This window comes from Colossoma macropomum, unplaced genomic scaffold (genome assembly GCF_904425465.1).
Source record: "Colossoma macropomum unplaced genomic scaffold, Colossoma_macropomum, whole genome shotgun sequence".
Lineage (NCBI taxonomy): Eukaryota > Metazoa > Chordata > Actinopteri > Characiformes > Serrasalmidae > Colossoma > Colossoma macropomum.
The window spans coordinates 11439670-11511758 of record NW_023494809.1 but is presented as its reverse complement, the minus strand read 5'-3'; the positions used below and the strand labels follow the sequence as shown (position 1 = coordinate 11511758).

Sequence of the window (72089 nt, the reverse complement as noted above, 5' to 3'; positions counted from 1 at the left end):
TTAGCACACATTCACATTTTGACAGCTGTAAAAAATGTGTTCACCCACAATATAGTGTGATCTCACTTTATGTGCTAATTTAACACTGATATCTGACGCAAATTTCTCTGAGGGGAACTTCAAGAGGCATGTCTAGTTTTGCTAGACCACCATCATACTCAGAGATATTAAATTAGCTGTTCCATGCTATCATCCCTTCTGGGTAGTTATTTTCCAAAAAAGAGCAGATACATCTGTGTTTTTATGGATTACCTATCATACCTATCAGACTCTAAGATGATTTCCACTCGCAAGTAGACAATATGGCCAAAAGTATATGGACACCTGACCATCACATCTATATAAGCTTAAACATTCTATTCCAGAATTATGGGCACTGATATGAAGTTTGTGGTTATAACAGCTTCCACTCTTCTGGGAAGCTTTCCATAATATTTTGGAGTGTGTCTGTGGGAATTTGTGCCCATTCAGTAAGAAAGAGCATTTGTGAGGTCAGGCACTGGTGTTGGACAAGAAGGCCTTGCTCACAATCCCTATTACAGTTTATGTGTTGAGTGGGGTTGAGGTCAGGGCTCTGTGCAGACCACTGAAGTTCCTCCACACCAAATCTGTCAAACCATGTCTTTATAGAGCTCATTTTGTGCACAGCGGCACACGTCATGCTGGAACAGGAAAAGACCTTTCCCAAACTGCTGTCACAAAGTTGGCAGCATAAAATTATCTGAAATATCTTCATAAGTTGTAACATTAACACTTTAAAATTTCAGGCTTATTACATACTAAGGCTTATTATTCAGTAACCAGAAGTGTGTAATAAAACTTTGGGCCTGCAGGTGAGCTCTGGTCATTTAAGGGGTTAACATTACCCATCACTGGAACTAAGAAGCCAAAGGCAAGCGCTGAAAAACAGCCCCAGCCCATTATCCCTCCTCCACCAAACTTTACTGTTGACACTATGCATTCCGGTAGGTAATGTTCTCCTGGCATCCTCCAAAACCCAGATTCGTCCTTCAGACTGTCAGACAGTGAAGCATGATTCAAAGAGTACGTCTCCACTGCTCCAGAGTCCAGTGACAGTGTGCTTTACATCAGTCCATTTGATGCTTGGCATTGCACATAGTGATCTTAGGCATGTGTGCAAACCCAACTCATGAAGCTCTCATGCTGATGTTGCTTCCAGAGACAGTTTGGAACTCTGCGGTAAGTCCTGTGGGGGTCCCTGACCATTAAAGAACAGGGTAAATGGGGGCTAACAAAGTATGCAGAGAAATAGATGGACTACAGTCTGTAATTGTAGAACTACAAAGTGCTCCTGTATGGTAAGTGGAGCTGATAAAATGAACAATGAGTGTAGAAACAAGGAGGTGTACTTAATGAAATGGCTGGTTGGTGTAAATGTGTTCACACATACAAGCAAAGCTGCCATATTTTACAGTCCTGTTTGAACTTAACATCAAGCCAATTATCAGCCTGCTGAATACTGAATAGAACCCAAGCAGATCTCTATTTATGACATACTGTTATCTCCAAAATAGGCATGCTAATCTGGTGCATGGTTTATCAGCACCTCTCTTCCCCACTCATCATCGGTCAGTTTATGACCAAAGGAGCACTGCTGTTTGGTTACTGTGAGAGTGGTGCACCATTCTCATCAGTGACTCAGTGTGTGTGTGTGTGTGCGTCACAAGAGTAGTGAAGCTGTGCTTTTTATGCAGTGCATATGTGGGCTGACATCCTGCCAAGAGCCGCTTTGTGGAAACTGACCGTAGATAAAGTGCTAAAGGTTGTGTATATATATATAACGTGACCAGCTGTGTTCACATGTACATTGACAGTTTATACATTGCTGTGAAAAAGTATCTGCGCCTCTAGATTTCCTCAACCATTGTGTATTTGCCTTGTTTCTTAACAAAATTCTTCAGATGTTCAAACAAAATTCAACATAAGACAAGAACAACCTGATTAAACACAAAGCACAGTTTTTAAATAAGCACTTCATTTACTGAAGGAAAAAACTACACAACACCAAGTACCCATTTGTGAAAAGTAGTTGCCCCATTAGTTATTCAGTCAACCATTTAACCAAATTGAGTTGAAAATTGGGATCTTGTAAACTCGACACACGCAGGTTTGATTACTGCAAGACCTGTTGAATCCGAACATCACTTAAATAGAATCTCTTCAGGGATGTGAAGTAAGCTAAAAGGTCTCAACAGTCTGCACACTATACCACATCAAAAGAAATTCGTGAAGAGAAGAGAAAGTTATTGAAATCTGTCAGTCTGGAAAAGGTTACAAAGCCATTTCTCAGGCTTGGCAACTCCTGTGAACTACAGTGACAACTACAGTTATCTCCAAATTGAGACAATTTGGAACACTGGTTCTTCCCTGTGGCGGAAACTCCGAAAAGACGAGTCACGAAGGAACCCAGAGTCACCCAAAGAGACCAAGCTGGTAACCATGGGAGAGCTGCAAGGCGAAAACGACTGCTAAGCAAGCAGAACATAGAAAAAAGGGTTGTCATACACAAAAAACACCTTGATGACCTCCAAGCACTTTGGAATAATGTCCTGTCCTGAGTTGAAAGTGGAACTTTTTGGAAGACTGGGGTCAAATTACATCTAGTGTAAAGCTAACACAGCATTCCACAATAAGACCACCATACCAACAGTGAAACATGGTGGTGGTAGTGTGATAGTGTGGGGACACTTTGCTGCTTCAGGGACTGGGTGTCTTGCCATAATAGACGTAACTATGAATTAGTTTATGATGTGAGGCTCAAGCAGAGTCAGGTTAAGCAGCAAGACAGTGATCCCAAGCAGAAAAGCAAGTCTACCTCTGAATGGCTCATAAGAAAAAAAAATTAAGGTTCTGGAATGGCCTAGTCAAAAGTCCTGATCTGAGCTCTGTTGTCGTGGGATATTGAAAGGACACTTCATGCTGGAAAGCCCTCCAATTTTACTGAATTAGAGCAATTTTGCAGAGGAATGGACCTAAACTCCGCAGTGATGTGAGAGACTGATGTCGGGACCAAGAGCTATTTTCTTCCTTGCCCAAAGCCCCAACATATGATGGTTTTTAAAATCTAAACTATTCTGTGCTGTGGTTTTGTTCTAATTATTGTCTTAATCACTTACAAAAATAAACAAAAATAAAATAAACAAAAATAAAAAGGGTATTCAATCAAAAATAAAAGATAGTAGAATAAAAGACTTCAGCCGCTGAGTTGTTGTGGAAGGGAGAAAAAGGCTTCTTCTTTATTTCAGCATCAGGTGGCACAGGGTCTCAAGAGACCCCAACTGCGCAAATACAGTGTTCCAAACAACAGTTTATATGCCATTTATCTGGGATAATGTGATATCCCCCCACCTCACTTCTCAAATTTTGATATTAGCTCATTCTCTAATAGGTGCATCTCTTTGTCCATCAATTTGGCCATCGCATGACGAGCTCACTCCTCAAAACTGGCTTCAACAGGTTTTTACCAGCCTGCTCTACCTTTCAAGGTCAACTTGTCCCTCTCTTCACTGGGTCAGTAGGTACACACAGGCCTCTCTGTGAACCCAGCTGCTTTCCAGTGTCTAGAATCTCCTATGCAGACAGACTAAGGCCGACCCTTTGTGAGAGAATTCATATTCTCTGTTAGGCAATACTTCCTATTTGGTTATTGATTACAACATCTAATCTATTTGATTACTGATTAAGGGAATATTTATTCAAAATCTCAGTCACCCAATATCATAATGCTGGGCGAGTTGCAATAAATCAGCGTTACGACACAGCTCAAACTGTTCTACGGACGGCGCACTAATAAACGCACTTAATGGAAACATCACAGCCCAAGACCCATCCCCACACACACAAGAAACAGCCAAGCCAACGACTACCCAGCACAACCAAAAGAGGACGAGCCCCCAATGTATATTACGACCTGTCTAGGGGTTTGTGGTGATCAAAACATGAAAAAAGACAAAAGAGAGCCAGATGACGTTTGAACAGATCAAGTCGTGTTATTTTCCTTTTGTGCTGCTCTTCTGTATACACGACACAGGACAGCATCAGAGTGGGCAACAACAAACATAGCCAGCCTAGCTAGAGATTTTAGAGAACTAACTTACCTATGTAAAATTAAAGAAACAAAAATACAGCCAGTCTTCCCCAACTCCCTGACTATACCAAAAACAGGAGAAAACAAAGTCAAAAGAAATGGCAATGGTAAGTGGTTGGGGCGAGGGGTGAAATGGGATTGGGCCTATGACACATGTCTATAATAAACTTTACCTCTTTTTTAAGCAGATAGCTGCCACAGCAATTCCTAGGATGATGCACACCACAGCCACTACAGCAGCTACCATCGATCCAGAGTTTCCTGGAAATGATGGAAAAAAGACTTAAAGCAAGAATCCATGAATTAAATTTCTACAGTTTTCCACATTCCTCACGTAATTATGGCAACACATGTTTGGTGTCTTAAGTTTACTTCTTTAGTTTTGCACTGGAACTTAGAGGTTAATGTAGCTCGTGGAAACTTATGGTCACCGAGCAGCACTGTGCTAACTGCATGTTTAAGTCATCACACACTTGCCACAAATTGTCAAATTCTTAAGTTCTCTTAGACTTGCTTATGTGGTTTCTGACACTATGGCAAACTGTGGTCTATAAAAAATGACACAAGTACATTAGCAAAGCTAATAACAGTAGTAGCCATTCTGAAGCGTGAATTTTGTCTGTTTTTTTGTGCATTTTAATAAATTACAGTACCTGAAACCACATAAGCCGATTACTCAGCAACAAGACATGGCATGAGGCAAGTGTATGATGATGTAGGCCTCAAGTCCTCCTCTCAAAGGAAGAAAACAGTTAAATTCCTGATAGAATTTTGAAAACTTAAAAAAAAAAATGGAGTGATGTTTGAGTGATGGACAACCTTGTCTTAAAACTGAACGATAATCAGTTTAAAGCATTACATGATTTACTCATTTAACTATTTAAGTCATTTTTTGAGCTGGAAATGTAACTGTGTGCTGAACCCTTGTGTGGTGTTGATGTTGTTGTTACTCAGTGGTCTGGTGGACCCACCATATTATTGGTTTTTAAATCAATAGTCATAACAATTTATGTAAAAATACCAGATGTTTATTATATCACACATGGCCAGCGTAGAGTTCTCCTTTAGCAGCTGTAGCCAGTCAGCAGCCTGTCCATGTTGTCCACCCTCACACACATATATACAAACACATACACTCACAGCAGGCCATGTAGGAGGAGAACAGAGTGAAGGACACAGCACCTCCACACTTTTATTCCTCGCAGGTTCAGCCCAGCACCACATGAACAGAGTGGAGTCACTGAAAATGTGTTAATTTATATGTTCTTCACAGAAAATGAGCAAAGGTGAGGAATCTGAGGTTGAAATAATAATGAATCGCATCATTTTTTCTTTTGGTAAACATAGAAAATGAGTCCCACAGACCCCAACACCACACAAGGGTTAAATAACAGAGAGAGAAACAGAAGCATTCTTACTGTTATGCTTCTTGTACAACAAGTGAAAACACAGTTTGACTGAAGGTCTGTCTAGTGTTCTTTCACTCACACACCATTTAGAAAGGCACTACCTTCTGACAGTGGATGCAGGATTGGCATCTGGTAAGTGTCTGTCCCCACAACGTTAGACGCCTTACAGGACACGTTGCTGGCCGGCGGTCCTGTCAGCTCTGACACTGCTATTCTTCCAGCATATGTAGTCGTTGTGTTAAAGTGTGGGTGGACAGCGCTGCTCCCATCAACCATCCAGAAGATGTTAGCTTGGGGCTCTGCTTCTGCTCGACACACGCACTGGACACCTCCAGCTGACACAAAGCATGTTGAGTTCATCAGGATGGAGGGGGGGACTGAGAGACAGGGAAACACAGGACAAAGGACATGACTGCTGAGTCTTAAAGCTGTACTGCTCAACACGTTAACCAGGGCTAAAGGTGCATGAAGCAGAAACACATTGGTGTTCTTACTGTCACAGACTTGATCTTCATTCCTCTAATGCATTATCGCTCTAACACACTTGATTCAACTCATCAAAAGTTTAGTAGGTGCTTTTTGAGTAGGGCATTCACCAAATTGAGCTGGACCCCAATCCTCCCAGACTGGAGATGAAGCTTTAAAGCACTAGTGTATTCTGGTCTGAAGCAGTGGAGAGGTTTTGCCAGCAGAGGGGGCAGTGCCTTTATTAATCACTCTAACACAGTGGCCCAGTCTTATAGATCTCTGTAGTCGTTTCGTCATTCTGTAGATGGTGTCATGCCCATATTAGGAACTCCAGACTAAGCTGGATTTCTCTATGACAGAAATGAATTGTGGTTTGGAAAATCGCTCTTATCATGCCCTATGGAAAAATAAAATGTTCCAAAGCCGATGCATTTTGACAGACAAGCAGGGCTTAATGTGTACTAGATCCTGCTGGAAATAGATCTAGTGCTTCTCATATCTGGAACAAAAGCCTCCTGGAACTTGTTTACGTGGATCCAGCCCTATTTTTAAATGAAATAAAATAGAACAGAAAGAAGTGATATTAATAGAACATTTTACTAAATTATACTTATTTGCGTGTATCCTTTCCAAAAACCCACCAGCTCATTTTGTAGATGATAACTGCAGTCTTAGCGTAATCAAGTGATCAGTAGCATGTTTTACATTGCTCACGCATCATGAGTGCTAGCCAATGGCGAGTTTTAGAAATGATGAAAAACAAGAGAATTGACAGAGGACGGTGATCCCCAGACCACTGGCAAAGCCAGCACTAGCGGCAACGTTGATGTTGCTAGCTTGGCACCAGTGCCAACAACAGCTAGTGATTTGGGCCTTTAGGGAGTACAGGGACTCAAACGCACTGGAAACTCCTGATGGACTGAAACAGTTGTGGGTTCCTGTGAACAGCATTCCAATCTCAAGTGCAGTGCAGAGTGCGAGCGGTGGTTTCCTTCAATTGACCATGATCTGCTAGTCACAAAATGGGTCCATGCACTTTTTTAGATTATCGTCGCTTCTGTTTCTGAAACTTGTTGGCCCAACGCTCACACAATTCCACCCTGTGCCAAATGTGGGCATATGGGCATTAATGTTGTTATATTTGTGTTATGTGGTTTAAATGACATAATGTAGTTTTGTGTAGCTTTCAGGGGAAGTCGTGGTCTGGAGGTTAGGGCAGCCCTGTGACCAGAAGGTTGCCGGTTTGATCCCCTGAGCTGACAGGACATGACTGAAGTGCCCTTGAGCAAGGCACCTAACCCCCAACTGCTCCCTGGGCCCCGTGGATAGGGCTGCCCACCGCTCTGGGTAAGTGTGCTCACTGCCCCCCCAGTGTGTGTGTTCACTAGTGTGTATGTGGTGTTTCACTGCATGGATGGGTAAAATGCGGAGGTGAAATTTCCCCGTTGTGGGACTAATAAGGGTCACTTAATCTAATCTAGTTTAACACTCTGTAAATGTTCTGTTGACACCTCCAGTCATCCCACAGCATCAATGAGATGTTATGGTTGCATCATTGTACTGTGGTCATCATAGTAACAGTAGGTGTATTTTATGGCATTGAATGCTACCGTATTAGGTGGAGCACTTAGAGCACTGTTGCATCTATATCCTCCCTGCCTACTCGCTGCTCCCAATAACTGTCCAGGAAACGTTAGTTTTGGGCGCTGCTTCCACTCAACACACACACCGGACACCTCCAGCTGACCCAGAGCACATTGAGTTCACCAGGATGAACTGAGAGACAGGATAACCAGGCATGACTAGTTTTAATGCTGTACTGCTCAACATGTTAACCAGGGCTAAAGATTCATGAAGCATAAAAACACACTGGTGTTCTTACTATCACAAACTTCAGTTCTCTAAAGCAGGGGTCTTTAACTCTGGCTCTCGCTCAAACACACCTGATTCAACTCATCTGTTAGTGGACTAGTAGGTGCTTTTTGACACCGGCCCTCCAGAACCAGAGATGAAGACCCCTGATCTAAAGCGCTGGTGTAATGCCATACCGCCTATTCATTACCATGAAGTGAACAAGTCTCATAGATCTCGTCATCATTCTGTAGTCGCCTTCATGCCTATATTAGGAACACTGAATAGACATAATAAGACTGATAACTTCACCACAGTATCCCACGCAAACCAGCAAGCTTTGTCAGTGTGGTTGTTTGAAGGCTTCTGCAGTTTTAGGCTGTGGTCACAGTAGCTGGTGTTGGTATATAATAGTGTTGAAGTTAATAGTAGACTTACTTTCATGCAGTGTGATTTCAGTGCGAATGAGCATTAGCTTGCTTGGAATTTGTTTGTAGTTGTAATTTGACTGCAGCACAACCTCGTAATTCAGGGAATCCTGTAAAAGGACAAAATGTTTTGGCTTTTTTTTCGGACATTTTAAATGACCACAGGCCATGACCACGATGATGTTCAAAAATGCCATTCATTGATATCATAGAGAAAACCAGTTTAGACCTGGAGTTTCTGCTATGGGCATGATGAATACAGAGAGACGCACATTTCATAGATCTACTGGACTCTGCTGCCTTACTCTGTTCACACAGCCTCACTGATGATAAGCACCACTTCATAGCACAGAATAAGGTTATGTTCAAATTAGGTTGGGTTTCTTCTTTTTGCTCATGTTACCAGGTAAGGAGACGCTCCAGTGCCACTAATGGACCAACCCCCATGCTAAGGGCTATACTGTGACAGTTAGCAAGACTAGCCTGGCTAACACTTACAGCACAAAATAGCCTACAAACCATTTGCATTACATTCATAGTATAATTTTACTTTAAATATGATCCTCAATGTTTTTCCACTTAGAATCACTCTAATTAAGTATTTTTACTTATTTTTCTTTCATTTTTTAAATTATTTTAATATTCACAAACTACATTATCTCTATAAATAAAATATGTAGTAAATGTGAAATATATATAAAATAAAAATAAGATAATCCTTTATTAGTCCCACAGTGGGGAAATTCACAATGCTGCAGCAGCAAAAGGACAATAAGGCACTGAAGGAAAGAAGTAATAATGTAATTAACCTTATTAATTAACAATGTTACAGTTTGTTAGTTGCTACTGAATAGGCAATATATATAATACTAAAGATAATAAATATAAACTCTGTCCTTCACAAACTCTCTTCACAAAAACGAACCATATAAATATTATAATTTAAAAAGCAAAGAAATATTTACACAAGAAGTAAAGCCATTAAAATATCACTGGAAATACCAGTATACACAGAAACATTTATAACGGTGAACCTGTGAGCATAAATCCCTGTTTTTTGGGTTTTTTTCTACAATAACAAAAACTTGGTTAATCAAGTTATCAGTGCCCCTCATTGCCAACATTATGTTTGATTATTTTCAAAATGACCACAGTATTTGGAGACCTCTCTGGTGGAAATGTGTAATTGCAGTCAACGTGAGAACCCCTCACAATGGACATTCAGCAGTATTTGCTTTGATTGACCTCTTCCAACAGAGCTACGGGCAGTGCAGGACACTGATGTGTCTCGTTTGACAGCTTTAAGGGGAAACGATTTTGGTGCTGTGTGGGTCATCGTGGAACCCTTTTGGTTAACAAGCCACTTGTACTCATTTGGTTCAGGGTTGCTCTTACTAGGACACATGAGTGAGATTGCACCACCCTCAACCACACTTCTATCTGCTCCATCTATTTTAACATCTTCAGGGGCGTCTGTGGAGATGCAGTGAATATAGATTATATGTTTTATCGCTGCATTTCTTATGACCTACAAACTATTTCACTGTAAACAGTCCAGAGTTAGCTGAGTTCAGTAGCACAGGTAGTGGCAAATAAACTATATAGCCAAAAGTATGTGGACACCCCTCCAAATGATGAATTCAGGTGTTTTAGCCACACCCATTGCTAACGTGGATAAAATCAAGCACATAACCTTGTAATCTCCATAGACAAACACTGGCAGTAGAATGAGTCATACTAAAGAGCTCAGTGATTTAAACATGGCACTGTCATGGGATGCCACCTTTGCCACATGGGTTTCAATGGCTGAGCAGCTGCACACAAGCCTAAGATCAAAATGTGTAATGTCAAGTGTTAGGTGGAATGGTGTAAAGCATGCCTCCACTGGACTCTGGAGCAGTGGAAATGTATTCTCTGGAGTGATGAGTCCCGCTTCACTGTCTGACCATCTGAAGGATGAATCTGGGTTTGGCAGATGCCAGGAGAACGTTACCTACTGGAATGCATAGTGCTAAGAGTGAAGTTTGGTGGAGGAGGGTTAATAGACTGGGGCTGATTTTCAGGCTCTTTAGTTCCAGTGAAGGGTGATGTCAATGCTACAGCATGCACAAAGTGAGCTCCATAAAGACATGGTTTGGAGGAACTCCAGTGGTCTGCACAGAGCCCTGACCTCAACCCCACTGAACATCTTTGAAATGAACTGTAATGTAGATGGCCTACCAATCCAACATCAGTGCTTGAGCTCACAAATGCTCTTTTGACTGAATGGGCACAAATTCTCACAGACACACTCCAAAATCTTCTGGAAAGCTTCCCAGAAGAGTGGAGGCTGTTATAGTTGCAAAAGGGGGCAACTCCATAGTAATGCCCATGGTTTTGGAAAAGGATGTCTAACAAGCTCATGTAGGTACAATAGTCAGGTGTCCACAGACTTCTGGCCATATAGCATAAGTGGAAAACAAAATCTTTCTGAATAGACAGAGAACAGCAGTGTAGAGGGAAGGGAAGCTGTTCCTTTATATAATTTATTCAATTTCATACTATGGCAATGAAACACATTGGCTGGCAAGGCAGACAAGGAGGCGGAGTACAAGCATGAGTGTATTACATAGATAATCCAAATGACAGGTAGGCAGATAAATAGTACTGGGATCCATGGAGAACACACCAAAACACGGCAACAAAGGGAACTACCAAGAACACGAACTGACTAGGAAAACTATGAAACACAAAGTCTAGACTTGCACAAAGAAAACTCAAGCAGGGAAACAAGAACTTTAAGATCATAAACCTAAACCAGGAACATACAACAATGCTGGCTGGGGAACAAAAGAAACACAGGGATATATATACTAACACAGAAGACAAGGAACACCTGAGACTAATGAGTGGGTGGGGTTAGGAAACCAGGATCAGGTAAAGGCTGAAGTCAGGGCAGGGCAGGGGAGGAGCTAACACAACATCAAAAGCACATGGCACTAGAAAACAAAGGCACATGGTAGATGTAAACAAATGACACAGGGAAACTAGAAAACAAATTAGTGTTATCATTTGTTAGTAGCTGTGCTTTATGAGGAGCTTTCATAGTGGAGGCTTCTGGTGGATAGGTAAAGAAAAAAAGGACAGTCTGCTTCACTATTGGACAATTTCACTTTAAATTAGCTGGGCAGGCCAACATGAGGAGCTGTTTTCCTGGACATCAGTTGAGTCTAAACTGATGTCTAAACTGACAGTGGCCCTAAAATACGATTTCCTGTTGTTTTGGAGCTCCATCAGTTGAGCTCATTGGCAGGTGGAGAGAAGTAAATTGTTTTGGGAGTAGAGGATTCTCACCCCTCGCCTTTCACTCGTCATTGCTCCCTAGCAGCTCAACACACACAACATTTCACAAGCAGAGAGCTTCATGGAGTTATTATCTAAAAATATACAAGTCCACTGGTGGAATGGTCAGTAGCAGAGCTGCAGAAAGAGGCTATGCCTAGTCTTCAACCAAACTGCAGGGCTAATGGTGAATCACCATTGGACTTTTTTTAGTCTAGGCTTAGGCTTAATCTGGATATATATAACTAGCCCTAGAAGATACGCACACAGAGTTAGCTCACTAATAACAAATTTTAAATGAGTAAAGAAGGACCTACAAGATACTGATAAACATGCTTAGTTGTATATCATTTTTCCTATTTTTACATTCACTTTATATGTATTTTGATTATTACAAAAAACATTGAGAAATGATTTTGTCTGATTCTGGTGTACATTGCATTGAATTATGATCTACACAGAAAGAATGAAACATCGCTCTGAGGTTCACCACTTTTAACAATACAAAGTGAAGAAAACATGACAGCTTGTAAATTTTACTTACATAAGATGTTGAGCATAACAGTTGTACTATATATAGATTTGCCGTTGAATGTGCTGTTGCAGCTGAGTGTTCTGTTGTGGTCTAGACGGTTTGCTCTGAACTGAGCACGTGCCACCAAAGTCCACAGTCCTCCTGAGACCACAGTGCTGGTAACGTTGTTAGAAATGTAAGACAAACCCATCCATTCTAACGGTGGTGGGGACGATGGACAGGAATACTGGACTGTGCAGTTGGCAGAGAATAACTTTCCATCCGTTTGTGTGTTCTCAACGGAAATGCTAACCTCAGGGTTCACTGGAATCAAAGCACAAATATTAATATTAATTGGTCAGAAGACTTTCGTAGTCCAAAATCATAATCACGTGTGTAATTATTAATTTAAAAGTCATTTAAAATCATAGTGAATGGGAAATCATAATGATGCATTTGACATATTTGGGAGTGAAATATGGTATTGGGGAGGGTCTCTGAGCTGGCTGAGGGTTTTTTCTTGGTAACAGGTGGGGGTGGTGGAGATAAAGATAATAACATATTTTATTATATTATATTCTAATATTATTTTCCCATCTGCTGGTACACAGTTACACAGTGATGTAATTAAAACTCAGATGGTTTAGAGGTGAAAAGTTAAAAAGAGGCAAAAAGAGGCAAAAGTCATTACACTTCTACAAAAAATGCAGGAAAACAAGAATGCTATCTTTTAAAAGGTATGGTATAACGAAGTGTGTATTATAAGAAGAGGCACATGAACTAAACCATTATAAATAAAAAACTAACAAGTTACATTTTGATAGTTTCAATACTCATTTTCCTGGCTGCAGGTTTTGGATGTTTGTATTGTTTGTATACTCACAGACATTTATTAGGATGTATTTATATTGGTTGCTAGATGTCTCTGGATAGATCCATGGATACAAGCTTATCCCATTATCTTCCTGGCGGACATTGTTGATCTTCAAGCTGCAGTCTCCCTGACTGGGACTTCCAGGCACTGATGTTCTTCCTCTAAACTCAGCTATTATACCTGCAGTGTTTCTAGAATACACTACAGGGTACCCTACACCTTTATACTTGAACCAATTCACGTGACTGTGTGAGCTGGTGTGGCACGATATCATCACACAGCTGCCCTTAACAGCTTTAACTGATTCTGGCACCTGAACCTCCCAGCCATGACTCAGGCAGCTCAGCACTGAAACTGTGGAGATGAAGAGAAAAGATGACAGAGAGTGTTTAACTTTGTGGGGTCACTACTGATCCAAAAAATAACTGCAGCATTTCCATCAATCCGAGAACATTTGTGGTAACTTGTGGTAACTTACTAAAATAACATTTCAGCTAGCAGAACTATATCTTCCATATATTCTCATCAAGTCCAAGTCTAAGTTGGGTGTGTGAAAAAAAATAATAAATGAAAATAAATTGTTCACAAAAAGGAGAAACAATTTTGGAGGTTTTCTTTAAACTGGCATGTAAATTCGTAAGAAGTGGAAAAGGTGACAGGTTCAGAAAACAATCCCTCTTAAGGGGGACCTGGAGGTTTGGTCCCCCGAGATAAATGTTAGTGATTTCAACAAACAAATGAAGGTGCACTCTGAGAATAAAACACATGGAAACAAGTATCTGTTGTAGAATGATTCCAGATTGTAGATTGAGTTCAACAACTGTGCCAATGCAGTCATTTCCAAAATTGTACTGCTTCCTAGTTTTTTTGACTTATTTGTTAAAAAAAGCTACAGCACGTACCAAAGTTGAAAGGTCAATGTGTACTAAATTTAGCAGTCACATTCTTGTGAGATCCCTCTTCAATAATTATTATAAATAGAGGCAATTCTAAAAACTCTGTCCATCATAATCTGATAAACTCCCTATACTGGCTCCATGAGGTGTTTTGTGCTCTGATCCAGTAGGGGGAGCTCTCACATAATAATGATCGCCCTCTTGACTAAAATCTAGCCATTTTGTAAAGAACTCTGACTGTTATGCTATGTTACGGTGGGAGGACAAAAACAAAAATGGAAATCCATTAAATGTAAGTTAATATAAATTGACCAAAACTGTCACTTTTTAACGCTGTGTCCACCATCCCCATAACACATGCCAGTCAACCCCATAGTGGGGCTGGTTGGCACAAGTGTCCACATGAATTCACTAATTCCAGGACATATTTTCTGAAATTGAAAGTGTGTAATTTTAACTACGACGTTCACCTTTTATTTGCTGTCTGGGTTTTCTAAAGTACAGTATGCCTGAGATATACAGCAGAGAGTGAAAACTGTGCCAACCAACTCCACTTTCCACTCATACAGTACACAGTGAAAATGAAATTATTAAGAAGACTGAGTGCTTTTAAAAATATTAACAAATAAAAGAGATTTTATGACTGGATAAGATACTGAAACTTCTGCTTTGTATCCTGAACAATATGCAATGAATCACTTTCATAACGTAGGCGAGTAAAGTCATGATTGAAAGCAAACTTTACCAGTTAGGAAGAGTTCACATCTCTCCATTGCTGGGCGAGGCCTAGAAAGGGAGTGAAGACAAAGGGAAGTGAATCATGCTTTAGACTATGTAATGGCTTTGCTTTAAGGTTTTATGCCTGTAGTTCAGAGTGTGAACAAAAATATAAAAACTGATATCAAATATCATAGCATAAACAATTGGTGTAGGCTATAATTAGAATTCTCTGACTGATGCAAGTTCAGTTTTTTTTGACAGATTAAACATTGGAACAAGACTTTTACTTCATTTAATGGTTTCTACAGCTGTGCATGTAAGTGGGTTAAACACGAAAGGCCAACATACAGACGCGATTTATTCAGACGACAATATATTCATTCCAAAATATGTAGAATTGACGGTATCTTGCCTACCAAACGCCTTTTTTGAATGACGAAAACGCGACATTTAATCCGCCCCTGTCATATTTTTTGCTTGCCAGCTATTTTTGCGAACTTTCTCCGGCGACAAAAACTCACTGACCTCCTCTGGAAGGACGACAACCAAGGCGATGGAGCAGCTGTGTTCTATCAAATATAGCTTTTTCACAAACGTCAGAAACACCAGAATCTCCAGAAATCAGCTCAAACTGAGGCTGAATCCCAAACGGCTCCTATCTGGACATACAGTGCACTATTTGTGTGTAGAAGCAGTTCTATTAGCTGTGTAGTGCGCTATGTAGGGAGTAGGGAGTGAGACGCCATTTGAGATTTAGCCACCAGGAGAAGCGCAGCAAAACGAAACTCACACAGTAGCCGTGCTGAATTAGGAGGTTTGCAAACAAACCGGGTTTTCAACAAACAAACAAGCAAACACATAAACAAACAAGCAAACAGAATCAGAGCCGGTTTATCACTGCACGTTTTCTGACTGCATTCCAACGCCACGTACGCACTGATTTTCCCACCTGTATTCCGTCAACACGAACAGAGGACTGGTTGTGAATACGAACTACTCAAGTATTAAATAAACACATAACTCCTTCAGTAATATTATAGTATATATGATACTGAATAACTACTAAAAATAACTCAAAAGAAGCCACGAAAAATCATTTAAACTAAACAGTATTTAATCCCTACGGAGGGGGTTAATTTGTTTAACAGTGATGATATTTGTAGTACTTTCACTTTTGCCCAGACTTCCACTCAAGTGGAGCTACTTTACTCGTTTCTGCCAACAGGAATAAGACAGGCGTCTTCAAAATGCCTCATCCAGAAAGACGAGCAAGAAGACGTGATAGATCGTTCCTGAAAACTAAACTAAGGAGAAGTAAGTCTTTGTGGAGTTACTCCACCCGTTTTAGTACTCGATAACAAACGGGTCATTCTACAGAAATGTCCACTTTTCTCTCTCTCCATAGGAGTCACTGGTGTTACCTATCACCTATGATGGTGTTACACAAAAGAAAGGTAACACCACCGACAGTAACAATGGTGACATTTTTAAGAAAACATGCGTTTTACAAAATGGCTGCTACAGAGCATCAAACCACAAGTTGTCTATCATGGAATATCCACTAAAATATGTAATTTAATCCATTTGTATTCTATTTTTCACAATTGTCTAAGAATAAAGTGGGTCACACCAGTGACGTCAACTAAAAGCTTCATATGAAGTCAGGAGCTAAATGAGAAAATTTCTGAGAACTGAAAAGACACAGTGGACTCACCATGTGCTTTTTTTCATAGATCCTCAGAAAATAGGTAAAAGGAAGTCAAGTGATGTCATCAGCGTGATTTTTATTTCAAAAGAGATTTTGAAATAAACACGACTTCTGGGGACCACAACTTTCATTATATATTTTATAATATTTATTTAGCAGTTGTTTCTTTATGTAATTTAATTTATATATTTCATAGTCATGTATAGATAATTGTAGTTAAAATTGCAGAAAAACATGTTTTTTTTTCTTTAAAATATGTCACCCACCCTTTATACATGACTGTGGGGACGAGCTCTTCTGTGGTGCTTGGAATTCTAGATAATTTAATTAAAAACCAATACTGCTAAATTGATGGCTGAAGAAGTTGTAATTGTTAAAATAACTTATTTTTTTATTTTAAAATATAAATAAATTGTAACCCTAACATGTTTCTCAAATGTAATATCTGTAAACGCTAGGGACACAAAAAGGACATTTCTGTAGAATGACCCATATCCACACAATCCACTACAATATTATGCCTTCTCAAACTTGACAAAATATGCCAGACAAAGCTGTTTCTAAGCAATAGCAGTAAAAATGTTCACTTAATATTTCTTAAAGGGGAATGGACATTAAGGACTCTCTGAGGTAAATCAGCTAGCTAGCGCTAAGTGAGCAGCTAGAGTGCTAACATTCAATTAAATTAAATCCACTAATTAGCTAGTATTGAAATTCTGCTTCTTCTATATAAAATTATGTTATTGGAAAAATCACATTTATTATATGTGAGCAAGTCATTTGGTTTTATGGTTAATTTGGCAGCTAACATAGCTACTTACTTCTCAGCCATTGGGGTGCACACAGCAGGAAACGCAAAACATCATCTATCTTTTCTTCGTCATAGCTCACTTAGTCAAATTTGTCCCTCCAAGCTGAAATAAATATCAGCTTTAGTCCTTGTTTTGACTTGTTTCTGAGATTTACCTGGAACTTGTGGACGTTTAAAGAGTAACTACACCTTTTTTTCATTAACAGCTGAAATGCACTGCTCTGTAATAATAAAATACAGCAGACTTGCTAAAAATGTGAACACGTTTCCAAACTGTAAAATATATATGCTATAGGCGCGGATTACGTGTGTTCGTACTGAAGTACCATGACACGTCACAGTATTTAAATCAGTCAACCAATGTCATGTCCCCCTGATGACGCCCTACTCGTGCTGCACTCATAAATATGAAGGCACAGGACCTTGGGGCAAGGAGATAACCATGCTCACGCGCTGAGCTAAATACCCCCAGCACCACCTCACAAGGCTGCGATATGCCAGCTGTCTGTACCAACTGTAAATAACCCACTTAATCTAAGATTAGTTTGTTATAAAGATGTTGGACCGATTAAGTGAGGATTCTTGCGAGTCTGCCTGTGTTGCATCTGATTCATGTTTCCCTTCACAACTCAAACTTTCGGGCGCGACTCACTGAACAGAAAGCAACACTGGAACTACAGAAAGCGAAACAGTTCAGGAAAGGTTAACGTTAAATGGCCATTGTTACTGACTGTGTCAGCCTTTCATCTGTACAGCCTTTCTTGAACATTTTTCCAGCTGTCTGAAGGTCGATAAAATCGTGTTACAGTAATGTGCATTAAAGGGCCCATATCATACGTTTTTCTTGTATTTTATTTTCCCCATGGTGCAAGTATAGGATTTATGTAGGTTAATGTGCCAAAAACAGCCATCACTTATTTTAAATGACCTATCTTAGTCTCTTATAATTGGACTGGCTGTTTTTTTTACTGTGCCTTAAAGACTGACCAGCCACTTCATTAAAATCACCTCAGGGTCCATAAAGGAGCATTTTGTAGTTCTACAATTACAGACTGTAGTCCTGTAATCTGTTTCTCCGCATACTTTATTAGCCCCCTTTCACCCTGTTATTCAATGGCCAGGACCCCCACAGGACCAGAGCAGGTATTTTTTGGGTGGTGGGTCATTCTCAGCACTGCAGTGACACTGTCATGATGGTGGCCATGGTGTCATGATACGAGTGGATCACACACAGCAGTGCTGCTGGAGTTTTAAACACTGTGTCCACTCACTGTCCACTCTACTAGACACTCCTACCTTGTTAGTTCACCTTGTAGATGTAAAGTCAGAGACGATACCTCATCTGCTGCTGCACAGTTTGTGTTGGTCATCCTCTAGTCCTTCATTATTGGTCACAGGACGCTGCCCACAGGACGCTCTTGGCTGGATATTTTTGGTTGGTGGACTATTCTCAGTCCAGCAGTGACACTGAGGTGTTTAAAAGCTCCAACAGCACTGCTGTGTCTGATTCACTCACCGCATAAAGGTAAACTGTAAATTATGATATGCTAATGAAATCAGTAGAAGTATTAAAGAGCCCATATCCTACCAAAAATAGCTCGAAATAATTTTAAATGACAATTCTAACCACTATCACAAAATAGCTGTTTTTGATACTGTGCCCCTCAGTCTGATATATGTAAATGTCCCTTAAACTGACTGGCTGCTTTGTACTAAACCTTATTCAAAAACCTAATAACAATGGTTAGAATGAATATGTATCAATTGGTTGGTTTTCATGACATCACAAAAACAGTGAATTCAAAACAGGCCATTTTTGCAGCTTAGTTTCTGTATATGGATTGGAGAGTGAGTGGTACGTTTTGAAACTTAATCATGTTCACATAGTACATTAAACTCACAAAAGTGAGTTTTGTAATACAACCCCATTTCCAAAAAAGTTGGGATGTTGTGCACAATGTAAATAAAAACAAACTGCAATGATGTGCAAATCATTTAAACCCTATCTTTCATTGATAGTACATCTTTCAATTCATAGTACAAAGACATCATATCAAACATTAAAACTGAGAAATTGTATTGTTTTTTGAAAAATATGTGCCCATTTTGAATTTGATGCCAACAACACGTTCCAAAAAAGTTGGGACGGGTGCAACAAAAGGCTGCTAAATTTGTGATATGCCAAAAAAGCACCTGGTGGTTGATTGGCAACAGGTCAGTAACATGATTGTGTATAAAAAAGCATCCCAGAGAGGCCGAGTCTTTCAGAAGTAAAGATGGGGAGAGGTTCACCACTCTGTGAAAGACTGCACCATCAAATAGTGCATCAATTCAAGAATAACATTTCTCAACATAAAATAGCAAATAACTTTTGCTTTTCATCATCTACAGTACATAATAACATTAAAAGAATCTGGAGAAATCTCTATATGCAAGAGAAAAGGCCAAAAAACAGTATTTGCTCTCAGGCGGCACTGCATTAAAAACAGACATGATTCTGCAGTGGAAATCACTGCATGGGCTCAGAAACACTTCTGAAAACCACTGTCTGTGAAAACTGCTCGTCACTGCATCCACAAATGCAAGTACAAACGCAAAGAAGAATCTGTACATAAACAGGATCCAACAATGCTGCCACCTTCTCTGGGCCCGAGCTCATTTAAAATGGACTGAGGGGAAGTGGAAAAGTGTTCTGTGGCCCAATGAATCAAAATTTGAAATTCTTTTTGGAAATCATGGACACTGTGTCCTCCGGGCTAAAGACCACTCAGCTTGTTATCAGTGCACAGTTCAAAAGCCAGAATTCATGATGGTTTAGGGGTGCAGTAGTGCACATGGCATGGGTGACATGCACATCTGTGAAGGCACCATTAATGCTGAACGATATATACATGTTTTGGCAACATATGCTGCTTTCAGAGAAGGCCTTGATTATTTCAGCAAAACAATGACAAACCACAATCTGCATGTATTACAACACCATTGCTCTGTATTAAAAGAGTCCGGGTGTTAAACTGGCCTGTCTGCAGTCCAAACCTGTCACCCACTGAAAACATTTGGCTCATTATGAAATGAAAAATATGACAAAGAACTGTTGAGCAGCTGAAATCCTATTTCAAAAAAGAACGACAAAACATTTCACTTTTAAAACGACAGCAATTTGTCTCCTCAGTTCCCAAATGCTTACAGTGTGTTGTTAAAAGAAGAGGTGATGAAACAAAGTGGTAAACATGCCCCTGTCCCAACTTCGTTTTTGGAACATTTTGTTGGTATCAAATTCAAAATGGGCATATATTTTTCAAAAAACTAATTTGTCAGTTTCAACATTTGATATGTTGTCTTTGTACTATTTTCCTTTAAAAATACATTTGATATGCAATTTACATGGTTTGTATATGATAGCATTTTATTTTTATTTACATTCTGCACAGCGTCCCAACTTTTTTGGAAATGCAGTTGTATTAAGACTTATTTTAGTTGGAATGTTCTAGCATTAAGTATTTGGAAATGTTTTTATGTGCATGTCAAAGACGCAGTTGATGTTTTTCAGTACATGGAGTCAGTGGCCAGTGCGTATATGGGGAATGGGGACCAAGCACTGGAAACAGAGCAGCTGGTGACTATGATGAATGAGTTACAAATGAGCTACATTACCACATCAGTATACATAAGCTGTCATTCATGTGCCCACAACAGGAATAAGGAGTCAGGTGCAGGTTTATTTGTGCAATCTCAAAGTCCAATACAGGAAAGGTCAAAACCAGTTTATCTAAAATCAGTACTGACAGTACAAAAACATAGACCAGTATTCAGGGACCATAAACCAAAGCAGAGACAGGGTAGCCTGTGTAATAATGCTCAGAGTTGCAAGGCATGGCCAGTACAAGACTGCAGAGAAAACTGAGCAAAACAGAGATCTTATATACTCAAAACGGCAGCTGATTAGAGACAGGTGAGAACACGTCTAAAATTCTAGTGAGTGCGACCTCTGTAGGCGAAGAGGGGAACTAGGCGCAGCAGATCTGATATGAGCGAAACAACGAAACAATTTTCTCTTATTTTATTTTGTTTTTCTTTATTGCTCTTTTTGCTATTGTTTTTGTTATTTTATTTTCTTCCTTTGTTGGTTTAGGTGTTGTAGGTGTTTGACCCCCAATCCAGAGGTTCATGGACAGCTTGAGCACCTCTCATGTCGTGCGACAGAAGAGAGCAAAGCGAGGCAGGAGGCGAGCGCAGAAGTACTGCTTAGAAAACAACTGGATGAAGATCATGAGCGGGTATTCAGTCGTGCCTCAGGTAAAGAGAAATTTGACAGACTTCTCATCACAGAATTCACACAAATTGTATTTTAATCTCCCTATTGTTGGCTGTAACGTAGCACCACTTTGAGTAGTGGGGTAACAAATCGTAGTTGATCCATGATCCGTATGGATCCCCCCGCCGTTTAGCATGCATGTGAACCTTGGATTAATTGCCAAAAGTTCAACCATAATAGTGTGGAATACAGTTTTACTGCAGCTGTTACGTTTTAAAGTGATAATTCCCTAAATCTCAATGCAGAGTTGCAAAAGTTAAACTGGATAACTTATTTAATTCTTTCACAAAAATGATCGTTTAAAAGCTACGTTGTATGTTGACACAGGTTGTCTTTTTCTGATATTAATTTTTAGTTAAAAAGGTGAAACATTTAAGTATGACAAACATGCATACCTAGAATAAATCAAGAGGGCACATCTTGCTAGGATTCAGCTTCAGGTGGTCTTGACTAAAGCCACACAAGTCAAATTTTCCCAAAGCATATCGCTGTTGTCGGGAAAAGCCTTGTACCTCCAAATTAATAATTGTACAGGAGAAGGAAAAAACATACTTTACTTTTAATGTAAGTCAACGAAACCAGACTTTTTTCCAAGTCATTTTGGGTTGTTTCTTTTGGTCCATTCGTCATGAAATTTACACACGATGTAAAGAGCAACAGGCATTATCAGATTATGTCAAAAACCGAAAAACGACAAAAATAGAGATACGAGGTTTTGTTCGGCCAAAAGCGATATGATGCCTTTGTATTAAAGAAGAAAGCACGTTAAATTTAAATGAGGAAAGAATGACACATCCACCCTGGGACTTTACAACAGTTGTAATAAAATCACCTCTGACTAGATAAAATATTATTTCCTGACAATCATTTAAATGATATTATGTTGTTTTTTTAAAACATTAAATTTAAATGTAAATATCTTACATGTAATTGTTTTGTGAAAGTCTTATACATCACTGTTTATTTTTAATTAAATTGAAATGTAAAGGTCTTATGTGTGGCTTCGAATAATGATGAATATGTTATTCATAGTGACAGCAACAGACAAAAGACATCAACATGTTTTGGTCAATAGTTTAATATTATGTCTTAACCACAAAGTTACACATGCATACATAGCTAGGAGTTTATATAAAATCTTTTAAAAATGCTTGAAAAACATTAGTTGTAAAAAAAAATAAAGTTTTTATTCAACACTTAGTGGGGACATAATATATATATATATTTATAAACACACATATATTCAATTTACAAATCTAATTTTTAACTGTGTACACAAACAGTCAGGTGTAATTCCCGCTCTCAACACCAGAGGTCACCCTCACCTGAGTATCGATCTGTTTCCTAGTTACACCTTGATCTCTTTCACCTGCAGCTCATCTACTTCCATTCATAAGGACCTACACAAACACATGCTCTCTGTGAAGTATTGCCAGTTTGTCTGTGTACTGAGCCTTGTATCACTACTGTTGCTGGATTCATGGTTTACTTGGACTCTGCCTTTTAGACTCTTATTGGTACTATTTCTGTTTTTTTGTAAGCTATTTTGGTTTTTGACTCTTTTGGACTGACCCTGATTCTGGTCTTTGTGATTTTGATACTATGTGTTTTTGAGTAAGTGGGTAAAAAAATGGATACAAACACCTCTGGAGTGCCTTCATTACAGGGATACACCTAATAATGAATTACCTCAGGATATACCTAATGATATAGCATTATAGAGCTTAATTTGGAATCCAGTGTTTATTTACTGTTTTGCTATTTCTTTATATTGTTGTATAAATTGCTTAATTAATAGTTCATGTTCACAAAATGAATAAACAATGAGGGAATCATAGCACATCCTTTTTAAACTGCTGCTAATGAAATGTCATTGAACGGCTCAACACGTTTGGAGGAGAACACTAACTTACAATTCTGTTGTGTCAGCTTACACATACCTGCACTGGTTGGCATCATGCTAAGCCATGAGGGGAGAGTGAGTACCATCCTGCTCATGATAATTTGTTGAGTTAAATGAATGCTCAGCTTTAACACTTAAATTCTTAGTCTTATTCTTCACCAGTAAATGCAGAACATTGCAGGCTGAAGGCTACTGAACTTTGGCTTTAAGAAGCAGTTGTCTCGATGTCAGGACGGTCTCAGTAGTTCTGGTAGATGTCGTACCCATCATCCTAACAAACACAAAGCATCATGACTGATACCGAGACTTAACTCAAATAGCATTAGTTTCATAATATTCAATATTTGTATATAATTTAATTGTCATGTTTGTTAGACTTAAACTCTGCAAGTATTGTATTTTCCCATTTGTTAAGTTTTAGTTTGAAACCAAGGGACAAAAATGAAAATTGAAATGGCCAACAGAAAACTGTCCAGTCAGGATATTTTTCTCCAAAGGTCTAGGTAGACACAGCTAAGTGGCTTCAACTCACTGGAAATTATCTGCCACCACCATGCTTTATTCCAGTTATCTGTCATGGCAGACCAGCAGTTCAACAAAATCTGGTTCTGTTGTGGACTTCTGTTGTATAAACCTATAACTGATATCACTTCTTTATTCCATTTGATGTCCGACAGACGGTCGACATAAGTAGATCCCATTTACAGACACTCTGATTTGTACTCTATCGCCCCCTGTACTTGAGAACTGTGTTTTAACTGCCACAGTAACATAAGGATGTCTGTTTATAGGAAAACCTTCATGCACCTCTACTTGCTTGAGGTCTGCATGAAACTATATTGCACTAGATGGTTTATTGAAAAGGACACCAACACCCCGAACTGACTTTATGCAAGGTTTGTAATTTAATTTTTTTCATTTTTTCAGTTTTCTGAGCCGTGTCAACAAATGTGAGTTTAAACTAATGTTTCTGTAACCAGCTGCCCTAACTATTCAGCTAATGCTAACAGTTTCTTAAATGGTTGCTTGTCCCACAGTTATCATGATCTCATGAGTTAAAATAATTTTCTGGACGAGTGCCTTCCAAGCCTCTATATGAGGAGCACTACATTCATCAGTGTTTGTGTTGGCTTAACACAGCTGACTCAGCTCATGAAGGGGTTAATAATAAGATGATGCATCATTCTTGTGATGCAGTATGTTGTACCTTGTTTGTCTGTGGAGTGTCCATGGTGTTAGTATAGATGTCTTCTCCAGCTGCATTGTTCGCATAGATATTGTCATGAAGATTCACGACGATATTCTTTCCACTGGAATCTCTACGTGATCTAAACCCACAAAGTCTAACAACAAAATACAGCTGAAAAATTCCTTCATCGTGCAGACATGGAGCAATGTTTACTTCCTTTTTCTTTAAAAAGTGAACTTTATCATTGCTGATGAAACTGAATCATAACTCATTTATCTATCTGAACAGGCACACGGCTTTTACTTCTTTCTGTTACCTGAAGGTGGAGTCAGCTGGTTGCTGGCGTCTGTGGCAAAACAGAAAACAGACAGTGTGAACTTGTTACTTCTATGAATGACACTCATTGGCTTATTGAAGGAAGCTGCTGGGTTTTACATTCGGTTTAGCAGTTTTAAAAGAATGGTTCAATGAAAATTCAAATGAACACAGTTTACCACTTACACCAGATGCAGTCAAGAGGACACATGTCTGATGTCCAAATTGTGCTTCTGTAGTTTAGAACTGGAGCTACCAGGCTAACATTGCTAACTAACACTAGAAGTCAATAGTCACCCAAAATGTTTTTTCTAAGAACCTCCCCAAAACTTTTCAACCCAGTCAAACCACATTCAGCTCTTCATTAAGGTCATAAAGACTTGGTTTAGGACACAGTACGACTAAGAGGAGTCAGAATTTAGCGCAACACCTGTTGTCTAAAATGGCTGCCATCTCCATGGTGATGTTTTGTTCATTTTTATGGCTCACAGTAAGTCATTTTCTGTCCTAAACCAAAAACAACCTTAATAAAGACCTGGATGTGATTTGAGTTGAGAGGTTTTGTGGCTGCAAACAAAGATTTGGGTGACTATTGACTTTGCGTTAGCAACATTAGCCTCATAGCTCCAGTGCTTAAATAAAGAATTAAAATTGGAACACCGAACATGTCTTGGCTAAAATCTGGAGTAAGTGAAAAATTTTTCACTGTGACTTTTGGTTAAGATGGCAGTAATAATTTATAACAAGAATAGAATGAATGATGCCAAGGAGGTAAGCAGTCCTGTCAGCCAATTCTAGCAAGACTAAAACCAATCAAATTTCTTATTTTTACCCCAATCCTTTGTTTTCAAGTGTCACTTTGCCCCTTGGAACTGAGTTACAAGGGGTAGTGGTTGAAATATTCCCTATGAAATGGGACCCTCAAATAAAAAAGGACATTACTTCATTAACTGCTACTAGCGCTGCTCTGTAGGTGACCCTGCCAGTCTGCAGTGACAGCAGAGGAGGGTAAAGTTCAGCAACCTCATTGCTGGTCTAAGGGCTAAGTGGTTGGGGCAAGGGGTGAAATGGAATTGGACCTATGAGACATGTCTGTAAACTGTACCTCTTCTTCAAGCAGATAGCTGCCACAGCAATTCCTAGAATGATGCACACCACAGCCACTACAGCAGCTACCATCGATCCAGAGTTTCCTGGAAATGATGGAAAAAAGACTTAAAGCAAGAATCCAAAAATTAAATTTATACAGTTTTCCACTTTTTCTCACGTAATTATGGCAACACATGTTTGGTGTCTTAAGTTTACTTCTTTAGTTTTGCACTGGAACTTAGAGGTTAATGTAGCTCGTGGAAACTTATGGTCACCGAGCAGCACTGTGCTAACTGCATGCCTAAATCATCACACACGTCACAAATTCTTAAGTACTCTTAGACTTGCTTATGTGGTTTCTGACACTATGGCAAACTGTGATCTATAAAAAATGACAAGTACATTAGCAAAGCTAAAAACAGTAGTAGCCATTCTGAAGTGTGAATTTTGTCTATTTTTGACCATCTTAATAGATTAAAGTATGTCTTACAGTAGTGGAAACCACATAAGTTGATTACTCAGCAACAAGACATGGCATGAGGCAAGTGTATGATGAGGTAGGCCTCAAGTCCTCCTCTCAAAGGAAGAAAACAGTTAAATTCCTGATAGAATTTTGAAAACTTAAAAAAAAAAAAATGGAGTGATGTTTGAGTGATGGACAACCTTGTCTTAAAACTGAACGATAATCAGTTTAAAGCATTATCTATTAACATTTATTAAGCTGGAAATGTAACTGTCTGCTTAACTCTTGTGTGGTGTTGATGTTGTTGTTACTCAGTGGTCTGGTGGACCCACCATATTATTATTTTCTAAATCAATACAGTCATAACAATTTATGTAAAAATACCAGATGTTTATTATATCACACGTGGCCAGTGTAGGGTTCTCCTTTAGCAGCTGTAGCCAGTCAGCAGCCTGTCCATGTTGTCCACCCTCACACACATATATACAAACACATACACACACAGACACACACACACTAACAGCAGGCCATGTAGGAGAAGAACAGAGTGAAGGACACAGCACCTCCACACTTTTATTCCCCGCGGGTTCAGCCCAGCACCACATGTGTAATATAAATGTGTAGGGGGTGAACAGAGTGGAGTCACTGAAAATGTGTTATTTTATATGTTCTTCACAGAAAATGAGCAAAGGTGAGGAATCTGAGGTTGAAATAATAATGAATCGCATCATTTTTTCTTTTGGTAAACATAGAAAATGAGTCCCACAGACCCCAACACCACACAAGGGTTAAATAACAGAGAGAGAAACAGAAGCATTCTTACTGTTATGCTTCTTGTACAACAAGTGAAAACACAGTTTGACTGAAGGTCTGTCTAGTGTTCTTTCACTCACACACCATTTAGAAAGGCACTACCGTCAGACACTGAATGCAGGATAGGCATCTGGTAAGTGTCTGTCCCCACAACGTTAGACGCCTTACAGGACACGTTGCTGGCCGGCGGTCCTGTCAGCTCTGACACTGCTATTCTTCCAGCATATGTAGTCGTTGTGTTGAAGTGTGGGTGGACAGCGCTGCTCCCATCAACCATCCAGAAGATGTTAGGTTGGGGCTCTGCTTCTGCTCGACACACGCACTGGACACCTCCAGCTGACACAAAGCATGTTGAGTTCATCAGGATGGAGGGGGGGACTGAGAGACAGGAAGACACAGGACAAAGGACATGACTGCTGAGTCTTAAAGCTGTACTGCTCAACACGTTAACCAGGGCTAAAGGTGCATGAAGCAGAAACACATTGGTGTTCTTACTGTCACAGACTTGATCTTCATTCCTCTAATGCATTAACGCTCTAACACACTTGATTCAACTCATCAGAAGTTTAGTAGGTGCTTTTTGAGTAGGGTCTGGACCCCAACCCTCCCGGACTGGAGATGAAGACCTCTGCTCTAAAGCACTGGTGTAGTCTAGTCTGAAGCAGTGGAGAGGTGTTGCCAGCAGAGGGGGCAGTGCCTTTATTAATCGCTCTAACACAGCGGCCAGGTCTTATAGATCCCTGTAGTCGTGTCGCCGTTTTGTAGATGTTGTCATGCCTATATTAGAAATATCCAGGTCATCATGAGTGCTAACCACTGGCGACTTTTAGAAATTATGAAACACAAGACAACTGACTCGCAAGTACGCAAAAGCGATGGGGCAGAACAGGATTCTAAAAGAGCAAGGTAGGCTGACAGAGGACGGTGATCCCCAGACCACTGGCAAAGCCAGCACTAGCGGCAACGTTGATGTTGCTAGCTTGGCACCAGTGCCAACAACAGCTAGTGATTTGGGCCTTTAGGGAGTACAGGGACTCAAATGCACTGGAAATTCCTGATGGACTGAAATAGTTGTGGGTTGCTGTGAACAGCATTCCAATTGCAAGTGCAGTGCAGAGTGCGAGCGGTGGTTTCCTTCAATTGACCATGATCTGCTAATCACAAAATGGGTCCATGCACTTTTTTTAGATTATCGTCGCTTCTGTTTCTGAAACTTGTTGGCCCAACGCTCACACAATTCAACCCTGTGCCAAATGTGGGCATATGGGCATTAATGTTGTTATGTTTGTGTTATGTGGTTGAAATAGAATAATGTAGTTTTGTGTAGCTTTCAGGGGCAGTCGTGGTCTGGAGGTTAGGGAACCAGCCTTGTGACCGAAGGTCGCCAGATCGATCCCCTGAGCTGACAGTACGTGACTGAAGTGCCCTTGAGCAAGGCACCTAACCCCCAACTGCTCCCAGGGCCCCGTGGATAGGGCTGCCCACCACCATGGGCAAGTGTGCTCACTACCCCCTAATGTGTGTGTTCACTAGTGTGTATGTGGTGTTTCACTGCACGGATGGGTAAAATGCGGAGGTGAAATTTCCCCGTTTTGGGACTAATAAGGGTCACTTAATCTAATCTAGTTTAACACTCTGTAAATGTTCTGTTGACACCTCCAGTCATCCCACAGCATCAATGAGATGTTTTGGTTGCATCATTGTACTGCGGTCATCATAGTGACGCTAGGTCTATTTTATGGCATTGAATGCTACTGTATTAGGTGGAGCACTTAGAGCACTGTTGCTTATCTATACATTCTGGGACCTTTTCCCTCCATGCCTGCCTGCTGGATCACCTCAAACTTGGTGTTCCATTACCTCATGTTTTACAAATTATGCACTGTGTACAGGTTTAAGGTTGTTAAGAGCTGAAATACAACTGATGCTACATTCAAGCTAACACTGCTGCACACGGTATTGACATCATAGGACTGACAACCTCACCCAAATACCCCACACAAACCAGCAAGCCTTGTCAAAGGTGCTAGTTTAGAGGCTTTGGCAGTTTTAGCCTAGTTTGAGTAGCTTTTTGGAAAAAAATATATTATTTTCACAATTTGTGGCTTAAGGTTTGGGACAGACACCTCCCAATACAAAAGGTCCAATAAATGATGATTTTGTATATATTTAGCTTATTGATATCTCTGTTAGTGCCCTGTCAGCAGCTTGTTGAAGAGTAAGAGTAATCAAGGATAAAGATCTCTTGAGGTAAGCCAGTCATCTAGTGTTTATGAATTTCTGACAGTTTGAATTTAAACTCTGCCCTCTTTGCAGCTTGGTGTTCTATAATAAATAAATAAATAAAAATTGTGTCATTTTTATTTATTTATTTTTTGGCTTTTAGAAGAACATAAAGAATATGGAAGCATATCAGTATCAAAACTAAAATGAAAATGTAATATGTAAAATGGCAATGTCTTTGTTTACATTTAACTCTCCCTCTCATATATGCAATGTTGAGAATTCCGATTCAATACTGCGATTTTAATTTGCTATTTGGTATACTAGTATTGACATTTTATTTATACAGAGATTTAGATGCTTTATGAGTGGTTTTATTTCAATTAAAAAGTCCTCCAGTTCTCATGGGCCAAGACACAGCACACTACCTCATTACCCACACCTGATTCAGCTCATCAGATAATTAGGGAGGCCTTCATGAACTGAATTCAGTGTGTTAGATGAGGGTAATCGCTAATCTCCACAGCTTTTTGGCCTGGAAGGTCTCAAGTTTGAAACGTCTGAGCTAGAGCATCTCTAATGTCCTGCTTTTCATTTTAAAAATTCATATATACCAGCGATTATTTTGTTAGCCAGCTGGTAAAAACAGCAGATCAGGTCCTTGTTTGGGAATGTAGCAGTAGCTAGCATTAACAATGGCTTTTAGCTAGCTTAATTCCACATCCCTCCACAATTCATGTAGCGCATTAGCAGGTGAGGTGATGTCAGAGCAATATATCCACCTCTGATGCTCACTTCTTTTTCGATTTTTCTGTTCTACCTTGAACAGTGTAGCTGTAACATTCGGTCGCATTGAGACACCAGAATATAACTGCTGTTTAAGGTGGACTGGAAAATTAATTAAAAAAAAGCAGGTGAAAATGAAGCCAAGTTCTGCCTATTGGGTCATGTATAAAGACATTAAGCATCACAACTGATTATATTTCTCTTCTTCATCTAACATAGGCGCAGCTATAAACTCTTCGGCTGCCACGTTTTCAGATAAAGGCTTTTTCGCTGAGCGTGCTGTTGGCCCCGCTCTGATGAGATGATTGGCAGGTTGGGAAGTCCATGAAAATGAAAATGTGGTTGAATGCATTTGGAATGCCACAGTAGGAGTGCAGTAGGAGAGAATATGTAATTTCAAAGAGGAGAGGTGCTGTTTCCCATTTTACATTTAAATTCTGCCCTCTTTGTAGCTTGATGTTCTCTTTGTTACTGCAAATGAAATGCATTATTAGAGAGTGAAAATGCATATAATATAAACTATTTTAATTATCATTTTCACACAATTATTGCATAGTAACGTTAAGCATAAATATGCAGTTCTGGAGATACATTTTAATTTAAAAAAAGCTACTCATAAAGCATTTGAATCTCTGTGTAAATGAACTCTCAATACTAGAATACCGAATGACAGATTAAAATCACAGTATTGAATTTTTATTTTTTTTTATTCAACCTTGCATATATGAGTAGGAAATTGAAATGCAAACATATAAAGACATTGCAAATTGCATATTACATTTTAATTTTGATACCGATGTGCCTACATAAAAGAACACAGCATGGCCTGTCTAGTGTCATTTCACTCACACACCATTTAGAAATGCACTACCTTCGGACACTGAATGCTGGATAGGCATCTGGTAAGTGTCTGTCCCCACGATGTTGGACGCCTTACAGGACACATTGCTGGCCGGTGGTCCTGTCAGCTCTGACACTGTTATCCCTCCAGCATGTTTAGTCATTGTACTGAAGTGTGGGAGAAGAGCGCTGCTCCCATTAACTGTCCAGGAAACATTAGCTTTGGGCGCTGCTTCCACTCGACACACACACCGGAGACCTCCAGCTGACCCAGAGCATGTTGAGTTCACCAGGATGGTAGGAGGGACTGAGGGACAGGAAAACCAGACATGACTACTGAGTCTTAACGCTGCACTGCTCAACATGTTAACCAGGGCTAAAGGTGCATGAAGCAGAAAAACACACTGGTGTTCTTACTATCACAAATTTGAGCTTCAGTTCTCTAAAGCAGGGGTCTTTAACTCTGGTTCTTGCTCAAACACACCTGATTTAACTCATCTGTTAATGGACTAGTAGGTGCTTTTTGACACCCTGCTCTAAAGCTCTGGTGTAGTGCCATTATTCATTACTCTAAAGTAGACAAATCCCATAGATCTCTTGTCATCATTCTGTAGTCGCCTTCATGCCTATATTAGGAACACTGAATAGACATAATAAGACTGATAACTTCACCAAAATATCCCATGCAAACCAGCAAGCTTTGTCAGTGTGGTAGTTTGAAGACTTTGGCAGTTTTAGGCTGTGGTTGCAGTAGCTGGTGTTGGTATATAATAGTGTTGAAGGTAATAGTAGACTTACTTTCATGCAATGTGATTTCAGTGTGAATGAGCATTAGCTTGCTTGGAATATGTTTGTAGTTGTAATTTGACTGCAAAACAATCTTATAATTCAGGGAATCCAGTAAAATGTATATAGGACAAAATGTTTCGGCTTTGGGGCATTTTAAATGACCACGGGCCATGACCACGATGATTTTCAAAAATATTTCATTCCATTCATTTTCGTCATAGAGCAAACCAGTTTCGACCTGGTGTTCCTGATATGGGCATGATGCAGACTACAGAAAGACTCACATTTCATAGGTCTACTGGACTCTGCTGCCTTGCTCTGTTCACACAGCCTCACTGATGAAGCACCACTTCATAGCACCGAATAAGGTAATGTTCAAATTCTTCTTTTTGCTCATGTTACCAGGTAAGGAGATGCTCCAGTGCCACTAATGGACCAACTCCCATGCTAAGGGCTATACTGTGACAGTTAGCAAGACTAGCCTGGCTAACACTTACAGCACAAAATAGCCTACAAACCATTTGCATTACATTCATAGTATAATTTTACTTTAAATATAATCCTCAATGTTTTTCACTTAGAATCACTAAGTATTTTGACATTTTTCTTTAATTCCTTTAATTCTTTTAAATTTACAAACTAAATTGTCTATATAAATAAAATAAATATGTAGTAAATATGAAATATGTATAAAATAAAAATAAGATAATCTTTTATTAGTCCCACAGTGGGGAAATTTACAATGCTGCAGCAGCAAAGGGACAGCAAGGCATTGAAGAAAAGTAAGAAGTAGACAATTAACAAAATAATTAACAGTTACAGTTTGTTACTTGCTACTGAATAGGCTATATATATATATATATATATAATACTAAAGATAAAAAATATAAACTCTGTCCTTCACAAACTCTATTCACAAAAACGAACCATATAAACATTGTTTATTTTCAAAATGACCACAGTATTTGGAGACCTCTCTGGTGGAAATGTGTAATTGCAGTCGACGTGAGAACCCCTTCCCCCAGAGGATGAATCTGATGATTGCAAGCATGTTGAAACAGAATTTAAAGAGAAATCAATCAAGATTGGTAACGGACGTGAGTGAATGATCTACTATTGTCATCATATTTTCATCAATATATTGATTATTGACTTTACACAGTGACACTTTTCACAGCAGCACAAACACCATATTTTAGCCTGTCTTCTCCTGACATTGGAATGCTAATTCTTTCATTTCTAACCAGAAGATCATGCATCATACACCTCTGAATGTGATTCTTTCTTAAAGAGATGTTATTGTTTGCTGTTTCATTTGCGGGATTTCCAGTGCTGTGTTGAGGTGTGCATTTATAGTCGGAACTACACCAGAAGTACAATGAAGCTGGACTCAGGAGCTCTAGCTGAGGCTTGCTGAAATGAATCTTGAACAACTGCCATATAAAACACAATTATTATACACACCAACAAAAGTGGCACTTCTATAGGGAAGGGGTCTGAGATCTACCTGTGCCCATGTGTTCAGAGGTTCAGTCAGGGACTTTTGACAGGGACTTTGAATACAATATTATCAAAACAAATAAGGAAATACTCACAGTGGACATTCAGCAGTACTTGCTTTGATTGACCTCTTCCAGCGGAGTTACGGGCAGTGCAGGAGACTGATGTGTCTCGTTTGACAGCTTCAAGGGGAAACGATTTTGGTGCCGTTTTGGTCGTGGTGGAACCCTTTTGGGTAACAAGCCACTCGTAGTCTGTTGGTTCAGGGTTGCTCTTACTGGTACACATGAGTGAGATTGCACCACCCTCAACCACACTTCTATCTGCTCCATCTATTTTAACATCTTCAGGGGCGTCTGTGGAGATGCAGTGGATATAGATTATATGTTTTATCGCTGCATTTCTTATGACCTACAAACTATTTCACTGTAAACAGTCCAGAGTTAGCTGAGTTCAGTAGCACAGGTAGTGGCAAATATACTATATAGCCAAAAGTATGTGGACACCCCTCCAAATGATTGAATTCAGGTGTTTTAGCCACACCCATTGCTAACGTGGATAAAATCAAGCACATAACCTTGTAATCTCCATAGACAAACACTGGCAGTAGAACGAGTCATACTAAAGAGCTCAGTGATTTAAACATGGCACTGTCATGGGATGCCACCTTTGCCACATGGGTTTCAATGGCTGAGCAGCTGCACACAAGCCTAAGATCAAAATTTGTGCCAAGTGTGTGGAATGGTGTAAAGCATGCCTCCACTGGACACTGGAGCAGTGGAAATGTGTTCTCTGGAGTGATGAGTCCCGCTTCACTGTCTGACCATCTGAAGGATGAATCTAGGTTTGCAGATGCGATGAGAACGTTACCTACTGGAATGGATAGTGCTAACAGTAAAGTTTGGTGGAGGAGGGATAATAGACTGGGGCTGATGGGATAATGAAGGGTGATGTCAATGCTACAGCATAGAATGACATTTTTTTTTTTTTTTTAATTTTTTATTTTATTTTCAATACTAAAGAGAAACAAAATGTACAATGACAACACAGATACAAATAAATGCTTTCCCCCTAAATTTCCCCTCCTCCACCCCCAGTCTCCCACCCGCCCACTCCCAGCTGGAAAATCGACACAATTAGTGCAGAGACAAAAGATAAACATCATAAATTTACAATAGCTTAGTGTATGTGTCCATATACATAGACACGTGCACTTGTATGCATGCATACCCTTTCTAACAAAATTGGTGGAGTTAACAGAGTGAAATCAAAGAGAATAATCTGCTGTCCTGTCTTTACGTGGATTAGAGTGTAAGTTACTCTATATCCCTGATTTACCATTTTCAAACCCTTTAATCATACATTAAGTAATTGACTAATGTTATTAGCCAGATTTTCCCATATTTGGATTGTTGGAGCCTTAGCATTGTGAATTCTAGCAGTAGAAAGCTCCATCATAACTATATCATGAAAATAAAATAACCACTTTCTACTATGCAACGTATAAGGGGGCATCCAACGTTGAACTATCAGTTTTTTTGCTGCGGTCAAACCAGAGCATACAATGACATTTTAAGAAATTATATTCTGCGAACTTTGTTGCAACAGTTTGAGGAAGGCACTTTCCTGTTCCACCATAACTGAGCCCCTGTGCACAAAGTGAGCTCCATAAAGACATGGTTTGAGGAGTTTGGTGTGGAGGAACTCCAGTGGTCTGCACAGAGCCCTGACCTCAACCCCACTGAACACCTTTGAGATGAACTGTAATGTAGATGGCCTACCACTCCAACATCAGTGCTTGAGCTCACAAATGCTTTTTTGACTGAATGGGCACAAATTCTCACAGACACACTCCAAAATCTTCTGGAAAGCTTCCCAGAAGAGTGGAGGCTGTTATAGTTGCAAAAGGGGGCAACTCCATAGTAATGCCCATGGTTTTGGAAAGGGATGTCTAACAAGCTCATAGAGGTGCAATAGTCAGGTGTCCACAGACTTTTGGCCATATAGCATAAGTGGAAAACAAAATCTGTCTGAATAGACAGAGAACAGCAGTGTAGAGGGAAGGGAAGCTGTTCCTTTATAAAATTTATAAAATTTCATACTATGGTAGTGTAAAGCATTGGCTGGCAAGGCAGACAAGGAGGTGGAGTACAAGCACAAGTGTATTACATGGATAATCCAAATGACAGGTAGGCAGATAAATAGTACTGGGATCCATGGAGAACACACCAAAACATGGCAACAAAGGGAACTACCAAGAACACGAACTGACTAGGAAAACTATGAAACACAAAGTCTAGACTTACACAAAGAAAACTCAAGCAGGGAAACAAGAACTTTAAGATCACAAACCTAAACCAGGAACATACAACAATGCTGGCTGGGGAACAAAAGAAACACAGGGATATATATACTAACACAGAAGACAAGGAACACCTGAGACTAATGAGTGGGTGGGGCTAGGAAACCAGGATCAGGCGAAGGCTGAAGTCAGGGCAGGACAGGGGAGGAGCTAACACAACATCAAAAGCACATGGCACTAGAAAACAAAGGCACATGGTAGATGTAAACAAATGACACAGGGAAACTAGAAAACTGTCACACTTCTGGGTTCTCCTCCCTTGCCTAACACACTGCAGGACTCCACTTCCCAGAATCCCAATCATCATGACATCACCCCTTCCACCAATCACAGGCCTCTACTTCGTTCTCAATCACCTGAGTACTGATTCAACACACCTGTATCTGTTTTCCTTAGACTTTAAAAGGATCCTGGTTTGGTCTCCTCTTTGTGAGGTATTGCCACACTACTGGTCACTGAGCGTTTATGTTCTATTTTCATGACCTGTGTACCGAACCCATTGCCTGTTTCTCTTTTGGATTTGCCCTTTCTGCTCTGGTTGCCTGTGTATTTGTGTTTTCTGGTTTTTGACTTTTGCCTGTTTTTGGATGCTGTTTTTGGATTTGCCCTGACTTGGTTCTCTCATTAAACCAGCTGTTGTTTTTAAAGATCTGCGAGCGTCTTTCTGAGCTTGTTCAGCGTCACAAAAACAAATTAGTGTTATCGTTTGTTAGTAGCTGTGCTTTATGAGGAGCTTTCATAGTGGAGGCTTCTGGTGGATGGTTAAAGAAAAAAAGGACAGTCTGCTTCACTATTGGACAATTTCGCTTTAAATTAGCTGAGCAGGCCAACATGAGGAGCTGGTTTCCTGGACATCAGTCTTTTTCACAATGGCCATAAAATGCAATTTCCTCATGTTTTGGAGCTCTCTTAGTTGAGAGAAGTGAATTGTTTTGGGAGTAGAGGGTTCTCACCCCTCGCCTTTCACTCTTCATTGCTCCCTAGCAGCTCAACACACACATTTCACAAGCAGAGAGCTTCATGGAGTTATTATCTAAAAATATACAAGTCCACTGGTGGAATGGTCAGTAGCAGGGCTGCAGAAAGAGGCTATGCCTAGTCTTCGACCAAACTGCAGGGCTAATGGTGAATCACCATTGGAATTTTTTTTTGTCTAGGCTTAGGCTTAATCTGGATATATATAACTAGCCCTAGAAGATACGCACACAGAGTTAGCTCACTAATAACCAATTTTAAATGAGTAAAGAAGGACCTACAAGATACTGATAAACATGCTTAGTTGTATATCATTTTTCCTATTTTTACATTCCCTTTATATGTATTTTGATTATTACAAAATACATTGAGAAATGATTTTGTCTGATTCTGGTGTACATTGCATTGAATTATGATCTACACAGAAAGAATGAAACATCGCTCTGAGGTTCACAACTTTTAACAATACAAAGTGAAGAAAACATGACAGCTTGTAAATTTTACTTACATAAGATGTTGAGCATAACAGTTGTACTATATATAGATTTGCCGTTGAATGTGCTGTTGCAGCTGAGTGTTCTGTTGTGGTCTAGACGGTTTGCTCTGAACTGAGCATGTGCCACCGAAGTCCACAGTCCTCCTGAGACCACAGTGCTGGTAACGTTGTTAGAAATGTAAGACAAACCCATCCATTCTACCGGTGGTGGGGACGATGGACAGGAATACTGGACTGTGCAGTTGGCAGAGAATAACTTTCCATCCGTTTGTGTGTTCTCAACGGAAATGCTAACCTCAGGGTTCACTGGAATCAAAGCACAAATATTAATATTAATTGGTCAGAAGACTTTCGTAGTCCAAAATCATAATCACGTGTGTAATTATTAATTTAAAAGTCATTTAAAATCATAGTGAATGGGAAATCATAATGATGCATTTGACATATTTGGGAGTGAAATATGGTATTGGGGAGGGTCTCTGAGCTGGCTGAGTGTTTTTTCTTGGTAACAGGTGGGGGTGGCAGAGGTGGAGATAATAACATATTATATTATATTGTAATATTATTTTCCCATCTGCTGGTACACAGTGATGTAATTAAAACTCAGATGTTTTAGAGGTGAAAAGTTAAAAAGAGGCAAAAGTCATTACGCTTCTACAAAAAATGCAGGAAAACAAGAATGCTATCTTTTAAAAGGTATGGTATAACGAAGTGTGTATTATATGAAGAGGCACATGAACTAAACCATTATAAATAAAAAACTAACAAGTTACATTTTGATAGTTTCAATACTCATTTTCCTGGCTGCAGGTTTTGGATGTTTGTATTGTTTGTATACTCACCAACATTTATTAGGATGTATTTATATTGGTTGCTAGATGTCTCTGGAAAGATCCATGGATACAGGTATATTGCGTTATCTTCTTGGCGGACATTATTGATCTGCAGGGTGCAGTCTCCCTGACTAGGATTTCCAGGCACTGATGTTCTTCCTCTAAAGTCATCTACTACATCTGCAGTGTTGTTGGAGTACACTATAGGGGACCAACTTGCTCTTTTATACTTGTACCATTTCACTTCATCATGTGGGCTGGTCTGGCATGATAGCATCACACAGCTGCCCTTAAAAGCTTCAACCGATTCTGGCACCTGAACCTTCCAGCCATGACACAGACAGCTCAACACTGAAACTGTGGAGATGAAGAGAGATGATAAGTCATGAGGTCACTACTGAACCAAAATAAAAAAAATAAATAAATAAAGACTTGCAACATTTTCCACAATCCTAGAATATTCGACTGCTGGTATTAAAATAACATTTCAGCTACCAATGCTCTGGTGCTTCATTATTTTAGCTATAAGTAAAGCAAAATCCCCAGAGAGAAATTTTAGTGATTTTAGCATGAAAATGAATGTGAGATGATTGGCACATTCATTTTGTAATCACTTTCATAATGTAGGCAAGTAAAGTCATGATTGAAAGCAAACTTTACCAGTTAGGAAGAGTTTGTGTCTGTCCATTACTTGACAAGGCCTAGAAAAGTGAAGAAAAAAAAAGAGGAAAGTGAATCACGCTTTACACTTTTATCTTTCAGATTAGTTAGAAATGTGAGAAATGTTTACAGTGCAAAATTTTTGGGTGCCCTTGTCAAATTCCATTTGTTGATTTTCTAAGTGAAAATGAGTGAACACATCCTGTACAGAGAAATTGCAAACTGCAAATTTTAATGCATGATCACTTTATTTGCTGAATTTAATCTAAAAAATAAATCACAAAATGTGGACTGTGCAAAAGTTATGGCATATAACATTATAAAGTGTGTGTTAACTTATTTTCACTTAGAAAATCAACAAAACATGTCATTTGACCAAGGGTGTTCAAATGAACATAAAATTCAATGAACTCAAATATGTGATTGACACTGATATTTCCAAAAATATTCAACATTATCATTTGGGTTATTCCATGCCTAATCATCTATTAGGCTTCCTCACACCCATAATGTCGGAAAAATTTAGCCAGCTAGTGTTGTAGTTACTGAATAATACACTTTTGACATGTAATCCTTTTTTATTAATAGTTAACAATTAGTTTGTGGAATAACCCACTTACTCTTTAGAAACATGCATTTTTCCAGAAGCACCTAAAACAGCATTTGTTAAATCTCAACCCCAAAAATCATAATCCCAGTAATCAGCACTGAGTAATGTACTGTCAGAGTAAAGATAAAAAAGTAATTATAGCCAATTAACTTCCTCAATTAAAATAACATTTGTGGCAAATATCACTCTAGTTTCAGACTAAGTACCTTTACTTTTATTGCCATTTAATAAATGTAGCAGATGATCTGAGACAAACACTACTGCAAACATTGAAGTCCTGCATTTGATGCTCCTGTATATTCTCTAACTGTATGACAGACTGGATTGGGCTTTCTGGACCTGTTCCAAATTGGTTCAACACATTTAACTAGAAGACAGTACTGGTGTACCACAGAGGTCAGTACTGAGTCCCCTCCTCTTTTGTTCCAGTATAGGCCACACACAGAGAATTGTCCCAGAGCTTGGGTTCAGGTATCATAGCTACACTAATGAACACCAGATTATCAGATGATGCACTGTCTGTCTAGCTTTCTAAGTCTGATAGTCCTTAAATAAAAACAATGAACAAACGTAAAGAGGAAATTCTACTTCTACTTTTTTAGCACAGACGTTACAGATATATTTATCATTCTCAACACAGAGTTCACATTTAACTTGCACATTGATAATATCAACTTTCTTTCACTTCAGAAACTTTATTTGGTTTTTGACCTTTACCTCTTTTCAGCTTGCTAAGAAATACTGCAGAGAGTAGAACTTGTACAAAAAGGTAGCAACACTACAGACTTTTAGTTGTTAGTAACCTTTGAGCTGTTGCAGAATTACTGAATTTGTTTGCCTGTTTCATTTAGAATTGAATGCAGTGTTTTCAATAAGTTGTAATGCTCTTAATGGTTTCTTTCACATCTCTAAGAGCTGGTTTCTTGGACATAGATTAAACCTAGTCTAGGACTGGACAGCAATGCTAATGGTGTTTCACCATTAAAGTCCTATGCAGGAACTCAGTCAGGAAAGTTTTGGACTGTACTGTTACTTTCAAAAAACAAAAACATCTGAAAAATTGGGTTAGATTGCTATTTTGGAGCCACAGATTTTACTGGATTATCTTGGTTTTTCCATTATACCACAGTTGTTATTTTTTCAGAAACCAAATATTGTTAAATCCAAGTTTGTTATAAATGGATAAACTGCAGTTTGGAATGAAAATCTTCATTTGCAAAAATGAAAATGCAAAAACAGCCTGTGTTGAATACATTGAAAACATTTCTGTGATGTCACGAGAACTCATTTGCATATATGTACCTATTCAGCCTACAGCAGGTTAGCCCTGCCCACTCTAATTGAAATTCTATGGAGTGTTCCAGGTCTGAGTGCTTTTTGAATGAGGCACAGCCAATCAATGTAAAGAGGTCATTTACATATGAGTCACTGACATGACATGCAATTTTTGAGTCCAAGATCATTATTTTCCCAAACAATGATATAATACATACCTGACATATATCAAATTATTCAACAGTATGTCTTTTATGTGAAACAATTTTCAGTACATCCATATAAAATACCCTTTAGTTTCTTTTTGCCTCCAAAAGTCTAAAAATGTCATGTGGTGCAACCTTCCAACCACCCGGACACTTATACTATAGAGCCATGCTGTTGTAATACATGCAGAATATGATTTGCCGTTGTCTTGCTGAAATAATCAAGGCTTTCCCTCAAAAAGACGCCATCTGGATGGCAGCATATGTTGCCAAAACCTGTATATATCATTCAGCATTAATGGTGCCTTCACAGACGTACAAGTCACCCATGCCATGTGCACTAATGCACCCTCATATCCTCATGAATTCTGGCTTTTGAACTGTGCACTGATAACAAGCCGAGTTGTCTTTAGCCCAGAGGACACAGTGTCCATGATTTCCAAAAAGTATTTCATATGCTGATTCGTCGGACCACAGGATCATTTTCTACTTCAGCTCATATTTAATGAGCTTGAGCCCAGAGAAGGTGGCAGTGTTTCTGGATCCTGTCTATATATAGTTTCTTCTTTGCGTCATAGAGTTTAACTTGCATTTGTGGATGCAGTTTTCACAGACAGTGATTTTCAGAAGTGTTCCATGAGCACATGCAGTGATTTCCACGACAGAATCATGTCTGTTTTTAATACAAGACCACCTGAGGGCCCAAAGATCACAACTAGCCAATATTGTTTTTTGGCCTTGTCCCTTACATACAGAGATTTCTCCAGATTCTCTGAATCCTTTAATGTTATTATGTACTGTAGATGATAATCACCAAGTTCGTTGCTATTTTATGTTGAGAAACATTGTTCTTAAATAATTGCACTATTTGCCTGTGCAGTCTTTCACAGTGGTCAACCCCTCCCCATCTTTACTTCTATAAGTGTCAGCCTCTCTGAGATGCTCTTTTTATACACAGTCATGTTGCTAACCTGTCGCCAATTAACCACCAGGTGTTTTTTTAGCATTACAAAACCTTACCTTTGTTGCCCCCGTCCCAACTTTTTTTGGAACGTTTTGTTGGTATCAAATTCAAAACGGGCATATATTTTCGAAAAAAACAGTAAACTTTTTCAGTTTTAACATTTGATATGTTGTCTTTATACTATTTTCAATTAAATCTAGATTTTAAATGATTTGCACATCATTGCATTTTGTTTTTATTTACATTTTGCACAGCGTCCCAACTTTTTTGGAAATGGTGTTGTATAAAATACACCTAGGTATAAATGCAAATGTATATGCAGATATAAAATGCAAAAAAACACTAAAATTAGGACATTTAGGACAAAGTCCAGCCTGCACACAGTTTTTAATGGTCCTGTGGCTTCTGTTTTAGAGTGTAAGAGGCCAGCATGCTGCAGTTCTTCCCTTTACCTGATGGTGAGAGCAGCACCATAAAATTACAGTGGAATGCACCGCCCTGTGATAATGAAGTTTGCTAATGTTTAAGAGGCTTTCTTCTCTGACCAGACCTGCAGCTTCATTTACTGACTGACATTTAGTCCAGACTGCAGCCATAAAGCTCAAACTTTCAAATTCTTTTTCATCGAGAGCCGCAGCAAATGTGCTCTCATATGTCAAAAGACTAATGAATGAATTCAGTATCAACAGACAAGAAACAAAGAAAGAACATTGCAGTAAATATTCTGGAGAGAAACTAAAGCAGCTGCAGCTACTCGAGTCTCACAGCACCAACTTCTTATCAGAGCAAATCCAGTAGGTCAGTAAATATGAACCCTTTAAGGTCGAGGAAAGACTTACTCATGATGTTTAATCCGCTCTTCTTATTTCATTAATTTCTGAATGCGGTTGCTGCATTTATTGATTTGTAAAGATCATCATCTAACAAAACTGAAAAGGTATAGATTTTTGTTTAGTTTGTCTCACAGACTATATTTTTGAACAAGTAAACTCTTGAACAGGAATATACTTAATACATTAGACACATTTTACTGTTACTCTGATTGAACAAGTCAGTAATTTGAGCACTCTAACAATTAAATTAAGCATTGTGCATCTTTTATACAATGAGAGGGAACATGGTAGCTCACAGAAAGCTCTGACTTTACATGCTGATACGTTTCGCTGACCAGCATGAAAATGCACGCACCATAACTCCTCTGGCAGCAGATTTACATGTGTTTAAGGGAACATCACCAGATTCTCAGGATGGATTACCAACAAGATGCTAGGTTCAATTAATTGCTCTTCATTTTTCATATTTTGAAAACATAATGGTTAAATCATTTGTGAACAATGTTTTAACCCCCAGGTATTATGACATGAGTTGATTTGACCCTTTTTCAAAATGGACACCCCTGCTCTGCAGCAAGTGCACATGAGCCTCAAATCACCATACCCAATGCCAGACGTTGGCTAGAGGGGTATAAAGCCCCTCAGCACTGGCCTGTAGGGCAGTGGAACTGTGTTCTCTGGAGTGAAGGAGCTCCATCTAATAGCTATGGGATGAGCTGAAGTGATCAAGAACGGATCGTCCAACATCTATACCTGACCTCTCTCAGTTAGTAAATGTGGTCATTAATGCTGGTTGTTATTATTTTGTTTGATGGATGCAAATGAATAAATGATAACTTTTGCTTGGAACATGATAAATAAACAGGAGATAAATTTTATTCAGAGAGTGTCCCATTACTAATTTTGAGCACGGTATCAATATGGTCAATGTAATGTAGGTCTACTTTGTTTACATAATGTTATGTTTGAAGCTAGACAGCACCAGGCAGATGTCAGGTATATGGGCCAACATAGAGTCAGATGCCATACAGCTGCATATGGTTTTTTATTATTAATATTATGCATCTCTTACCTTTCACTGCTGCAGATGCCTTGGTCTTGCTGGCAAAACCAACTGTTTGGCACAGTGAAGTTATTTAACTCCTATTATACCAAGAATAGAGTGGGCGGGGCTTCCTTGTTCCTTGAAGAGTTGAAAACAGCCTCCATTTGACATTCACTTCTGCTTTTTGTTGTCGTTTGAGCAGTTTCTTCAGCAGGTTTGTATCCAAAATGCCTCACTGCAGTCTGGTTGGAATTCATCTCCAGGTGTTACTATTTTGTTCTCTTCTGTGAGATGTAATTTACGTATTCACAGCATTTTTATTATTATATGTGTGTTTTTGCAACTGTCATAACTGTTACTTTTTGTCATATTAGTACATATGGACCATTCCACTGAATTTGTCCAAGCTGCGCTCCCACTGTAAAATATTCACACCTTAGATATTTACAAAATTATATTATGATCTATTTAAACCTGAGGCATTAATGGAGATATGAATAAGCTAAATATGTAAAAAATCATATTTTATAATGTACTTCCTATTGGGAAGCATCGGACCCCTAAATGTACACTTGAGAAAATAGTATTTTTTTTTTCAAAGTTGTTTTAAAGATCTGTTTGATTTCTTTCATGGTGAAGTTGAAAGATTTAGATTTATCATGATTTTAATTTTTAAATAAAAACAACTTAGTAAAAAAATTACTATTGAAACACAGTTTTAGTCTGTAGGCCTTATTTTAGCCACACCCCTGCATTTTAGAACAGGAAGTGAGGCTGCATCCCTGTCCCTCATGGCCACATGGTGAGCAGTTAGATCCCATTGTTTTGAGGTACATGTGCCCCAAAGCCTGAAAGTCAATGAGGAACATTAAGAATCATCCTTACTGAAACAATCTTTCTGCAATTAAGTACATTTGTTTTGTGTTTTAATAAAGATATGATGATTTTTTTGTGTGTACAACTGTTCAAAAATGTGTTTGCTAGTCATGTACTGGCTACATTTGAGTTCTGCTCAAAATGAGCTAAAATTGTCACCACCGAAACAGTCACTACTGAAATATTTGATAAACTTTCAGTAGTGTTATGATTGTTTTGGTGGTGACAAAATTGAATGTTTAAGCATTATTAAGGTATAGGATCACTCAAAGCAAAAGAACTAGTCTGTCCAGGTCAATTAAACGCCTGCAATGTGTTTCAACTATGACTTTGGTATAGGGGTCCTTTTCACCTGCCCGATAGAGCACACTCATTTTCTTGACCCCTTATCTGTTGAAATCAGTGCTTTGAAAATACATTGGTCAGCGTAATCACTGATGTGTTATCACAGTTCTCATAAGGCTGTTGCATGACGTTTACGTGCAGTTTAGTTTCATGTAGGCTTCTAGCATACGTGAAAAGTTGTGTGCATATAATCTTACATTTTGCTGTTGTCGGAACAAAACTTGGTCTATCCAAAATGGTAACTTTACAAGAGAAGGAAAAAACATACTTACATTTAAAGTCAATGGAACCAGACGTTTTCCAAGTCGTTTTGGGCCGTTTCTTTTGGTCCATTCTTCATGAAATTTAAATACAATGTAAAGGGCAACAGACATTTTCAAATTATGTCAAAAACTGAAAAATGGAAAAAAGTTTCCTTCTGACAGCAGCAATTTGTAGATTCTCCATAGGCCGACCAAAAGTATCACTCAACTGTAACTTCACGAGTCCAAGTATTTAAAATACTGGAATGGAGCAGTATTTACCCTGGAATGTGGCAAAAGTCTCATGCATCTGAGAAAATGATATACAAAGCTGTCTATTTGGGCAGAATGTGTTTATTTGTTCCAAAACACTATAATTAGAACACAAATAAACAAATAAACAATCCATTGTGATTTGATTTTATTAACTTAACCATTTTCCAAAGCTTGTGTTCTTCTAACTTACATAATAAATAACTTCATTGACAAACAACAAATTCATTTTACTGTACTTTATGCTATTTATGTTTATTTGTATGAATGCCAATGTTGTATAGCAATCCAAACACAAAACACAATTCCAAAAAAGGTTGGAACAGTATGTGAAGAGAAAGCAGTGGTTAGTATTGAATTTCTTCTCATTCTTCTTTTGTACGAGTCTTCAGCTGCACAACTGCCAACTTTCGAGTTTGATGAGACATGCATTTTCACTAAAAGACATTTCTGAACTGCAGGCAGGCCAATCTAGCCACAACCATACTGTTGTAACACATGAAGAAAGTGGCTTTCTCTTGTCAATTCTGAAATAAGCATGGGTGTCCCAACAAAAAGACCTTGACAGACCCTGGATTTTGAACTTTACACTGGTAACAATCTGGATAGTCCTTTACTTCTTTGACCCAGAGAACATCATCCATTATATTTGTAAACAGTCTGAAAGGTGGGCTCATCAGACCATGTTACATGTTTCAGTGTTTATTGTCAAAGTATTTTCAAGCCCATGCAGTAAAATCTTTCACAACAAAGTTTTTGAGGGGTCAAAGATCACAGACACAAAAGACTGTAATACCATAAACTGCTTTTTGTGCATTACAGTCAAAAATGAATGTACAGATTTATTTAAATTTATAGACGTTATTTTGAACTTATAGACATTCACGTGTCTGTACAGTGTGCTGTTGCTCTAACAAAAAGGCCAAAGCTCATCTCTATATGTAGAGGCGGTGCTGCATGTGGTTGACTAGCACAACAGATTTTGTCATACATAAATGACTTCAGAGATTATTTGTCTACCAAACTTTTAATCAGAAGCCTTTCACATGATGCACAACTCTACAAATTTGGGTACTGTTCTGTGAGACCTGTGCTTCTAAAGTAGTTTTAAATCCTTTTTGTTTATTTAAGTTCCAGTCAAAATGGCCAATAAGTACACAGAAGCCTCCAACACCAAGTATATAATCAGATCTACTGGTATTTCATTTGTCCACTCTACACTCTCAGAAAAAAGGTACTAAACTGTCACTGGGGCAGTACCCCTCTTGTCACCGGGGTGGTACCCTTTAGGGTACATCTCAGTACCTTTATTCAGGGAACATAACTGTACCATAATCCACTGAAATCATATTTTCTAAGTTGTATTGACTCCACACACCCCCGTCTCGTCTCCAGGCTTATTATTGTTCTGTTTTAAAACATTCGGTTATGAAAAGGTACAAATACATACTTTTTATCATGTACATACAATGACTAGAGGAGATATTTCTGAGAGGAGTAGCTATAAGATAATCCACTTGCCTAAGGAAGGAGAAATCTGGGTTTCAGAAAATGATTAAAAGCTACAGAGAAAATAGGACTAACAACCACCTGCAAGAGCTGGTAAACCAGCAAAAAGTCCCCATCAGATAAACAGCACTTAAAACTTTCATCTTTGAGAGAGAGGAGAGAATCAAGCTGCTTCAGATCTGAAAACATCCACAGGTGATTCTGTCCATCCTTCCACTGTGAGAAGACAACTCAGCGTTATGGGTCTGAAAGGATGTGTAGCTGTGAAGAAATGTTTATTGGAACATGCTCCAAAACCCATATGAAACCATTTGATTGAAAAAAAACAAGTATCACCTAAATGTTAACTTTAGGAGAGAAAGCAAACATGTTTATAATTTTTAATGTTTAATTTATTTACTGTGGCATCCTTCCACTGGCCAAACTGGCGTGGCAAGCTTAAGGGGTATGGACATGCAAAGTGGCTCTCGGGATCTCACGATGCTCCAGAGTTAAAAAGCACTATGGCATGTGCCCATCCCCTCTCTTGCTTACGGGCTCATTCCATGAGGACATTTTGTTGTGGTTGTTCATGTTGATGTTCTTGTTCCTTATTCGTAATTATTAGTGTAACTGACATAAATAATCAGTTAAACTTAGTATTATGTAGTCCCCATGGAGGAGGAAGGCTACGACTAGCCAATCACAGCACAGAAGAGCGTGGCCTGTCTGACGAAGTATTAACATAATAGAACAAAATACATACATACACACATATACATGTATGTTTCCCTCATATATGTACTGAAATGTGCTATTTTCAGAGAGCTACTTGACCTCAAGAGGCTTCTTTTATTCATCTCAGCTCCCTTTTCCAAGCAACAGGTACCAAAAGTGGCCATTCTGTATCACTGTTGTTTTAATTTGCAGTAATATTCTCTCGGTCATTGAGTACATGAGTTAACTGGTTATGTGCTACTCGAGGTTGACAACAGGCCAATGTAAAGTCCAAAAGACTGTAGAACTCGCCCCATACGAAAGAGGACAGGAAAAATGTGAGGTACTCAACCATTGGGGCGACCGAACTAGATAACTTCAGGTGCCTGATGATGCTTTATTTTGTGGTTTTAGTGGTTTCCTATTATTCTGTTTGGTGAAATATGTACTATAACTAGGGCTTTTACAACAGTACGAAGTATAGAGATCAGAAACACTCTCGGGCTCTTGGCCACCCTCATCACAGTCTATCAAGTCAAGTGAAGTCAAATGTTATTTATATAGCACTTTTTACAACAGGCATCGTCACAAAGCAGCTTTACAGAAAAATCTGGGTCCAAGCCCCTGTGAGCAAGCCAGTGCTGACACTGGCAAGAGAAGGAAGAAACGAAGACTCAAAGGGGAATTAAAAACAGAGAATAGGGTTTTACCTTTAGTATAAAATATTAAAATATAGAAAAGGGGATAAACAGGTGAAGCAATGGCTATGATTGAATAATTCAGGTCTGTGCATACAGCAGAATCATCAGAAGGGTCAGAGACATGCAGGTGAGGTTTGCACAGCGCTGCATTAAGCACACATTCACATTCTGACAGCTGTAAAAAAGGAGTTAACCCACAATAAGGTGTGATCTCGCTTCATGTCTTAATTTAACACTGATGTCTCTCTAATGCAAATTTCTCTTCTGGAAACGTTTCATGTCACGTCTAGTTTTGCTCGACCACCATCAGAGAATTAAATCACCTGTTCTATGCTGTCATCATTCCGTGCTGGTAGTTGTGATCTTCCAAAGAAGAGTGGATAAATCTGTGTTCTCTATGGATTTGTTTGATAATTTGTTCCAGGATTCTGACATCTTGTGTCCACTGCTATGTCCTGGGTAAATTGCTGAAAAACAGCCCCAGACCATTATTTCTCCTCCACCAAACTTTATTGTTGGCACTATGCATTCCGGAAGGCAGTGTTCTCCTGGCATCCACCAAACATAAATTCATCCTTCCTACTGACTCATCACTCCAGAGAACACGTTTCTGCTGCTTCAGAGTCCAGTGGCGGCATGCTTTACACCACTCCAGCTGATGCTTAGCATTGTGCATAGTGATCTTATTTTAGAAATTCAGGTGGTAAAAAGTCAGGTTGAGAAATTCAGGTTGTAAAATTCGGGTTTAGAGATTCAGGTTGTAAAAACTCCTGTAAAATTCAGGCCTGGAAATTCAGGGAAACATCCAAGGTACTTGGGAAGGGCAAACAAACGTAGATCTAATTGAACTCACACCTGGCCAATCACAAAACATCTCATTGGGAGGGGCTTCTTTGTCACTCGGGACAGAAAAACAAGCCAGTTCTTTAGCAAGCATCTTGTTTATATAAGCTCACATCAGGTACTAGTATTTATTGTTTCATTGGTTGTTTGTACAGATATAAGCTGATGCTTGATTTCAGTTCAAAGCAGTTAGTGGCCTTGCCTGTTAACATCCACGTTACAATCGCTTTTCCTACATTTAAGTAAATTTGTGTGCAAGTAACCTAAATTTGTGAGGAGCATCACAAATTCAGGTTCTGCATCATGAATTCAGGTTCAGGTTCTGGTGACACTGATTTAACTCCATATGAAGACTGTACGAAAACCGTGCATCAGGTCAAAAACCTGCACACCATTCCTGATCAGACCAAACATTCCAGTGTTGGAACAGATTTCCTGGGGCTTTTAGCTATGCTGTTTTTAGAGATGGCTAGTATAGCTAGCAAGTAATGGAAGCTCACTGCACTGTGCAAACCATTACACTGCTTCTTCAAACCTTCTTGAGTTGTTACGTGATAAATAGACTTGCTTACGTGGTTTATGACTAGGGATGTGCTTTCCGACTAATTTTGATATTTGAGTATCCGTAAAAATGAACTGATTCAGTTAATCACAGGCAATTAAAAAACAATAGAAAAAAAATGTTCTGTCTAAAACAGACATGGTTTGCGGCGTGTGATATTCAAGCATGCAGTTTGTGCAATGCTAACACAGTGGTTTTAACACGGTGGCTTCCTTTACTTCTTAGCTACATTAGCCTTGTAGCTCCAGTGCAAAATTAAAGAAGCAAACTTCAGACACCAAACATGACTTGGCTGATTAGTTACATTTTCAGATAATAAAGGAAACTGTCAATTTGATTATTGGTCAAACAGCCACTTTAAAGGACTGAGGCTTCAGGCGAAGCAGACTCGTCTTTAACAGTACTACACTATGGGAGCCAGATACTGTACTGTGTGTCCAAATACTGTAGCCCAGTTGTTGCTGCACAGTTTATCAGCATCTCTACTGACTACAAGACCACTGTCGTTCAGGTATTATTTGGATGGATGACCATTCTCAGCTCAGCAGTGACACTGATGTAGGAGAGTGTGCATGTCACAAAATTAGTGATGCTGTGGTTTTTAGGCAGTATGTACATGGTCTGGCACTCTAAAACATCTGGCCAAGAGTGGCCCTGGTGAAACTGACAGTAGATACGTGCTAGAGGATATATGAATTCTATCATCTTTGAAAAACCACATGACTAGTTCTGTCTTGACAGTTTATACAGTGCTGTGAAAAAGGATTCACCCCCCTGATGTATTCTGTTTTATTCTGTTTAAATGGCCCTGTGTGAAAAAGTAGTTGCCCATTAGTTACTCAGTGAACCAGTTAACCAAACTTAATTAATAATTGAGATCAATTAAAAAAGAAGCACACAGGCTTGAGTGCTCTAAGCATCACTTAAAAAGTCTCAACAAGCAAGACTCCCACAATCAAAAGAAATTCTGGAAGAGATGAGACAGAAAGTTATTGAAATCTATCAGTTTACAAAGGGTTACAAAGCCATTTCTAAGGACTCCAGTGAACCACAGTGAGAGCCATTATCTCTAAATGGAGAACACTTGGAACATTAGTTCTTCCCAGAAGTGGCGGGGCCTAAAAAAAAGAAAAACGGGCCACACAAGAACCCACAAGAACTAGAAGGCCTCGCTCACCTAAGATAAGGTGAGCATTCATGATCCCACCTTTAGAAAGAGAACATACCTGGTATTTTTGGGTAAGTTGTAAGGGGAAAACAAATAGTAGCCAAGAGGAACATAAATAAAAGGCTTGACGCAAAAAACACCTTGATGACTCGCAAGCCTTTTGGAATAATGCCCTGTCCTGAGGCGGAAGTGGAACTTTTTGGAAGACAGGGGTCAACACAGCATTATACAATAAGAACACCATACCAACAGTGAAACATAGTGGTGGTAGTGTGATGGTGTGGCACAAGACCAAGTCCACCTCTGAATAGCTCATAAGAAACAAAATTAAGGTTTTGAATAGCCCAATCAAAAGTCCTGACCTCTATTGTCGCAGGATGTTGAATGGACACTTCATAATGGAAAGCCCTCCAATTTCGCTGAAGTAAAGAAATTCTGCAGAGTAGAGTGGACCGAAATTCTGCTACAGCGATGTGAAAGACTGATCTCCAGTTATAGAAAGGGTTTGGATGCAGTTGTGGAGGGCAAGTACGTTTTTACATGGGTGATGTAGGTGTTGCAAAACTTTTTTCCTGCAAAAATGAAATGAGATGATAGCAGTAATTCGTCTTCTCACAGTGGAAGGATGGACAAACGGTCATCTCACTCTTAAATGTGTGTGCTAGCCTGCAATCCCAAAGGCAGTAAAAAATGGTCTAAGAAACCGAGTGATACATTTTACGTCCAAATGGAAGGAGGAGATGCTAAACTCCTTTATTGTGTAGCACACTAACACATTTCCCATCAACATGGGAGTGTTCTGAAAAGTCGCACAGTTTTCGTGTACATAGAGAGGCCAACCAAAAACCATTAGAGTATGGTGTGATTAACTACAAGATCAACTACTAATAAGTGAAATAAATACTTCTGCAACCACAATTTCAATTTTTTTAAGCCCAGATTGGAAGCTGGTTTCTGACTTTTGAGTTCACAGAACACTGTATCCCTCTACGGTGGTAATTACCAGCACTGCAGTGCCAGTTTAGCACTGCTCTTTGACAGTTTCAGAAACCACATGAGCAAGTCAAAGGACTGCATAGTTTAGTGGTTTCCCTGTTCATTTTGTGAAAGGGGTGAATGATTAGTTGATGGGCATCAAAGTCAAACAAAACGCACATTTCAGTAAAAGCTTTTCTTTACACGAGGCGGTGTGCTTGCAATAAGCTATTTTTGTGTATATTGTGGTGTCAGCGTAAAAGAAGACACAGGAAACATAGCAATATAGATGAAAGCTCTTTTACTGAGCCTTGAGGAGGAAGAACCGCTGCTCTAGAAGCAGACGGCCTAAAAGCAGGCAGGTCACTTCTGACCACACATTTCCTGTACATGGTAGCCACGTAGCACTGCTTAATTAGCCCTCACCCCAACAAAGGTTAGCACAAATAACATGTCTGCACATCTTCCTATGCACCCATGGCCAAAAAAGTCAGTAGAGAGACTCTACAACAGGTGAAGTCTCTGAGGTGCGAGCCTGTTTCAAGCCGCGGAGGTTGCAAGTGTTGCCTTTTTCTCTATTGGATAAACGAATGGCATTCTTGAAAATAGCCGCTAATGCTCTTTTTTCGTCCAAATGTCGCTAGATCTTCTGAATTGCGAGGTTATTAATGAGTTCAAATGTGCATATTTCAATGTGCAAGCTGATGTTCCTGTGCATAGAATTGACATCATAATTGTTAACTTCACTAAAATACCCCACACAAACCAGAAAGCCTTGTCAAATGTGGGGTTAAGTTACTTTCACAGTAGTACAGTACAGTTTGAGTAGCTGATGTTGGTATAGTAATAGTGTTGTACAGGAGAAATACAGTATTAGGCTTACTATAGGAGTGTTAACTTGCTTGTAACATGGTTTTAGCAATGTGCATATTACCACTACTTATCTGCTGTGTAGTTAACCGTTTGCAAAATGCTGATAAGTCCTTGATATTGTTGATACATCTTTCAAACTTTCTGCTCAGGCTACTGTTGGGACCAAGAGCTATTTGCTTCCTTGCCTAAAGCCCTGACATATGATGGTTTTTAAAATCTAAACTATTCTGTGCTGTGGTTTTATTGTCTTAATCACTTACAAAAATAAACAAAAATAAAATAAACAAAAACAGAAAAGGGTATTCAATCAAAAATAAAAGAAAGTAGAGTAAAAGACTTCAGCCACTGAGTTGTTGTGGAAGGGAGAAAAAGGCTTCTTCTTTACTGCGCAAATACAGTGTTCCACACAACAGTTTATATACCATTTATCTGGGATAATGTGATATCCCCCCGCCTTACTTCTCAAATTTTGATATTAGCTCATTCTCTAATAGGTGCATCTCTTTGTCCATCAATTTGGCCATCGCATGATGAGCTCATTCCTCAAAACTGGCTTCAACAGGTTTTTACCAGCCTGCTCTACCTTTCAAGGTCAACTTGTCCCTCTCTTCACTGGGTCAGTAGGTACACACAGGCCTCTCTGTGAACCCAGCTGCTTTCCAGTGTCTAGAATCTCCTATGCAGACAGACTAAGGCCGACCCTTTGTGAGAGAATTCATATTCTCTGTTAGGCAATACTTCCTATTTGGTTATTGATTACAACATCTAATCTATTTGATTACTGATTAAGGGAATATTTATTCAAAATTTCCGTCACCCAATATCATAATGCTGGGCGAGTTGCAATAAATCAGCCTTACGACACAGCTCAAACTGTTCTACGGACGGCGCACTAATAAACGCACTTAATGGAAACATCACAGCCCAAGACCCATCCCCACACACACAAGAAACAGCCAAGCCAACGACTACCCAGCACAACCAAAAGAAATGATCAATTCATTTATTGAATGAAATAACATGCCCAACACTACATGGCCCTGTGTGAAAAAGTAGTTGCCCATTAGTTACTCAGTGAACCAGTTAACCAAACTTAATTAATAATTGAGATCAAATAAAAAAGAAGCACACAGGCTTGAGTGCTCTAAGCATCACTTAAAAAGTCTCAACAAACAAGACTCCCACAAAAGAAATTCTGGAAGAGATGAGACAGAAAGTTATTGAAATCCATCAGTTTACAAAGGGTTACAAAGCCATTTCTAAGGCTCTCGGACTCCAGTGAACCACAGTGAGAGCCATTATCTCTAAATGGAGAACATTTGGAACAATAGTTCTTCCCAGAAGTGGCGGGCCTAAAAAAAAAGAAAAACGGGCCACACAAGAACCTACAAGAACTAGAAGGCCTCGCTCACCTAAGATAAGGTGAGCATTCATGATCCCACCTTTAGAAAGAGAACATACCTGGTATTTTTGGGTAAGTTGTAAGGGGAAAACAAATAGTAGCCAAGAGGAACATAAATAAAAGGCTTGACGCAAAAAACACCTTGATGACTCGCAAGCCTTTTGGAATAATGCCCTGTCCTGAGGCGGAAGTGGAACTTTTTGGAAGACAGGGGTCAACACAGCATTATACAATAAGAACACCATTCCAACAGTGAAACATAGTGGTGGTAGTGTGATGGTGTGGCACAAGACCAAGTCCACCTCTGAATAGCTCATAAGAAACAAAATTAAGGTTTTGAATAGCCCAATCAAAAGTCCTGACCTCTATTGTCGCAGGATGTTGAATGGACACTTCATAATGGAAAGCCCTCCAATTTCGCTGAAGTAAAGAAATTCTGCAGAGTAGAGTGGACCGAAATTCTGCTACAGCGATGTGAAAGACTGATCTCCAGTTATAGAAAGGGTTTGGATGCAGTTGTGGAGGGCAAGTACGTTTTTACATGGGTGATGTAGGTGTTGCAAAACTTTTTTCCTGCAAAAATGAAATGAGATGATAGCAGTAATTCGTCTTCTCACAGTGGAAGGATGGACAAACGGTCATCTCACTCTTAAATGTGTGTGCTAGCCTGCAATCCCAAAGGCAGTAAAAAATGGTCTAAGAAACCGAGTGATACATTTTACGTCCAAATGGAAGGAGGAGATGCTAAACTCCTTTATTGTGTAGCACACTAACACATTTCCCATCAACATGAGAGTCTTCTGAAAAGTCGCACAGTTTTCGTGTACATAGAGAGGGCAACCAAAAACCATTAGAGTATGATGTGATTAACTACAAGATCAACTACTAATAAGTGAAATAAATACTTCTGCAACCACAATTTCAATTTTTTTAAGCCCAGATTGGAAGCTGGTTTCTGACTTTTGAGTTCACAGAACACTGTATCCCTCTACGGTGGTAATTACCAGCACTGCAGTGCCAGTTTAGCACTGCTCTTTGACAGTTTCAGAAACCACATGAGCAAGTCAAAGGACTGCATAGTTTAGTGGTTTCCCTGTTCATTTTGTGAAAGGGGTGAATGATTAGTTGATGGGCATCAAAGTCAAACAAAACGCACATTTCAGTAAAAGCTTTTCTTTACACGAGGCGGTGTGCTTGCAATAAGCTATTTTTGTGTATATTGTGGTGTCAGCGTAAAAGAAGACACAGGAAACATAGCAATATAGATGAAAGCTCTTTTACTGAGCCTTGAGGAGGAAGAACCGCTGCTCTAGAAGCAGACGGCCTAAAAGCAGGCAGGTCACTTCTGACCACACATTTCCTGTACATGGTAGCCACGTAGCACTGCTTAATTAGCCCTCACCCCAACAAAGGTTAGCACAAATAACATGTCTGCACATCTTCCTATGCACCCATGGCCAAAAAAGTCAGTAGAGAGACTCTACAACAGGTGAAGTCTCTGAGGTGCGAGCCTGTTTCAAGCCGCGGAGGTTGCAAGTGTTGCCTTTTTCTCTATTGGATAAACGAATGGCATTCTTGAAAATAGCCGCTAATGCTCTTTTTTCGTCCAAATGTCGCTAGATCTTCTGAATTGCGAGGTTATTAATGAGTTCAAATGTGCATATTTCTATGTGCAAGCTGATGTTCCTGTGCATAGAATTGACATCATAATTGTTAACTTCACTAAAATACCCCACACAAACCAGAAAGCCTTGTCAAATGTGGGGTTAAGTTACTTTCACAGTAGTACAGTACAGTTTGAGTAGCTGATGTTGGTATAGTAATAGTGTTGTACAGGAGAAATACAGTATTAGGCTTACTATAGGAGTGTTAACTTGCTTGTAACATGGTTTTAGCAATGTGCATATTACCACTACTTATCTGCTGTGAGTTAACCGTTTGCAAAATGCTGATAAGTCCTGCCTCCATTAGTTATTGTTGATACATCTTTCAAACTTTCTGCTCAGGCTACTGTTGGGACCAAGAGCTATTTGCTTCCTTGCCTAAAGCCCTGACATATGATGGTTTTTAAAATCTAAACTATTCTGTGCTGTGGTTTTATTCTAATTATTGTCTTAATCACTTACAAAAATAAACAAAAATAAAATAAACAAAAACAGAAAAGGGTATTCAATCAAAAATAAAAGAAAGTAGAGTAAAAGACTTCAGCCACTGAGTTGTTGTGGAAGGGAGAAAAAGGCTTCTTCTTTACTGCGCAAATACAGTGTTCCACACAACAGTTTATATACCATTTATCTGGGATAATGTGATATCCCCCCGCCTCACTTCTCAAATTTTGATATTAGCTCATTCTCTAATAGGTGCATCTCTTTGTCCATCAATTTGACCATCACATGATGAGCTCACTCCTCAAAACTGGTTTTCAACAGGTTTTTACCAGCCTGCTCTACCTTTCAAGGTCAACTTGTCCCTCTCTTCACTGGGTCAGTAGGTACACACAGGCCTCTCTGTGAACCCAGCTGCTTTCCAGTGTCTAGAATCTCCTATGCAGACAGACTAAGGCCGACCCTTTGTGAGAGAATTAATATTCTCTGTTAGGCAATACTTCCTATTTGGTTATTGATTACAACATCTAATCTATTTGATTACTGATTAAGGGAATATTTATTCAAAATCTCCGTCACCCAATATCATAATGCTGGGCGAGTTGCAATAAATCAGCGTTACGACACAGCTCAAACTGTTCTACGGACGGCGCACTAATAAACGCACTTAATGGAAACATCACAGCCCAAGACCCATCCCCACACACACAAGAAACAGCCAAGCCAACGACTACCCAGCACAACCAAAAGAGAACGAGCCCCCAATGTATATTACGACCTGTCTAGGGGTTTGTGGTGATCAAAACATGAAAAAAAGACAAAAGAGAGCCAGATGACGTTTGAACAGATCAAGTCATGTTATTTTCCTTTTGTGCTGCTCTTTTGTATACATGACACAGGACAGCATCAGAGTGGGCAACAACAAACATAGCCAGCCTAGCTAGAGATTTTAGAGAACTAACTTACCTATGTACAATTAAAGAAACAAAAATACAGCCAGTCTTCCCCAACTCCCTGACTATACCAAAAACAGGAGAAAACAAGGTCAAAAGAAATGGCACCCACTCCTACAACCTGGTTGGCATAAGAGTGAGTAAAGTTTACAGAGAAAGATCATGAGCTTACCGCTAAACAGTAGAGGTAACTGGGTAGAGAACAAGAGGTAAAGCTAAGCTATTTCATTTGAGATGAGGACAGACAATACACACTAGCCATAAAACAAACATTTCTGAGCTGCGATTCAGATCTAAAAACAATCGCCCCAAGTCGCCATGGAGGAAAGCCTTGATGACATCCAGCGCGGCCTTCGAAGATATACCCCATGCAATCACAGCCAGCCAATCAGATGCAAGCATCGTTCCGGGACTCCAGTAAATCACATGCACGAGTGGGCGGGTTCCTAATAAGCGAGAGCGAGAATGAAAGAAAAAGCAAAACAATACAAACATCCTAGGGATGTAACAGGAGCTATCAGGCTTCCGTTGCTAACTAACACTAGAAGTCAATAGTCACCCAAAATGTTTTTCCTAAGTACTTCCCCAAAACGTATTTCAACCCAGTCAAATCACATTCAGCTCTTCATTAAGGACATAAAGACTTGGTTTAGGACACAGTACGACTAAGAGGAGTCAGAATTTAGCGCAACGCCTGTTGTCTAAAATGGCTGCCATCTACATGGTCATGTCCTTAATTATGACCTTAGTGTGGTTTGAGTTGAGAGGTTTTGTCTGCAAACAAAGGAGATTAAAATCTGGAGTAAGTGGATAATTGTGTAAATTAGATTTTTCACTGTGCCATTTGGTTAAGATGGCAGTAATAATTGTAATGATAACAGAGTGAATGATGCAAAGGAGATAAGCAGTCCTGTCAGTCAACACTAGCAGGACTAAGGCCCAATCCCATTTCTTATTGGTACCCCTACCCCTTGTTTTCGAGTGTCACTTTGCCTCTTGGAATTGATAATACACTAATAATACATAATAATACACTAATAATAAAAATTTTAATTATGTAATTTTTTAACAGAGAAAATTCTCACATTTGTGGGTTTCTTTGGTCGCTTGTTCAGCCATCTTGCCGGTTTTTCCTTTTTTTCTCATAACACTCTGTTTAGAGTGTGCCTCTGAAAAACCTCTGTTTGGAGGGCCATGTAGCCCTAACACTTCACTCTACCCCTCTATCTCATCAAAAATTGGGACACCTTACCTCTAGGCGTGGACGTGCAAAATGGAGGGGTAAGGGGTAAGTGGTTGGGGTGAGGGGTGTAATGGGATTGGGCCTATGACACATGTCTATAATAAACTTTACCTCTTTTTTAAGCAGATAGCTGCCACAGCAATTCCTAGGATGATGCACACCACAGCCACTACAGCAGCTACCATCAATCCAGTGTTTCCTGAAAATGATGGAAAAAAGACTTAAAGCAAGAATCCATGAATTAAATTTATACAGTTTTGCACTTTTTCTCACGTAATTATGGCAACACATGTTTGGTGTCTTAAGTTTACTTCTTTAGTTTTGCACTGGAACTTAGAGGTTAATGTAGCTCGTGGAAACTTATGGTCACCGAGCAGCACTGTGCTAACTGACATGCCTAAATCATCACACATTTGCCACAAATTGTCAAATTCTTAAGTTCTCTTAGACTTGCTTATGTAGTTTCTGACACTATGGCAAACTGTGGTCTATAAAAAATGACACAAGTACATTAGCAAAGCTAATAACAGTAGTAGCCATTCTGAAGCGTGAATTTTGTCTGTTTTTTTCTTGTCCATTTTAATAAATTAAAGTATGTCTTACAGTGCCTGAAACCACATAAGCCGATTACTCAGCAACAGGACATGACAAGGCAAGTGTATGATGATGTAGGCCTCAAGTCCTCCTCTCAAAGGAAGAAAACAGTTAAATTCCTGATAGAATTTTGAAAACTTAAAAAAAAAAATGGAGTGATGTTTGAGTGATGGACAACCTTGTCTTAAAACTGAACGATAATCAGTTTAAAGCATTACATGATTTACTCATTTAACTATTTAAGTCATTTTTTGAGCTGGAAATGTAACTGTGTGCTGAACCCTTGTGTGGTGTTGATGTTGTTGTTACTCAGTGGTCTGGTGGACCCACCATATTATTGGTTTTTTAATCAATAGTCATAACAATTTATGTAAAAATACCAGATGTTTATTATATCACACGTGGCCAGTGTAGAGTTCTCCTTTAGCAGCTGTAGCCAGTAGGCAGCCTGTCCATGTTGTCCACCCTCACACACACACAGATATACAAACACATACACACACAGACACACACACACTAACAGCAGGCCATGTAGGAGAAGAACAGAGTGAAGGACACAGCACCTCCACACTTTTATTCCTCGCAGGTTCAGCCCAGCACCACATGTGTAATATAAATGTGTAGGGGGTGAACAGAGTGGAGTCACTGAAAATGTGTTAATTTATATGTTCTTCACAGAAAATGAGCAAAGGTGAGGAATCTGAGGTTGAAATAATAATGAATCGCATCATTTTTTCTTTTGGTAAACATAGAAAATGAGTCCCACAGACCCCAACACCACACAAGGGTTAAATAACAGAGAGAGAAACAGAAGCATTCTTACTGTTATGCTTCTTGTACAACAAGTGAAAACACAGTTTGACTGAAGGTCTGTCTAGTGTTCTTTCACTCACACACCATTTAGAAAGGCACTACCTTCTGACAGTGGACACAGGATTGGCATCTGGTAAGTGTCTGTCCCCACAACGTTAGACGCCTTACAGGACACGTTGCTGGCCCGCGGTCCTGTCAGCTCTGACACTGCTGTTCTTCCAGCATATGTAGTCGTTGTGTTGAAGTGTGGGTGGACAGCGCTGCTCCCATCAACCATCCAGAAGATGTTAGCTTGGGGCTCTGCTTCTGCTCGACACACGCACTGGACACCTCCAGCTGACACAAAGCATGTTGAATTCATCAGGATGGAGGGGGGGACTGAGAGACAGGAAGACACAGCACACAGGACATGACTGCTGAGTCTTAAAGCTGTACTGCTCAACATGTTAACCAGGGCTAAAGGTGCATGAAGCAGAAACACATTGGTGTTCTTACTGTCACAGACTTGATCTTCATTCCTCTAATGCATTATCGCTCTAACACACTTAATTCAACTCATCAAAAGTTTAGTAGGTGCTTTTTGAGTAGGGCCTGGACCCCAACCCTCCCGGACTGGAGATGAAGACCTCTGCTCTAAAGCACTGGTGTAGTCTAGTCTGAAGCAGTGGAGAGGTTTTGCCAGCAGAGGGGGCAGTGCCTTTATTAATCGCTCTAACACAGTGGCCCAGTCTTATAGATCTCTGTAGTCGTGTCGTCATTCTGTAGATGGTGTCGTGCCCATATTAGGAACTCCAGACTAAGCTGGATTTCTCTATGACAGAAATGAATTGTGGTTTGGAAAATCGCTCTTATCATGCCCTATGGAAAAATAAAATGTTCCAAAGCCGATGCATTTTGACAGACAAGCAGTGCTTAATTTGTGCTGGATCCTGCTGGAAATAGATCTAGCACCTCTCATATCTGGAACAAAAGCATCCTGGAACTTATTTACGTGGATCCAGCCCTATTTTTAAATAAAATAAAATAGAACAGAAAGCAGTGACCAACGCTCACACAATTCAACCCTGTGCCAAATGTGGGCATATGGGCATGTAGCTTTCAGGGGCAGTCGTGGGCTGGAGGTTAGGCCCTGTGACAAGAAGGTTGCCGGTTCGATACCCTGAGCTGACAGGACATGACTGAAGTGCCCTTGAGCAAGGCACCTAACCCCCAACTGCTCCCAGGGCCCTGTGGATAGGGCTGCCCACCGCTCTGGGTAAGTGTGCTCACTGCCCCCCAGTATGTGTGTTCACTAGTGTGTATGTGGTGTTTCACTGCATGGATGGGTAAAATGCGGAGGTGAAATTTCCCCGTTGTGGGACTAATAAGGGTCACTTAATCTAATCTAGTTTAACACTCTGTAAATGTTCTGTTGACACCTCCAGTCATCCCACAGCATCGATGAGATGTTATGGTTGCATCATTGTACTGCGGTCATCATAGTAACAGTAGGTGTATTTCATGCCATTGAATGCTACCGTATTAGGTGGAGCACTTAGAGCACTGTTGCATCTATATCCTCCTCCCAATAACTGTCCAGGAAACGTTAGTTTTGGGCGCTGCTTCCACTCGACACACACACCGGACACCTCCAGCTGACCCAGAGCACATTGAGTTCACCAGGATGAACTGAGAGACAGGATAGCCAGGCATGACTAGTCTTAATGCTGCACTGCTCAACATGTTAACCAGGGCCAAAGATTCATGAAGCATAAAAACACACTGGTGTTCTTACTATCACAAACTTCAGTTCTCTAAAGCAGGGGTCTTTAACTCTGGCTCTCGCTCAAACACACCTGATTCAACTCATCTGTTAATGGACTAGTAGGTGCTTTTTGACACCGGCCCTCCAGAACCAGAGATGAAGACCCCTGATCTAAAGTGCTGGTGTGATGCCATACCGCCTATTCATTACTCTGAAGTGAACAAGTCTCATAGATCTCTTGTCATCATTCTGTAGTTGCCATCATGCCTATATTAGGAACACTGAATAGACATAATAAGACTGATAACTTCACCACAGTATCCTACAAAAACCAGCAAGCTTTGTCAATATGGTAGTTTGAAGTCTTCGGCAGTTTTAGGCTGCAGTTGGAGTAGCTGGTGCTGGTATATAATAGTGTTGAAGTTAATAGTAGACTTACTTTCATACATATTGATTTGAAATGAGCACTTGCTTGGAATTTGTTTGTAGTTGTAATTTGACTGCAGAACAGCCTCGTAATTCAGGGAATCCTGTAAAAGGACAAAATGTCTCGTCTTTGGGACATTTTAAATGACCACAGGCCATGACCACAATGATTTTCAATGCAATTCATTGATATCATAGAGAAAACCAGTTTAGACCTGGAGTTCCTGATATGGGCGTGATGACTACAGAAAGATGCACCTTTCATAGATCTTTACTGGACTCTGCTGCCTTGCTCTGTTCGCACAGCCTCACTGATGATAAGCTCCACTTCAGAGCACCGAATAAGGTAATGTTCAAATTAGGTTGGGTTTCTTCTTTTTGCTCATGTTAACAGCTGGAGGAGATGCTCCAGTGCCACTAATGCTAAGGGCTATATTGTGACATGCTAATCACAGTTAGAAAGACTAGCCTGGCTAACACTTACAGCACAAAATAGCCAACAAACCATTTGCATTACATTCATAGTATAATTTCACTTTAAATATGATCCTCTATGTTTTTCCACTTAGAATCACTCTAATTATTTTGACTTTTTTCTTTCATTTTTAAAATTATTTTAATATTCGCAACCTACATTATCTCTATAAATACAATAAATATATAGTAAATATGAAATATATATAAAATAAAAATAAGATAACCTTATTAATTAACAATGTTACAGTTTGTTACTTGCTACTGAATAGGCAATATATATAATACTAAAGATAATAAATATAAACTCTGTCCTTCACAAACTCTCTTCACAAAAACGAACCATATAAATATTATAATTTAAAAAGCAAAGAAATATTTACACAAGAAGTAAAGCCATTAAAATATCATTGGAAATACCAGTATACACAGAAACATTTATAACGGTGAACCTGTGAGCATAAATCCCTGTTTTTTGGGTTTTTTTCTACAATAACAAAAACTTGGTTAGTCAAGTTATCAGTGCCCCTCATTGCCAACATTATGTTTGATTATTTTCAAAATGACCACAGTATTTGGAGACCTCTCTGGTGGAAATGTGTAATTGCAGTCGACGTGAGAACCCCTTCACCCAGAGGATGAATCTGATGATTGCAAGTATGTTGAAACAGAATTTAAAGAGAAATCAATCAAGATTGGTAACGGACGTGAGTGAATGATCTACTATTGTCATCATATTTTCATCAATATATTGATTATTGACTTTACACAGTGACACTTTTCACAGCAGCACAAACACCATATTTTAGCCTGTCTTCTCCTGACATTGGAATGCTAATTCTTTCATTTCTAACCAGAAGATCATGCATCATACACCTCTGAATGTGATTCTTTCTTAAAAAGATGTTATTGCTTGCTGTTTCATTTGCGGGATTTCCAGTGCTGTGTTGAGGTGTGCATTTATAGTCGGAACTACACCAGAGGGGGCAGCCAAGTACAATGAAGCTGGACTCAGGAGCTCTAGCTGAGGCTTGCTGAAATGAATCTTGAACAACTGCCATATAAAACACAATTATTATACACACCAACAAAAGTGGCACTTCTATAGGGAAGGGGTCTGAGATCTACCTGTGCCCATGTGTTCAGAGGTTCAGTCAGGGACTTTTGACAGGGACTTTAAATAAAATATCAAAATAAATAAGGAAATATTCACAATGGACATTCAGCAGTACTTGCTTTGATTGACCTCTTCCAATAGAGTTACGGGCAGTGCAGGACACTGATGTGTCTCGTTTGACAGCTTTAAGGGGAAACGATTTTGGTGCTGTGTGGGTCGTCGTGGAACCCTTTTGGTTAACAAGCCACTTGTACTCAGTTGGTTCAGGGTTGCTCTTACTAGGACACATGAGTGAGATTGTACCACCCTCAACCACACTTCTATCTGCTCCATCTATTTTAACATCTTCAGGGGCGTCTGTGGAGATGCAGTGGATATAGATTATATGTTTTATCGCTGCATTTCTTATGACCTACAAACTATTTCACTGTAAACAGTCCAGAGTTAGCTGAGTTCAGTAGCACAGGTAGTGGCAAATAAACTATATAGCCAAAATGAAGCCAGATGAACTGTAATGTAGATGGCTAGCCAGGCCTTCCCATCCAACATCAGCTCACAAAGGCTCTTTTGACTGAATGCGCACAAATTCTCACAGACACACTCCAAAATCAAATTGGAGGCTGTTATAGTTGCAAAAGGGGGCAACTCCATAGTAATGTCCATGGTTTTGGAAAGGGAAGTCTAACAAGCTCATAGAGGTGCAATAGTCAGGTGTCCACAGACTTTTGGCCATATAGCATAAGTGGAAAAGAAAATCTGTCTGAATAGACAGAGAACTGCTTCGCTCTTGGACAATTTCACTTTAAATTAGCTGGGCAAGCCAACATGAGGAGCTGTTTTCCTGGACATCAGTTGAGTCTAAACTGATGTCTAAACTGACAGTGGCCCTAAAATATGATTTCCTGTTGTTTTGGAGCTCCATCAGTTGAGCTCATTGGCAGGTGGAGAGAAGTGAATTGTTTTGGGAGTAGAGGGTTCTCACCCCTCACCTTTCACTCCTCATTGCTCCCTAGCAGCTCAACACACACAACATTTCACAAGCAGAGAGCTTCATGGAGTTATTATCTAAAAATATACAAGTCCACTGGTGGAATGGTCAGTAGCAGGGCTGCAGAAAGAGGCTATGCCTAGTCTTCGACCAAACTGCAGGGCTAATGGTGATTTTTTTTTAGTCTAGGCTTAGGCTTAATCTGGATATATATAACTAGCCCTAGAAGATACGCACACAGAGTTAGCTCACTAATAACCAATTTTAAATGAGTAAAGAAGGACCTACAAGATACTGATAAACATGCTTAGTTGTATATCATTTTTCCTATTTTTACATTCACTTTATATATATTTTGATTATTACAAAATACATTGAGAAATGATTTTGTCTGATTCTGGTGTACATTGCATTGAATTATGATCTACACAGAAAGAATGAAACATCGCTCTGAGGTTCACCACTTTTAACAATACAAAGTGAAGAAAACATGACAGCTTGTAAATTTTACTTACATAAGATGTTGAGCATAACAGTTGTACTATATATAGATTTGCCGTTGAATGTGCTGTTGCAGCTGAGTGTTCTGTTGTGGTCTAGACGGTTTGCTCTGAACTGAGCACGTGCCACCAAAGTCCACAGTCCTCCTGAGACCACAGTGCTGGTCATGTTGTTAGAAATGTAAGACAAACCCATCCATTCTAACGGTGGTGGGGACGATGGGCAGGTATACTGGACTGTGCAGTTGGCAGAGAATAACTTTCCATCCGTTTGTGTGTTCTCAACGGAAATGCTAACCTCAGGGTTCACTGGAATCAAAGCACAAATATTAATATTAATTAGTCAAAAGACTTTCGTAGTCCAAAATCATAATCACGTGTGTAATTATTAATTTAAAAGTCATTTAAAATCATAGTGAATGGGAAATCATAATGATGCATTTGACATATTTGGGAGTGAAATATGGTATTGGGGAGGGTCTCTGAGCTGGCTGAGGGTTTTTTCTTGGTAACAGGTGGGGGTGGCAGAGGTGGAGATAATGACATCTGCTGGTACACAGTGATGTAATTAAAACTCAGATGTTTTAGAGGTGAAAAGTCAAAAGGAGGCAAAAGTCATTACGCTTCTACAAAAAATGCAGGAAAACAAGAATGCTATCTTTTAAAAGGTATGGTATAACGAAGTGTGTATAATATGAAGAGGCACATGAACTAAACCATTCTCATTTCTCATACTCATTTTCCTGGCTGCACGTTTTGGATGTTTGTATTGTTTGTATACTCACAGACATTTATTAGGATGTATTTATATTGGTTGCTAGATGTTTCTGGATAGATCCATGGATACAGGCTTATTCCGTTATCTTCCTGGTGGACATTGTTGATCTTTAAGCTGCAGTCTCCCTGACTGGGACTTCCAGGCACTGATGTTCTTCCTCTAAACTCAGCTATTATATCTGCAGTGTTTCTAGAATACACTACAGGGAACCCTGTACCTTTATACTTGTACCATATCACGTCACTGTGTGAGCTGGTGTGGCACGATATCATCACACAGCTGCCCTTAACAGCTTTAACTGATTGTGGCACCTGAACCTCCCAGCCATGACTCAGGCAGCTCAGCACTGAAACTGTGGAGGTGAAGAGAGATGATAAGATAAAGAGAGTTTGTTCAACTTAATGAGGTCACTACTGAACCAAAAAAAAAAAAAGACTTGCAACATTTTCCACATCTTAGAATATTCAACTGCTGGTATTAAAATAACGTTTCAGCTACCAATGCTTTGGGGCTTAATTATTTTAGCTAAAAGTAAAATAAAAAAAACAACAACTAGATTTTAAATTGAAAAGGGACAATTAGACCTCACAACCAAAAAGAGAAAACAGAAAGAAAATTAAAGCCACAATTAGCAATGGGTGGGTCCAAGCACTAACAGCTCAGTAAGGCTTTTGCAGTTTGAGGCAGAGAGGCTTAATGCAGTTTGGGCCAGATTAAAAACCAAAGAGAGTCAAGGTGTATCAAAAGGTTTTCATTTGCCATAAAAGTTCAGCTGTGGTCTTTAAACATGATATATGTGAAAATTCATATATACTGATATTTTGAGCTTTGTATAACGTCCAAAAGGTTTTTAACAAAGAAATCAAGACGTAGGACAAATAGGACATTAGTTTTTGCAAACATGACCAGTTCTCAGAAATTAACCATTTGATAAGCATGCCAGAAAGAGGCTCAGTGGACCTTTTAAGTATTGTAAGACCTTGAAAAGTGGGATCAAAATCCATGGACTAGTTTGAAAAATGCAGTTAACAATATTAACAATAGTGAAAAAAAAATCCGCATTTTAAAAATACATTGATAATTGTAAAGTTATTTGAAACATTGTACTGTGTTACCTGAAACCAGTCATCTGACCATAAGTAAAAATGTGCACTGGACCGTAAGTAAAAACATGTGCCTGAGTGGAAGGGACTAGACCCTAAGATATAAACACACAGACTAGAAACAAAGTTTCAGGTCTAAGCGAGTTAAGGTTTGGTCTGATCAATTCGTTTTGAATCAGAACAATAATAAGAAAAACATTGAACAATTACAATAGGCTCCTAGGCACTGTGAACCCTAACAAATTATTGATTGTTATTCACAAAAAGGAGGAACACATTTTCAAGGTTTTCTTTAAACTGGCATGCAAATTTGTAGGCAGTGGAAAAGGTGACAAGTTCAATAACCAAACCCTTTTTATGGGGGGTGGGTTGGAGGGAGTCTTGGTCCCCAAAGAAAAATTTTAGTGATTTTAGCATGAAAATGAATGTGGGATGATTGGCACATTAATTTTGGAATCACTTTCGTAATGTAGGCAAGTAAAGTCATAATTGAAAGCAAACTTTACCAGTTAGGAAGAGTTTGTGTCTGTCCATTACTGTGTAAGGCCTAGAAAAGTGAAGAAAAAAAAAAAGAAAGTGAATCACGCTTTAGACTTTTATCTTTCAGATTAGTTAGAAATGGAAAAATGTTTACAGTTGCATGCAAAAGTCTGGGTGCCCTTGTCGAATTCCATTTGTTGATTTCCTGTACAGAGAACTGCACATTTTAATGCACAATCACTTTAGTTGCTGAATTTAATCTAAAAAATAAAACACAAAATGTGGACTGTACAAAAGTTATGGCACATAACATATTATCGTGTGTGTTAACTTATTTTCACTTAGAAAATCAGCAAAACGTCATTTGACCAAGGGTGTTCAAATTAACATAAAATTCAATGAACTCAAATATGTGATTGACACTGATATTTCCAAAATATTTAACATTATCATTTGGGTTATTCCATGCCAAATCATCTATTAGACTTCCTCACACCCATAATGTCGGAATAACTCAGCCAGCTAGTGTTGTTCTCAATGTAGTTACTGAATAATACACTTCTGAGATGTAATCCTTTTTTTATTAATAGTTAATAATTAGTTAGTGGAATAACCCACTTACTCTTTAGAAACATGCATTTTTCCAGATGCACCTAAAAGAGCAGTTGTTAAATCCCAACCCCAAAACATCATAATCTCAGTAATCAGCACTGAGTAACTTTGGCAAAATTTCCAATCTGTACTGTCAGAGTGAAGATAAAAAAGTAATCACAACCAGTTAACTTCCTCAATTAAAATAATATGTGTGGCAAATATCACTCTAGTTTCATACTAAGTACCTTTACTTTTATTGCCATTTAATAAATGTAGCAGATGATCTGAGACAAACACTACTGCAAACATTGAAGTCCTGCATTTGATGCTCCTGTATATTCTCTAACTGTATGACAGACTGGATTGGGCTTTCTGGACCTGTTCCAAATTGGTTCACACATTTAACTAGAAGACAGTACTGGTGTACCACAGAGCTCGGTACTGGGGCCCCTTCTCTTCTGTTCCTGTATAGGCCACACACAGAGAATTGTCCCAGAGCTTGGGTTCAGGTATCATAGCTACACTAAAGAACACCAGATTATCAGATGATGCACTGTCTGTCTAGCTTTCTAAGTCTGATAGTGCTTAAATAAAAACAATGAACAAATGTAAAGCTGAAATGATCTTTTTTAGCACAGAAGTTACAGATATATTTATCATTCTCAACACAGAGTTCACATTTAACTTGCACATTGATAATATCAACTTTCTTTCACTTCAGAAACTTTATCTGGGTTTTGGCCTTCATCTCCTTTCAGCTTGCTAAGAAATACTGCAAAGAGTAGAACTTGTACAAAAAAGTAGTAATACACTATAGACTTTTAGTTGTTAGTAACCTTTGAGCTGTTGCAGAATTACTGAATTTGTTTGCCTGTTTCATGTAGAATTGATTGCAATATTTTTAATACTTTGTAAAGCTTAAAATAAAATGGTTTCTCTCAAATCTCTAAGAGCTGGTTTCTTGGACATATATTTAACCTAGTCTAAGACTAGATCTATGAAGTATTTCACCATTAAAGTCCTATTTAGTCCATGATTAGGGATAATCTGGCTTCAGGAACTGTAGTTTTGCTTTCAAAAAATCAAAATATCTTTTAGCCCTCTATGCTCGCAAATCAGCTACACCATTGATGTTTGTGGGTCAAATTGTGGGTTAGATTGCTTTTTTTGCAGCCACATTTTTTACTGGATTATCTTGGTTTTTCCATTATACCACAGTTGTTATTTTTTCAGAAACAAATATTGTTATATTCAAATTTGTTATAAATGGATAAACAGCAGTCATTTGTGGTTATCATACAGTGCCTGCTTTGTCCAATCAATCTCTCATTATGTTAAAACAGTTTTGCAGGCGATGGAATTGAATAAATTCACACAATGGCTAGAGGCATTGAGGATCAATCTGGAAATAAATTTTATTCTTCTAACCAGCTTATTAGGTCAACTACCTTAAAAACACAGAATTCTTGTGGGTTGTTTTGTTTTGGTGTTTGTTTTTATTTTTACTGTATTCATGTTTATTTTACATCCATCAACAAACAATATATAGTGTTTTATGAGTTTTAAATAATATACTTAGCTGCCTAAGACTTTTGAACAGTAATTACTTTGAAATTTAATCTGTAACCTAATCCCAAAGATTACGACATTAATGTAATTTGGCTACTGTTCATTACTTTTCATTTGCTTGTCTTGTTAAAGTCCTCTCCACTTTTTGAAATTATAATATAACATTGGGGGTCGCTGTCAGATATCAATTATTATATAGCTGTCAATTACAGTTGAAACTCTAATTAAACCCAAGACAGATTGTTTTGTTAATAGTTAATAGTAATAACTGTTATAGTCTTTTCTTTGTCATCGTCATATTTATAGCAACTTGTAGAACATTGTAAAAGGCAACGAAACTGAATCTCTATACTGGATATGTATGATAGTATTGTTGCTGTTAATAATTTAGTTTTGTTTTATGCCCCATATCATTGAAAAGTACATTTCCCCCACTTTTTAAAAACAAATATATGTAAACACTGTCAAAGTCCAAGACATAACTAGTCTAGTTTAAACACTGTCATATGTAAATATAGAAACAGCCTGTTTTGAATACATTGTTTCTGTGATGTCACGAAAAAGTCATTTGCATATATGTACCTATTCAGCCTACAGCAGGTTAGCCCTTGCCCACTCTAATTGAAATTCTAGGGATTGTTCCAGCTCTGAGTGCGTTTTGAATGAGGCACAGCCAATCAGAAAAGATCTTATTTACATATGGGTAATTTACATGACATGCAGTTTTTGAGTCCAAGTCCATTATTTTCCCAAACAATGATATAATACATACTTGACATACATCAAATTATTCAACAATATGTCTTTTATGTGAAACAATTTTTAGTGCATCTATATAAAATTAATTTTAGTTTCTTATGGCCCAAAAGTCTAAAAATGGCAGGTGGTGCAACCTCCCAACCATATATGTTGATTAAAAAAAAGGTAAAAAGGTAGTTATATAAAATTCTAAATAAAATAATTTGGCATGGTTTTTATGTTTGAAAACTTTAAAATAAAAAACAGATTTAAAAATAAGAACTTTAAAAGTGTTCAACTCACTGAAAAACTTTTGTCACCAAGTTCTTACTTTCTCAAATATCAGGCAGTACAAACAAAAACAAAAGACTTTTATTTTGACACATTTTAGAAAAGAGGGGCCAGCGCATAGCATCATAAAGAAGACCTCAAGTGACCTTCAGGGTACAATGCCAAGGTCAGTAGCTCTTTTACAAATTTTGGGAAAAATTTCATTTTTGAGTCATGTTTAGAGCAGTTCAGTTTACCATATCAGACAGTCTGACATCAGGAAAACCATGAGAAAGTGTAATTATTATAATGTTTACTTATTTGAAAAAAATGTAAGTATAAACTCAAGTTCAAAGACAAAAGTTTCTACAGGTTTTTAAGTAGATTAGTTTAATTTGAAATTAGTCTGAAAAGTCAGGTGGCACAACCAGTCAAATGGTGCAACCAGGCCAGCACAGTTTAAAAGGTCATTAAAAGCTTTGATAACACTACTTAAATTTAAAATGTAAAATATACATAGGCATAAATGCAAATATATATGCAGATATAAAAAACATAAAAAATAGAATATTTAGACTCTTGTAATGAGTAAATTCAGCTACTTTCATTTCCACCCATTACTCACACAACTCTTTATTTGCACATACACAGATATAATCTTCATAGAAAAGCATTAACCAATAGAATGAGACGCTTTGGAGCAAGGGCTGTCCGAAGTCCAGCCCACACACCATTTTTTAATAGGCCTGAGGCTTCTGTTTCAGAGTATAAGTGGCCAGCATGCTGCAGTTCTTCCTTTCACCTGATGGTGGGAGCAGCACCATAAAATTATAGTGTAATGCGCCGCATTATGGTAACGAAGTTTAAGAGCCTTTCTTCTCCTGCTAGACCTGCAGCTTCATTTACTGACTGACATTTAGTTCCTTAAAGCACAAACTTTTGAATACTTTTTCATCGAGAGCCGCAGCAAATGTGCTCTCATATGTCAAAAGACTAATGAATCCAATATCAACAGACATGAAACAAAGAAAGAACATTACAGTAAATATTCAGGAGAGAAACTAAAGCAGCTGCAGCTACTCGAGTCTTACAAATCCAGTAGGTCAGTAAATATGAACCCTTTAAAGTCTAAGAAAGACTTATTCATGCTGTTTAATCTGCTTCTCTCATTTCATTAATTTCTGAATGCGGTTGCTGCATTTATTGATTTGTAAAGAACATCATCTAACAAAACTAAAAAGTATAGATTTTTGTTTAGTTTGTCTCGCAGACTATATTTTTGAACAAGTAAACTCTTGAACAGGAATATACTTAATACATTAGACACATTTTATTGTTACTCTGATTGAACAAGTCAGTAATTTGAGCACTCTAACAATTAAATTAAGCATTGTGCATCTTTTATACAATGAGAGGGAACATGGTAGCTCACAGAAAGCTCTGACTTTACATGCTGATACGTTTCGCTGACCAGCATGAAAATGCACGCACCATAACTCCTCTGGCGGCTGATTTACATACACTATATTTCCAAAAGTATTCA

General features: G+C 38.9%; 4 protein-coding genes across 4 annotated transcripts in view; all 4 read right to left on the bottom strand.

Annotated features, from left to right (window-relative positions):
• The window catches only part of LOC118799051 (Schwann cell myelin protein-like), a 45746-nt gene extending 41383 nt beyond the window's left edge, over positions 1–4363 (bottom strand). The window contains exon 1 of the mRNA XM_036558739.1: positions 4282–4363. Coding sequence (XP_036414632.1) covers positions 4282–4355 — 74 coding nt within the window. The 5' untranslated portion in view covers positions 4356–4363. The remainder of the gene's footprint in view (positions 1–4281) is intronic.
• Positions 4364–5592: 1229 nt separating this feature from the next.
• Positions 5593–16311, bottom strand: LOC118798527 (sialic acid-binding Ig-like lectin 12). Its single transcript, XM_036557908.1, has 5 exons — positions 16304–16311; positions 14615–14655; positions 12983–13327; positions 12130–12423; positions 5593–5894 (listed from the first exon to the last, which is right to left on the bottom strand). Exons 2-5 carry the CDS (start codon positions 14640–14642, stop codon positions 5593–5595), a joined length of 969 nt encoding a protein of 322 aa, XP_036413801.1. The 5' UTR covers positions 14643–14655; positions 16304–16311.
• Positions 16312–27231: 10920 nt separating this feature from the next.
• On the bottom strand, positions 27232–37200 carry LOC118798526 (myelin-associated glycoprotein-like). The gene is made up of 4 exons (XM_036557907.1): positions 37179–37200; positions 33429–33689; positions 31076–31351; positions 27232–27573 (listed from the first exon to the last, which is right to left on the bottom strand). Exons 1-4 carry the CDS (start codon positions 37192–37194, stop codon positions 27272–27274), a joined length of 855 nt encoding a protein of 284 aa, XP_036413800.1. The 5' UTR covers positions 37195–37200; the 3' UTR covers positions 27232–27271.
• Positions 37201–56720: 19520 nt separating this feature from the next.
• LOC118799050 (Schwann cell myelin protein-like) lies at positions 56721–65203 on the bottom strand. Its single transcript, XM_036558738.1, has 4 exons — positions 65030–65203; positions 59868–60143; positions 58470–58557; positions 56721–57561 (listed from the first exon to the last, which is right to left on the bottom strand). Exons 1-4 carry the CDS (start codon positions 65181–65183, stop codon positions 57504–57506), a joined length of 576 nt encoding a protein of 191 aa, XP_036414631.1. The 5' UTR covers positions 65184–65203; the 3' UTR covers positions 56721–57503.
• Positions 65204–72089: the final 6886 nt, after the last annotated feature.

Excerpts from the sequence above, each read along its gene's own strand:
- LOC118798527 (XM_036557908.1), bottom strand. The coding sequence starts at position 14,642 with ATGGAGAGATGTGAACTCTTCCTAACTG. Across the intron at positions 13,328-14,614 it reads ATGTGAACTCTTCCTAACTG|TTTCAGTGCTGAGCTGCCTG; the intron begins GTAAAGTTTGCT and ends TCATCTCCACAG. Across the intron at positions 5,895-12,129 it reads TGTTATGCTCAACATCTTAT|TCCCCCCCTCCATCCTGATG; the intron begins GTAAGTAAAATT and ends CCTGTCTCTCAG.
- LOC118798526 (XM_036557907.1), bottom strand. Across the intron at positions 31,352-33,428 it reads AGTACTGCTGAATGTCCACT|TCCCTCCTACCATCCTGGTG; the intron begins GTGAGTATTTCC and ends CCTGTCCCTCAG. Across the intron at positions 27,574-31,075 it reads CCAGCATTCAGTGTCCGAAG|TCCCCCCCTCCATCCTGATG; the intron begins GTAGTGCATTTC and ends CCTGTCTCTCAG.
- LOC118799050 (XM_036558738.1), bottom strand. The coding sequence starts at position 65,183 with ATGACCAGCACTGTGGTCTCAGGAGGACTGTGGACTTTGGTGGCACGT. Across the intron at positions 60,144-65,029 it reads TGTTATGCTCAACATCTTAT|TCCCCCCCTCCATCCTGATG; the intron begins GTAAGTAAAATT and ends CCTGTCTCTCAG. Across the intron at positions 58,558-59,867 it reads CCTGTGTCCACTGTCAGAAG|GAAACACTGGATTGATGGTA; the intron begins GTAGTGCCTTTC and ends CATCATTTTCAG.